Below are 72,089 nucleotides of genomic sequence, written 5' to 3'. Positions count from 1 at the left end.
TTTGGTAATTTTATATTGAGCATAAGTTATGCAGACATTCCAATTTGTTTCCAGTATGTTCAATACTGTAACTCTACATGCTTTCCTAGGAACATCCATATCCCTTAATACATAACTATGCTGAGTCTTTCTTTTTTTGTCTTTTGTTTTGACTGCTTTAATATTGTGATAATGCCTAACAGATTGTTAAATGTTGCATCATTTTCGTTGCTGTAATTATTATTGATTTGTATTCCTGTACAGCCTACAGGGCCCAGCCGAGATCAAGGTCCTATTATGCAGGGCACTGTACAAATACATAGTGATAGTGGCCTAAGGAATACACACACGGATACATTTATAGCAATTCATAAGTGGGCTCTGATAACCTAAATGAGATACACTTACTCAAGACAACACAAAAATATTTCAAAAGGCCTTTAATTCTGGTTAATGAAACCCACATTATTTCTCCAGTAGAACTCTCTGTATTCCAGTCCACAGATTTCTTTAATATTCACAGCAGGCTGAAATATTCATAGAATTGTTTCAGTTAATTGGTTCTTCAACAAAAGAACATGAGATAGAAAAAAATCCGAGAGGGACATGTGATAAGACCAGTGGACCTGTACGGGAAAAGCTAGTACAAAAATGTCTATAGGTTTGCAGCATTTCATTCTACCTGGCTGTTTCCAAGAGGAACTGGGTATTCCCCTTCTTAAATTGGAGTTCATGGAATATCCTCCCTATATCCGCTGCCATGACAGGTACCAACCACAGCTGAGCTGATGCAGTTCCACTTCACCAGACATGGAGAACAAGATGCCCTGAGTGGAATTTCTGCACCCTTTATTTTCTGCTGGGCTCCCTTAGGGTGACCAGATGTCCCGATTTTATAGGGATAGTCCCGATTTTTGGGTGTTTTTCTTATATATGCTCCTATTACCCCTCACCCTCTGAACAGATTTTTCACACTTGCTGTCTGGTCACCCTAGGCTCCCTGCACATTATCACACAGGGGTTTGGTAGATGGAGCAGGGGCTACTGTAGCAGTCCTGAGATGTGTGAAGGCCACTGTTTAGAGCCTTGGGCTATGTCTATGCTGTGATCAGGAGAGAGCCTCCCATCCCAGACAGACTTGTGCTAATTCTGATTAAGCTACTGTAAAAATAGCAGTGTGTGGTCATAGAATGACTTTGCTGCCAGTCTCTAACCCTGGCAGATGTAGAATGGAAGGCCCTCTCATAGTGAGGTTATTCACCATCTGCATAGCATGAAGTCCAACTCCACTGGGCTTCTGTTTGCTGTACACCATGGGGGATGGAGGCAAGACACAGCAGGGGCGAGGGTGGAGAATTTGACAAAGCATGGGTCTTCTGATCCTTCCCCGCTATAGATGTGGTTCACTAGGGTCTTGGATGCTAAGCAAATCATGAGGGGCAGAATGGAGCTACAGCACATCCTTGGGAGGAGAATTCTTTTCCCACTTCCTCCTGCAGAGCCCACAACTTCCAGCCAAGATACTTGAACTGGGCAAACTTCACTGGCTGAAGTAGCTAAGCCTACAAAAAAAGCTAAGAGCCCTTGACCCAGACAATCATTATCCGGCAGGAAATGCCTGATCTGGATGTCATCATTGCTCTTGTAAACTGTGCAAATATTAAAAATGTAAAGAAAGCAATGTCACCTTTCTGTGTGCTGAAAAGTAAAAATCTTGGCTTTCCATTCCTCAGTGGGAGCTTTTTCTTTGAGTAACTTGATCTTCCAACAGGGCTAATCACTCTTTTCACATAGAAGATCCTGCTAGTGGCTTTTGAGATATTTATATGTAAAGTGTGTGAAATAAAGTATATTTTATATATAAAGTATTTTACATATGGGAAGAAATGGGCAACCTCAGCTGTAGTGATTTGTAACTGTCCTACCTCGCTGTTTTCCTTGCTAAAATCTCTACCAATATATAGGCGGGAGAGTAGTCAAGAGATTAGTGCAGGGAGCAAGGGAGTCTGGATTGCTGCATTCTACTTGCAGTGGATACTTTGAGGAGCAGTCCCTAAACCCACTGAAGTTAGTGTCAGTTTAATCACTGGGATCAGGATCTGGCTCTTTGTGCTGTATTTGGTTCATCATGTATAAAATATGGATTAGATTATTTCCTGCTTCTTAGGGGTGTTGCAAGATTTACTGCATTCATCTTTGTAATGTGGGAACTGGGAGAAGCTGATACTGGCTGAGTTATGGCCTCAGGTATGGCTGGTAGCTTTCAAGGCTCTCACTAACAGGTGGACCGGAACACTGTGGGATTGCTTGGTGGGATGCGTGCGTTCCCTGTCCATCCTGCCACTGCAATGGTGAAGTTAATTGGTGCAGAATGCTAAGGTATTTACCTTTGCACAGAGGAAGTATAATCCCAACAGTGAAACAACATTGAAAGAAGCTGAAACAAAGAAGTCAATGAAATTGAAAGATGGCAAATTCAACACTGATAAAAAGAAATACCTTTTCACATACTGTGTAATTAGTATGTGGAACTTACTGCCACAAGATGTCATTGAGGCTAAGAACTTAGCAAGCGTCAAAGAGGTACCGGACATTTATATGAATAACAAGAATATCCAATTACAATATCAGAGGGGTAGCCATGTTAGTCTGGATCTGTAAAAAGCAACAAAGAGTCCTGTGGCACCTTATAGACTAACAGATGTATTTGAGCATAAGCTTTCATGGGTGACGAAAGCTTATGGTCCAATGCATCTGTTAGTCTATAAGGTGCCACAGGACTCTTTGTTGCCAATTACAATAGTTAATGCTAATAAAAAGAGCTTGGATGGGAGATAAACATGCCTTAAAACAATATCTAACTATTAGGGATGAGACCTTCATTGAGGGTGGGGGCCTGGCAGGCTATCCCACATCTGCTTACTGTCTGTCTGTTGCACCTTCCTCTGAAATATTTGGGGTTGGCCAGTGTTGGAGAAAGGACATTGGACTGGGTGGACCATGGGTCCTGTACGGCAAATCCTATGTGTCTAAGTTATGTGCATGATGACAAATATTTTACAGGCATGCAAGAGGGTTACAATGCCAACATGTAGTCACATAGAAATAGCTAATATGGCTTTTAATTTGCCCTAGAAATGTGGGAGAAAGGGCTAATTATTAGTCAGGATCTCACCAAAATAAAGATTTATTTCTGATAGCTCAGCTCTGCTACTAAAATAACAACATTAATGAGAGTCACAAACTGTACCTTTGTAAAAACACAAACTGCCAACATATTGACTCAGCTTTGAGCTTTTTCTATTGCATTCTGCAAACACAGAAAAAGCAGTGTATGGCAGTAGCACAAAGTCCTATAATTTGTAATGTAAATAAGCAGTGCGAAAATTGCTCTCTGGCTACTGAAATAGGGCACAGGGATGAAACATGGCAATCAGGACAAAAGAATAAGAATATTTATAAGATTGAACAATGAATGATTATTGCTGTTCGAGTGATAGAATAATCCATGCCGCAAAAAAGTGCATCACTCAACTCTTATTCTTTCATTCTTCATTTTTTTTGACATGCCAAAATGTGCTTGTCCAACGGACTCTAAACACACACAGAAAAATAGAAAATAATACATAACACATCACTATTGTAATGGGCTTTCTATCCTCCGTTAGCAGGGCTGCAGGTGGGTGTGGTTTGAGGGAGAGGCTGGGGAATTGAAACAGTGTTCTTTGGGGCAAGGAAGTGGAGTGTGTGTGAGGTGAGGGCTCTGGCCCCATTATTATAATCATTATCTTTTGTAGTGCAGTAGCACCTTGGAGCCCTATCCATGGACTCAGGATCCTATTGTGTCAGGTGCTGTACAAACACAAACCAAAAAGACAGAGAGAGATTAAAGTTGGATTTGAAGACAATGTGCTCTAGCCTCATTCCTTCCGATACCTCTGATCAGTAGCGTAGCTAGCGCGGTGCAGGGGAAGCAGCCGCTTCCCCTCAGCACATTTTCCAAAAGCGGCTCTGATATGATTATTTTTATCAAATGGACTCATTGCCCAATGCCCACTTCCAAACTCCCTCAAGCACAAGTCTAAATAAGCAGATGGACCTTCAGCGAAATGTGTAAGGCCAATGCTCTGGGTCTGACAGGCAAACAAGAGCACAGCTGTTCACACCACTTATGCCCTGCGTGGGGTTGAGTAGGGGGATGGATGGAAAGGCTGTACAAGATTGTTGCATGTTGTGTGTGTGAACACCATGGAAAGGGTGCAGGCACTGGGCCCACAAAGGTTGGGTTGGTAGTCTGCAATGGGGGAGGCTTAGAGGATCCAGATTTATAAACCTCTTACAAGTGCCCTGGTGTTTCTAGCTCTTTACACACCAGAAATTTTATGGAGAAACCACAGGAGCACAGATGAGTTGCAGAAAATCCTGTGTACTAACTATACACAAACCCGTAATACCTAGCTAATGCCTAGCTACATACAAACAGCTGCTCTGGCTTGTTTCTGGTAGCTTCAAAAACACAGAACACAGTGAGCACCACTTACAACTTATTTAAAGGAATACTTCTCTTTTCCTATATATTACAGGCCCCTGAGCCAGGTCTCCTTTATTCCCTAGCTGCCGGAAAAGGCTGTGGACAACTGGCACAAGCACTGCTTCAAGTTGTTCTGAGGCAGCATAAGATTGGGGAAGCACAAAGGTGTGTTTACATGACATCTGAGCTGTACTTGTACCCTTCACTCCTCGGCTGCAGCTCAGGATTTGGTCTTTGGTTTGCAATTTAAAAAAGCAAAGATAATGCAACTAAACGATATTAACAAGGTTGACAGTTTCTTTCATTTGTATATGTGCGTATAAATCAAAATCCCCAGTTTCAAACCTCTACTGTCTTCACAAAATGGTGGCAGCTTCCATATATGGACTCTGGGTCCAGATTTAGCAAGTTCAAGCACATCTCTAGTTTGAGATATTGGTTAATGTTGAAGATCATACAGGATTAGTGAATGAACAGTAGCATATTTTGTAAGAATAATGAAATCTCTCACCATGAGACCTCAATAAAGCATGTTGTTGTTAAATCTTTGCTGACAGCTGTTTTTATGTGTGAATTATAAGGTGTGTGGCTAAGCGAAGGGCAGATTAATGAGGTTCTGCTGTGCTGAAATGGACCTGTGGTGGGATATGAATTAAGAAATGTGGTGTCATTTTGTATTCAAGAAATTATGTTTTTCCAGCAGCTTCCAGTGGGAGCAAGGAAGGCTACTGAGAGGGCATCACTGGGGGGTTGTTTTTGTGTAGCCCATATATTTGCCCATCAGTTTTATTTGCATTAACCATAGAAAAGACTGAATAGCCATGGGTGGCAAGTTTGTAAAAATTTTGGTGGGGCCCAGAACCCGCCCCCAACTCCGCCCCCCAACTCCGCCCCCACCTGCCTAAGGCTCTGGGAGGGGGCTCGGCGGGGGAGGTCTGGGGTGCAGATCCTGGGCTGGGGATTAGGGTGCAGGAAGGGTGCTGGGTGCAGGGGCGGCTCTAGAGATCACGCTGGCTCCGGGCAGGGGTGCAGGGGGTGCAGGCTCTGGGCTGGGTGTGCTGGTGGTGGTGAGGGGGGCTGGTTTGGGGTTGGTGTTGGGGGTTGGGATGGGGTGTGTGGGATGGGGGCGGGAGTTTGGGGATAGGAGGGAGTGCAGGGTGAGGACTGTGGGGCTGAGGATGAGGGGTACATGATGTGGGGGCGCTCAGGGCTAGGGAAGAGGGTTGGGCTGTGGGGTGAGGGCTGGGGATGAGGGGTTCATGGTGTGAGGGGGCTCAGGGCTAGGGCAGAGGTTTGGAGTGTGGGGTGAGGGCGGTGGATGAGGGGTTCATGATGTGGGGGCGCTCAGGGCTGAGGCAGAGGATTAGGGTGCGGGGATGAGGGGTTCATGATGTGGGGCGCTCAGGGCTGGGGCAGAGGATTAGGGTGCAGGGGGATGAGGGCTCTGGCTGGGGCTGAGGATTAGGGTGCAGGGGGATGAGGGCTCTGGCTGGGGCTGAGGATTAGGGTGCAGGGGGATGAGGGGTTCATGATGTGGGGGTGCTCAGGGCTGGGGATTAGGGTGCGGGGGAAATGAGGGCTCTGGCTGGGGCTGAGGGTTTGGGGTGGGAGAGGCTCAGGGTCAGGGCAGCCTGCCTTGCCAGTACTGGCAGAGAGCAGGCACTAGGACCCTGCGGCAGCAGACAGCAAATCTGCTGGGAGCCCTCTGGGCAGCAGGCAGGGGAGAGGCGCGCTGCGTTCTGTCAGGCAGGGACGCAACACAACGCGGAGGAGGGGGGAGGGAACACGTGGAGGGGGGGTGGCAGACGGGGGCTGGGACCTGCTCCAGGCAGGGTCGCGGCGGCGGGGGGAGACCTGCAGTGGCCGGGGCCAATCCAGGCAGGACCGGCGGGGGGTGGGAAGAGACCCAGCTCCAACTATTGCTGGAGCAGGGCGCCCAGCCCTGAATATTGCTGGGGCCCGGGCCCCACACAAATATATAACCTGCCGCCCATGTGAATAGCTACTTTGGGGAACATGTAAATCTAAAACAAATTTCGTAAGTATGAAGCTCTGAATGGGCCACTACCCATTTTAAATTGTTTCACAAACATCATGTACAAGTAAACCTGCTTAGTTCCATTTCTTTGGCATGGAAGAGCTCCATTATTTGTTCTTACAGTGGAGCATCACCCTTTTCCCATTAATTATTCAACCTCAATGCTGCATGGCATTATTATGGAGTGGGAAGAAATGCCTCGCAGGTTATTCACCCCCTTCCTTAGCTGTCATTGTGATACATTGCATTAGACGGCTTTTAAGTGATGGAAGACCTTGTGAGATAAAGAGCATCTGTCGGTGAGAGATTTTATGCGTCACGTAAGCTATTGAGGAAAATTGTCTTTTGAAATTATTATAAAGGTTTAGTAATAAATGACTGCTGCTGCTGAACACTTGTGCATAGCTTGGAGGTAGTTTTCCAGGTTGGGTGCCTCATTCTGTCTCCTCCTCCAGCCTATTCCTGACTGCCTGGATATAGTTTCTGAAACTTGCTTAGGCCATGGTATCTCCTAGCCGCTGCTGCCTGTATTTTGATGGCTCTGAACTCTCAGCCTTCTTCCCCCAACACAATGACACCTCAGGGCCAGTTCTTCAACAATATTCAGCTTCTGTAATTGGGGCCAGAATTTCAAAAGCGCTCTGCATCCAGCAGCTGTCACTGAGGTACCTTAATGAGAGCAGAGTTCTTTTGAAAATCTGGTCATACGTTATTCTGTAATAGGAGGGGCCAGATTCATCTGTACTACCAGTGGAATTTGGCCTTAGAACTTTCTTATACTGTCTATTCACGTCTTTGCCCCGTCAGTCCATCTTACCATGATAGGTAAAGTTATCCTTTTTTTTTTTGTTAGCCTAAATGGCCTCAATCTCTTTTCTTGCCACTTCACTTCTCTGAGGCTCCTGTCTGGGTTATTGTTCAGGTCTTTTAGGCCTCTTCTGGCCCAGTGTCCATGCCACAAGCAGTCTCTGGCACCATTTTAATAGTTGTATAGGCCAGGTAGGTTGGATGAAATGAAGCAAAGACAGTAGCGTAACTGAAGTGTCTCACTGCACATTTCAATTTTCTTGCTTGGATATATATCATGGAGCAACCATAAATATCTAGGAGAAATGGGGCACTAACTGTGGTATTGAAAAAATGACGTGGATGCCGCTGGAGAAGAGAAGGGAGCAGAGCATTTTCCTTCTAAGCAAGGAAATATATCTCTTTGCAGACTAAGAAAAGTTTTCCCTAATCATATTATGCACAGTTCCTCACATACAGTAATAGTTTATGCAGAAGTGTGCCCCTTCTGACTAACCTGACATTTTCTTTGCATGCACATAAGCAATTTCACAGTATTTAATTTAACAGAGTAACATTTTTAAGGACTCCTGGGTTGTTTTATATGTGTCTGATTGTTTGGTTTGGCACACAGATGATCCAAGGGGCCGAGGGACAGCACAGAGAGGATTGGAGGAGTCGATGAAAGCTCACTCATCCTTCACAAATGTCTCATACATGCTGATGTGTGACCTCCAATCATACATAGGTTTTTTTCCCACTGAATACTTAATGTTTTATGTCTGTAATTTAACTTTGCTTAGAATGATATTGGTGAGCATGAATAGGTGTGTGTGTGTGTGCGTGCCTGTGAATGGAAGGGGTTGGTGGGAACGTAGAGTGTATGTATGAGTGAGTGAATGTCTAGGGAAATTGCTTGGCGGTGAGGAACAGCTGAGTAATTCACTTAACAAACTTTCAGGTCACTGTTAAAATAATCTGGCATCTGGTCTAGCTTTTGCACTGGATTTCTAGGGAACAGCTGCTACCTCTTTTTGTTCAGTTAAGTGTTTTCTCCCCCATTTTCAACGGAATACTGTTGAGTACCCATTTTGTGTTTGCTCCTGGGATTTGTTGTAAACTTTTCCCCCATGTAGATGTGATAGTGCTTTATGGTCAATGCCATGCAGGTTGCATCCGACGAAGTGGGTATTCACCCATGAAAGCTCATGCTGCAAAACGTCTGTTAGTTTATAAGGTGCCACAGGATTCTTTGCTGCTTATGCAGATTTAAATTACCATTCAACACTTACACGAATAAGAATGTAGTGCAAGAGGCAATATATGGGTAAGAGTTAATTAGGGTAGGGCATAACACACTTTGCAGATTTTTTTTTGTCCCCCTTTAGTTCTATAAGCCTTCTGCCAGGTGGAGTCGGCAGCGACCAGGACCGGGTCCAGTATATAGGGGTTCCTTTTTGACAATGCAACACAGAAGCGGCTCAAGTCCCCACCCAGTAACCTGGGAAAATCACCCCCTGGGTGTCTCAGAGGCAATTCTTCCCCTGTTGTAAGCACAGAGTCAGAGTGTAGAAAAGAAATTTTTAATAAAAGGAGGGAAGTAACCCAGCATTAATTTGGGAAAACGCCGCAAGCAGGCTTAATAAACATAAAACCATGAGCAAAACACCCACCCACCCCCCAGAGTATGTTGGGCCATGTCATCTCCTCAGGTTCTTGAGTCCAACAACCAAAAGTTCCTTTAATGTGCCCCTCCCTTCACCCTCCCCCCCACCCCCCACTCACAGTGGTTGTCCTTGGTCAGTGAAGATTCAGAGTTCAGAGGTGCATTTGTATGAGTTCAACTCCTGCCCAGGGGAGGAGGGGCTGCACCTTGCTCACTCCACTGTCTAGGTGCTTGCTCTGGCATAAGCCAGCCAGCCAACCACTACTTCACTCTGCTGGCTGCTCCACCCTGGTTTGCCCTGCTGGCCACTCCACTCAGTTGGCCGCCCTGCCAGCTGTCACCGATGCACACTGTCACATTCTGTTGCCACCCGACTCTCTACTGTGACCTCTGTGGGTTGGTCTCTTGAGGTTGTATCCAGCTCTCAGTGATTTTCAGCTCTTAGGGCACATCTACAATGGAAAAGTTACAGTGCTGGCAGTTACAGAGCTCAGGGAATGCAGAAGGAAAACCACTGTTGTGTGTTCACACTGACAGCTGCCTGCGCAATAGCATGTTCACACTTGCAGCACTATTTGGAGTGGTGCACTCTGGGCAGTTATCCCAGAAAGCACCTCTTTCTCTTTTGCCACTAAGACTTGTGGGAAGGCAGAGAGGGTCACAGGACATCCTGGGTCCAGTCCCAATGCCCCGTGATGCATTGCTTTGCATCTAAAAAATCCCTGTGCTTCCATCTGCATTTGGCGCCATCTTTCAACAGTTTGTGGACTGTGGACTGTGCACTCTGCCTCTTTCGGGCTGCAGGAATGGATCCCAAACTGCTGACTAGTATGCTGCTCGCTCTGACCAACATGTCACAAGTGGCAGTGGAGTTTTTCCTTAAACTACAAAGGCAAGAGGAGTGTGTCATGCATAGTAGCTATGACATGAGATTGCTTGTGGCATTCATGGAGGTGCTGATCACAGTGGAACACCTCTTTTGGGCTTGGGAAACAAGCACTAAGTGGTGGGAACACATCGTGATGCACGTCTGGGATAACGAGCAGTGGCTGCAGAACTTTTGCATGAGGAAAGCCGCATTCATGGAACTGTGTGATGAGCTCGCCCCAGCCCTGCGGCGCAAGGACATGAGGATAACAGCTGCCCTGTCCCTGGAGAAGTGCGTGGCAATTGCACTGTGGAAGCTGGCTACTTCAGACTGCTACCAATCGGTCGCTAACCAGTTCGGAGTGGGAAAGTCGACCGTTGGAGTCGTGTTGATGGAAATGTGCAGGGCCATTAATCGCATTCTGCTCTGAAAGACCATGACTCTGGGCAATGTGCGTGACATTGTGGATGGCTTTGCACAAATGGGCTTCCCTATCTGTGGAAGGGCGATAGATAGCACACACATTCCAATTCTGGCACCAGGCCACCTAGCCACCAAATACATTAATCACAAGGGGTATTTCTCAATGGTTCTCCAGGCACTTGTCAATCACCTTGGGTATTTCACAGAAATTAACTCAGGCTGGTGCATGATGCATGCATCTTTTAGAACAGTGGCCTGTTCAAGAAGCTGCAAGCAGGGACTTTCTTCTCAGAGCAGAAGATCATCGTAGGGGAAGTTGAAATGCCCATTATGATGCTGGGAGACTCTGCCTACCCCTTAATGCCGTGGCTTATGAAGCCATACATGGGACAACTTGACAGCAGCAAGGAGCAGTTCAACAACAGGCTGAGCAAGTGCAGAATCATTGTTGAGTGTGCGTTAGTCCATTTAAAAGCCTACTGGTGATGCCTGTATGGGAAGCTAGACATGGAAGATGACAATATTCCTATGCTTATAGCTGCGTGCTGTATGCGCCATAATATTTGTGAAGGGACGGGTGAAAGCTTCACTCAGGGCTGGATGCAGAGGCTCAGCACCTGGAGGCTGAGTTTGAACAGCCAGAGACCAGGGCTATTATAGGGGCACAGTGTAGGGCCATAAGGATCAGGGATGCCTTGAGGCAGCAATTTGAAGCTGAAAGCTGCTAATGTTTGTTTCTATGCTTGGGATTGCAGTGCTTGTAATGCTAGGAGGTGATTGGTGCACATGATGCAAGAAGGGGCCGTAATATAATTGTATGTTGCTTTGCAGTGCTCTTTTTGCTTTCACTTAATAGAATAAAGATTTCTTTCAAGCAAATACAATTATTTTATTAAAAGACAACCACCGGAGGAGAGAGTCAAATGAAAAAATTCATCAGCAGGGAGGTGGATGGGGGAAGGAAAGGTATCAAGAGGACGAGGGGTCTCAGGACGGCTATAGATTTGTATATGTCCAGGGATCATAGCCAACCTTCTCCTTTGGAGTACAATGCAGTGGGTGATGTACTTCAGCAGGGCCAAACTGCAGAGGGATGGGTATTGAGTGCAGTGGGTAGTGGGAGTCCACAGTGCTGGACGGTGAGGAGGGAGGAGTGGAATGCTGCGGGTAGAGAGTGGAGCCAGGAGGTTGGTAACAATGGTCCTGAAGACTTCTCTTTGAAGTCTTCAGGACCAGACTTCAAAGAGAAACTGCTGAGCTTCAGTTCATCTGCAAATTTGACACCATCAGCTCAGGATTAAACAAAGACTGTGAATGGCTTGCCAACTACAAAACCAGTTTCTCCTCCCTTGGTTTTCACACCTCAGCTGCTAGAAGAGGGCCTCATCCTCCCTGATTGAACTAACCTCGTTATCTCTAGCCTGCTTCTTGCTTGCATATATATACCTGCCCCTGGAAATTTCCACTACATGCATCCGACGAAGTGGGTATTCACCCACGAAAGCTCCATGCTCCAAAACGTCTGGTAGTCTATAAGGTGCCACAGGACTCTTTGCTGCTTTTACAGATCCAGACTAACATGGCTACCCCTCTGATACTTGGCGGTGTGTGTGGGCGCATGGGAGAGAGTTTTGTGGCTGCAGGGGAGGGGGGGCACGGAGCTGCTCAGTTTGAAGCTCTAGTATCACCTGGAGCATGTCCACTTGGTGCTCCATAACGTTTAAGAGCTACACCATGGCTTCTTTCTAGTGTGCTGCGTTCTCCTTTCAGTCCCTCTTCTCACTGTCCCGCCACTCCTTCAATTCCTGTTTCTCGGTGGCAGAGTGCATCATAACCTCACGGAGAAAGTCCTCCTTAGTTCTTCTTGGCCTCTTTCTAATTCTGTGCAGCTGTTCTGCCACCGATAACAAAGAGGGAGGCTGGGCTCCCAAGGTCATCTCTGAAGTTTAAATGCAACATTTTACAGAAGCAGTATTGTTTGCAACACAGACAACACTGTTTCAGTGCTTTAAAATGCAGCCAGTACTCACACACCTGTCACTAACTGGCTGACCCCAGGCAAGCACACATGAGCCACAAGACCCCCAAAATGGTGACTAGCGACAGGAGCAGGGTAAATCTCTCTTCCCGGACCCTGCTGTACACTGGGCACGTGGCTCTTGGGGAGAGCCAGCACTGTAGGGGGGCCTGATAATCATTCCTGTCCCCACACTTTCCACAGGAGGTGATCATTATGGAGGATATCTCGCTGCTGACGGTGAGCAGGGAATCAAGGGAGGGTCTTGTCCAAGCCTGCGGCTTCCACCCTAGCCCCTATGCAGATCATCTGTGTGCATGGTTCTCCCCTCCCCCTGTGACAGGAAAGTGGCACAGGAAAGTTACCGTTCATGGGTCAAGAAACAAAGCAGCTCTGCCGTGGATTGCCTAGTATCTCCACAAGAGTTTCCTGGGATCTCTGAGGGAGATTCCCGTGAAGTGAGGGAGTCAATCAACAGCCTGCTCCACCGCTCAGACTAGGCATGCAGTGGGAGACAAGCCTGCTTTCTGCAACCCTCCTGCTCCCAACAACTTGCTTCAGCAATTTCCAAAATCAGATCCACTTACCAGGGGCCTCCTCTCCTGTTTGCGCTTCGCCAAGATCAGACTGCTGTGACTGGCAAGGCTCCTCCGGGGTAGAGAAGAGCTCCTGACTGCATGCATCTCTGGCCTCTGAGTCATCCTCTGCCTCTGGGTCTCCCTCCCCCTCTTCATCCAAGATTTCCTTCTCCTGGCTCAGTCCACTCTTGACTGACACACGAGCCAATGAAGTATCCACAGGGGCCTTTGCAGTGGAGGTGGGGTCGCCACTGAGTATCGTGTCCAGCTCATGGCCCCTGTCTATCATGCATCATGAAAGCTGTCCATAGGTATCATAATTCCTATGGCTGGAGCGCAGCTGGGACTGCACAGCCTCCTCTCCCCAAATGCCAATGAAGTCCAGCATCTCGGCATCGCTACAAGCAGGGGATTACCTGGTGCATGGAGCAGGCATGGCCACCTGGAAAGATGTGCTGAGACCACTGCATACATCACCGAGCAAACAGGAAGGGGACTTTCAAATTTGCAAAGGAATGTATGGGGTGGGGATGACAGTTAGTCACCTGAGGGCAGGGCAGTAGAGGTCAACCGATGACCAGAGAGGTGAGAACAAGCATTGTGGGACACCTCCGAGAGGAAAATTGCAGCGCTGTAATCACCATGGTGCCCACACTAGCACTGCAACGCTGTAGCCCCAGCGCAGAAAGCTTTACACCTCTTGTCAAGGTGGTTTTTTTAGAGCCATTAAGTGGCTTGGCAGTGTGTACACCTCGGGAGTTACAGCGCAGAAAGCTGTTTTACTGTGCAGTAACTTGCCAGTGTAGACAAGGCCTTAGACAGTGAGTCTCACTGCTGAAGCACTCTGGGCAGAAATGCTGCCCCACAACAGATTATTTCAGCTCTAGTGATCACTTAACAAAACAAAGACTCCAAATGGACCATTAATTAGCTCTATCTTTGAACATTGGGGAGGGACAGGTTAAGCAATGTGTTGGACTCTTAGCTCAAAGCCCGCACCTCCAGGCAGGAATATCTGTCTCCAGCCCCTCTCACTCTTCACGGGGGTCTGGCATCAGTCCGAGCCCCCTGCTTAGCCCTCCATCAGGACAGCCTAAGTACAGTTCTGCTGCTCTATACTCATACAATAAGGATAACAACGTTTCATTACCGCAGTTCCCTGCATTCAATACTATAATGATTTGTAACCCAACACCTGCCAAAGTTGATCACTTGGACAACACAGCTCTGTCTGCTCATACCTAAGCAGAGTTGGTGTATTCATGTATGTACAGTCTGGTCCCGAAGCCTTTTCCCCCTCCCCAGCTCATCACTAGCCATCAGGGAAGAGCTCATTCAGACCCGGCTTACAGTTCTAAAGCTTAACCTGAATTCACCCTAACAAGGCAGGAAACTCCACCCCAAGTTTAAACTGATCCCTTTCAGAGGTTCAAACTGATTTGTTTAATTTTCTTTTAAATATTATTTTCTGTTGTCTAACTTTAGAGTCACATGTCACTGAACCCTGTCTTTGGTGGAGAAGAGATTAAACGAAGCAGATGCATTAGAAAAGGAGAGATTGCCTGACACTGTTCACAATTTAGGTGCCAATCCAAGGCTGTTCTCACATAATTTCTGGTCTGACTGAAAGCAGAAAGCACTGAAAATCTCTCAGGAAAGCTGTTGCTGTTTTCCTCATAAGATTTCCTGTCCACAGCAATAAAATGACTCCTTATCTATTCCATCACTCTTTTCCAGTCCACCTTCAGGTCTTCTGACCCTTCATAACCTGCACATGCCACAGATTCTCCTAGAACATTATTAATTCCTTTTATTGAACAGGAAACATCCATTCCACCTATAAGCCTACAGATCTGCTTTACTGGCGCTTGCATGATAAGACACACACACAGTTTGTGGTATCTAGAAGCAGTGCAGCCATCACAAGGGCCCAGAGCCTGCCAGAACTAAGTAACCTTGTTAATTCTACAAAACTCCAATGAGAGCATGTTGTCCTCTTTGTCTTCATACTCCTCCACATTTTAAGACCTTAGTAGACATACACCATACACAATGCTAATCATGCATTAAAGGCACAAGCCAACAGTCATATACTTTTAATAAGAATAAAGCTTTGAATCAGCATGACTCATTAGTCAAGCGTGATTATTAGCTTGTGGAATAGCCTTCTTAGTGAAGTATAGAAACCCCCATTTTGGAGCCATTTAGAGATCCCTGGAGACATTTAAAATTAGACCAGACAAAGCACTAGAAAGTGTACTGTAGAGAACAATCCCACATTGGCATAGGTTTTTGGACTAGATGACCTAATCAGTCTTTTTTGCCTCTAATTTCTATGATTTTATGACTGGAAATAACTTTGAACATAAGAGGATTTAGATGACAGGCCTGGGCATGCATTATTTACTGCCTAACTTACAATAATTGCTGTATTATGGGGTGCGGGAGAAGTGGTGGTGGGTGGAGGATTGTGCTGGTAAGTGAAAAGAGGAGATCATGAAGAACAGCACAGTTCTGTCTGGAAAGGGTGTCTTTCTAATTAGTAAGAGCCCTGATTTCAGTAAGTACCTTAAAGGTGTTTTACGTTTGCTTCCTACTTGGTTGTTTTCTTTCCAGTGCTGGGTTTCAGTTTGAAGGTGTCTCTCTCTGAATAGAAGCATAATTTTTACTTACATTGGGACAGTGCCATAGGGCCAGATCCTGGGAGGGTGCTGAGCTCCTACAACTCCCATTCACATATTTTCCACACTCAGAAGAGATTGGCTGCTAAAGGGAGACTGCTGTACCAAAAACGCGACCTACTGCATGTATTTTAGACAACACAGCATCCGGACAGAATAGTTTCTTTCACTGTGGTTGCCTACTTCTGTCTTCTGAGCCATTCTTGACATTTACAAGAACCTTGCTCTTGGAGGCACTCAGGGGACGGGTTCTTTACCTTGCTTAGAAGAGCCGGGTAGACAGACATAATGGGGCAAAGCTGTGCATAGCACATGTGCATGTGTGATCACAGATAAGACCTGTTCTCTGATTTGTTGTTGTATGGTCATAACCATACAACACAGCTTACTTCATCAAATAGTATCCACGCTCCAGTCCTCACTTAAAGAATAATTTATTTATTTTTAAAAGTGACATTATTGGCTGGATACTGGGAGCCGATTATTGTGACTTTCAAGTGAGGTTACATTTTTGGATTCCTGAATTTTATGTTGTCCCTTTAAATGTCCCTTTAGATTCAAGATGCATTTTTTTTATGTGTATTTGGACCTGGGAAACTTTGTAATAGTTAAACAGCAAAAGAAGCTTTTTGGTTTCCTTTGCAGACATATATTTTGAGAAAAACCATGACGTAAAAATCTTGAAAACATATCAGGATTGAGTTATGCTAATACCCCCATACTCTAGAACCCTGTGAAGTGGGAGGGTCCCAGAACTCAGGCTTCAGATTGAGCCCAGTAGTTTATACTGCAATTAAACATCCCCTTAGCTTGAGCCCCAGGAGTCTGAGTCAGCTGGCATGGGCCAACTGTGGGTTTTTAATTGCAGTGTACATGTACCCTATGTCTCTTGATTCAGAGTCCCGGCCTTGAAATCACAAGACCACATTCCCTCCCTTTACAACAAAAACAAATGGGGGTAGAAGGGAAATGGGGGGAGGGTTTAATTGCAGTATAGACATATCCCTAAAGTCTAGTCCCAACTTTACCACTAATTTAATTTGCAAGTTTGGGTAAATCATTTAACTTTTCCCTTCCTCAGTTTCTTGATCTATAAATTGTGGATAATGCCTATCTCATCAAAGAGATGTGAGGCGTGCTTAATGTCTGTAAAGTGCTTTGAGATCCTCAGGTGAAAGGTGGAATAGAAGAATAAATAACTTTTAATACAAGTCTCACTTGAATAGATGTGTTAGCCTATTCCTGGAATTTACAGAAATGCTGGATTTTCCATATGTTGCAATTTGATTGAACATCCTTCTCTTTAGCTTCACTAGCCCGTTCTGAAAGAGGAGAACAAAGAATCAATTGAAATATGTAATACTGGAAAGTTTAACATACTACATCACTTAACTACAGTCTACAGGATATTTAAAGTGTGGTTCCACTCTGAAATTGGCACGCTGAAGCAATACCTATTTGAAGCATTAAAGCCGCTTGATGCCACATTTCACTCTGTAGAAATAGCATTGTGAGGGTCTATATTTCTCTCTCAATGATTTCCATATCAAATCTGCTCCATTTACAAACAAAATGTGTTTTTTCTAGCTTCAGCTCTGCCAACTCAGCTTGGGTTCAATGGGTATGTCCACACTGCGATGGGACATCCATGGTTGGCCTGTACCAGCTGATTTGGGCTTGTGGGGCTCAGGGTAAGGGGCTGTTTAATTGCAGTGTAGATGTTTGGTCTCAGGCTGCAGCCTGAGCCCTGGGACCCTCCCACCGCACAGGGTAGTAGAGCCTGGGCTCCAGCCTGAGCCCAAATATCTAGACTGCGGTTAAACATCCCTTTAGCTCAAGCCCTGCACGCCCAAGTCAGTTGTCATGGGCCAGCTGCAGATGTCTAATTGCAGTGTGGACGTACCTAAGTCAAAACTTGAGTTATCTCCACTACTGCATCATCACCAGTAATAAAGGTCCTGAAAATTAGATTAGTCCCTCAGTCCCACCTTTGAAAAATCATTGTCTTCAAATGATGTCCTCAGTCCTATTGCCTTCACTGGGTTTGCACACAAGTAACTGATTGGAACGTAGTAAACAAATCTGTTGATCGTGCACAAGATGAAAGTTGGGTTAAAAATCCCTCTTTTTAGCACACACCCCCATTCCTCCCAGAGATCGTTCGGGGCCACTGCAAGTGGAAGAAATGCATGTTTGGAGTACAGATGACACATTTCCATTTGCAATAGAGAGAGGCAGCGTTAACCTCTTCCCAGGGTGGTGCGAAGGGGGGGCGGGGGCTGAGGTTGGCTAGACATAAAACTGGGGGGTGCTGCACTATCCAGCCAGCAGAGGCCACTCTCCGGCCACCCAGCTTTGAAGGAAGTGCTGTTGCCAGCAGCAGGGCAGAAATAAGGATGCCATGCTATCCACTCCCGGTCCCCTCCCTTCTGCCCCCTAAAAGAACCCCGTGCATCCTAAACACACATCCGCAGTCCATCATATAGCTCAGAGCCCTAGGCCCCCCATAGACACCCAGCCCCCTACACACACATATCCAGACCCTACCCCAACTCACACAGCTTCTACACCCCCTTGGGACCTTCCATAATATACTCTCCCCCACTGCATCTGTTAGGTTGGGTATCTTTAGCCATGGCCCCGAGAGTGGAGCCAACCCCGGCTCAAAGATATCCTGGCAGGAGGCAGGGAACCCCTCCAACAATCTTCACAGAGACTCAGTGTAGCCAACTCAGAGATACACTGAGCCTCTCTCTGCTGCCTGATTGGTTCTCCCAGTTGCCTATCACACCTCCTTTGTCTCTGATTGGTGTGCAAAGGAATGTCCCACCTTCCCCTATTGCACCTGAACTGTCCAAGTCAGCAAGACTTCCTCCTGGGAAGGGTGTTTACACGTGCATCCCCTGGTCACTGATTGGCCCCTGTGAAGAGCAGCTGGAACTGTGATTGGGCACCAGACCAGGAGCTCCCTCTGCTTTGCTAGGCTGTGCCAAGTGGGTGAGAGTCCTGGATCGCTTGTTATATTCTCAGGTTCTCCCCAGCCACTGTGTGTGAGGTTCAAGTAGGTTTTATGTACCAGCCCCTAGAGCCACCACCAGCAGCAGCGGAGAAGTAAGGGTGGCAATGCCATACTATGCCATCCTTACTTCTGTGCTGCTACTGGCAGTGGTGCTTCCTTCAGAAATACATCACTTCTTTTACCGCTTTCATTAGCTTCACCCTCCAGGTCTGATGAGAACATTTTGCCCTCTCTGTTTTCTGCTCAGTTCATGTTGATCTCTATCCCTCCATGCATCCATGTATTTGCATGATAGACTTGCCTTTGTCTGTTTCCATCATCTGTAATGCAGAGCTTCACATACAGAGCTTGTCAGCAGGAAAAGTAGTAGAGGCACTTGTGTAAGTAAACTACTGAGGAAGGGCCATCATAATCACCAGTTCTCTTTGGGTACTCCGATACTATTAGCTGTAGGTAACTGCAGTGCAAGGGACCTATTCATAAAAGCTATTGGAATAATTTCTCTTCCTCATATACATTTTTATTCTTAGTTTGTGCAGCTTGGAAAATTGTTATACTCTTCTCCATGTTTATGTATCTATACATTCATATGCTTTATTGGAGGCATAAAATCTTTCCCCCACCATGTGTATGACTCCATAAAAGCTGCATATGGCATGGAATTCACAATGGTGTCTCAGAAGGAATGCATATGAGGAAACTGCAATCTTGGAGGGCAAGAATGATATAAATGAATGTTTTCGCAGTATGGCTCTCCCCTAAAATGATCCTAAATGCATTGCAAACCAGAATTATGCAACAGCAACTCGTTCTGTCAGTCACCTGCATTCAACTCTTTCAGACCATGACACAGTTTTTCTTGGTCTCTTATCAATCCCGTCAGTGTTACTAGTCCTGAACTAAGCAATATATCATGCTCTAGTCTACAAAGTATGTAAATGAAGATCAAACTGCTAAAGAAACATATTGACACCCTTACTAATGAAGCAGCCCCAAAACCCATTCTTGCCATTACCTCACATATGGCTCTGAATTTCTGTTTTCATCTTGGTAGTGCAATCAGGGAAACAGACTAACATACTGGATGGAATTACAGGCTGTACACTAGAGCTGGGCAATTTTGGGGGACGGGTGATGGGGGAGCGTGGAAAATTTCTACTTTTCAGTGAAAATCTGAAAACTAAGTTTTTCAGCCAAAAGCATGACATAGTTTGTGCAAAGGAGCCACTTCTTGTGAAAAATTTTGTTTAATCCAAAACCCAATTGTCCACCGCAAAATATTTTTGACAGAAAATTTTTGACTGTTAATATCTAAACACCTTCAGCATTAGATACATGCACTCAATACCATTTAAAATATTAGTATCATGGAGGAAATGTATGAGACTAGAAGTCAGGACACCTGGGTTCTAGTTCCAACTCTTCCATTGACATGCTACAATGTGTGATCTGGGCAAGTTATTTTCCCGCTCTATATTTGTTTCTCATTGGTAAAATGAAGATAATGCTCACCCCCATAGCCTCCTTGTAGTGTACTTTGTAATCCTCTAAGGGTGCAGTTTAAGTTCAAAATATTGTTGCGGTTATAAACAATGTAGAAATATTTGATATCACCCAATTACACAAAGATAAACTTCTCGGATGAGTTCTCTCTGGTTTTGGCCATCTGATTAATTACAGTTTCTTAATTGCTTACCAATTACTTAGTGGATTCAATGAATTCCTTAAGTGCTGATTGTTCAGTTCTATACAAAATCTATAAAGAACTACAGCATATCTTCTTACAGAAAGTACCGCATTTATATCAAATGACATCCAGGAAGACGAATATAGAACCCAGAACATGCTAGCCCATTGGTAAGGCACTACCAAATTCATGGTCCATTTTGGTCAATTTCACAGTCGTAGGATTTTAAAAACCATAAATGTCATGATTTCAGCTATTTAAATCTGAAATTTCACAGTGTTATAATTGTAGGGGTCCTGACCCAAAAAAGGAGTTATGTGTGCGTGTGTGTATGTGTGGGGGTCGCAAGGTTATTGTAGAGTGGGTGGCGGTACTGCTACCCTTACTTCTGTGCTGCTGCTGGTAGTGGCGCTGCCTTTGGAGCTGGGCAGCTGGAGAGCAGTGGCTGCCGGCTGGGAGCCCAGCTCTGAAGGCAGAGCTGCTGCCAGCAGCAGTGCAGAAGTAAGGGTGGTATAGTATGGTATTGCCACCCTTACTTCTGTGCTGCTGTCAGCAGGGTGCTGGCTTCGGAGCTGGGCGCCCAGCCACCAGATGCTTCTCTCCAGCCACCCAGCTCTGAAGGCAACACAGAAGTAAGGGTGGCAATACTGTGGCCCGTCTAGAATAACCTTGCAACCCCCCTCCAACTCCCTTTTGAGCCAGGAACCCCAATTTGAGAAACGCTGGTCTCCCCCGTAAAAATCTGTGTAGTATAGGATAAAAGCACACAAAAGACCAGATTTCACAGTGGAAGAGCAGATTTCACGGTCCGTGATGCATTTTAATGGCCATGAATTTCGTAGGGCCCTACTCATTGGTATGGTCTCAGATGTTCTTGATTTCTTCATTAAGGAAATCAGATCTCCTGTTTACTTTCTCTTTCCAGATTTCCAGGGCCAACACATTTATGACTATGAATATACTAGATCAGCTGACAACATTCAACAGGTTAAAAGATCAGATTGGGGAAGGGAATGAATTAAGGCAAGCAACGTCCTCCTTATCCCACCCAGTGGCCATTACAATGGCCTCTGTCTCAAGTCTAAGGCCTTCCTATACACAAAAATTGACCAATTCAACTAAAATAGTTTAAACCAACATAGTTATACCAGTGCAAAACCCTTTGTATGTATGTTTAAATCAGTTCAAGATTCTCTTATCTCAGTTTAGCTCAATCCATTTTTCTTACCAGAGTAAACTGAATTGAAATAAACTACACTTAAATTGATTTAGATGTGTCTACATTCAAACTGGTGCTGGTTTCCCTAAACACACCTTAGATAGATCAGTGCAAGTTTGTGTTAACAAGTCCTAAAGTGATTTGGCTTTGAACCCTCTAATTTAATGGATACCTGAATAATCTGAAAATTATTCAATATCCTTTAATTTCATTCCAGCTAGTTTTCAAAAGTTTCCCTCTGCTATTCCCAAGATTGGAAATATATAAGGGGTATTTCATATGACATAGTTCGCTGAACAAAGGCATTATATGCCCTTCTGAGATTTTACTGAAAGACTGATTGATCATAGGTTTTTAAATGATTCATTTGAGCTTTTGTCTGTTGTCAGACCAGGTGTGGAAATTTGAAAATTATTTTTTTTTCATACCAGCGGCAGCCATCCAGGCAGCAGGAGGACTAATATGAACCAACAGTGTTAATGTCCTGCTTCTAAGAAACAGCTGGAGATTGGAAAAACAAAATAGCTATTTAGAACAGTATCTGATATTTTCCCTTAGGAATCAAAGTGCTTGCAGCAAGGCTTTTTCTTATTATTTTCTTTGTAAGCTTTGTAATATCTGTTCCCCTACCACTAATTACCAGGATAGCAACCAGTCAGGATTTAGAACCTTTTAATCTTTCTACTTTATACATCTTCTCCCATTGAGGTACAGAATCAGTGTACATTCCAGTCCCCTCTTGGTTTTCAGGTGTTCATTGTTTGGGATAACGGAGAAGAAAAATACACGTGTCATGTACATTCAGCCTTTGGTGATTGATTGTTTCATAACTATGAAACAAATTTTCTATACCAATTATGTCTTTGCAGATGACAAAAGCCATTTAGGCTAATGACCATAATAATTAATTTTCATTATGAAGCAGATTAGTTAATGATGCCAAAACCTACATTTCTTTATAGAAGTAAAATACAATATCTTGCGTGCACTCCCAGAATGTATCTTCTAAGTTTGTTAAATAAGGTACTACATTAAATAATGTTTTCTGGATAGCAGTAGCGTTGGCTGATTTTGGCCGGAAGGGTTCAATGTGAAAGGCAGCAGCACAGTTCTCCAATGCCAGAAGCTCATTAGTAGCCCCCCATTTTCACCCACAGTAAAACGTGATTTATAGCTGAGAAAGACTTAGGCCATGTCTACGCTATAAAATTATGGTGACCTAAGTTACATCAGCCGCTGCAGTTATTACATCACCTGTGTGTGTGTCCATACTAGGCTCCTTGTGTTGGTGGTGTGTGTCCTCACCAGCAGTGCTTGTATTTATGCAGAGTGCAGCTATCCTACTGTGCAACTCACCTCCATCCAGCGCAGAGTGTTTTGGGAAGTTTTTGCAATGTCTTATGGGGCCGAAACAAGTCAGTAGGGGGTGACTGGGAGCATGTGTTCAACTTCCCATAATGCAGTGTTCTCCATACCACAATTTCACCTGAATGGCATAATATTTCACACCTCTTTTCAAAATCCCCACAAATCCGTGCATCCCTCCTTGCTGTCCGCCATATGTGACAGAAGCATGGATCCATTCATGCTCTGTACTATTTTGATGAGTGTTGTAAGCACAGGGCATCTGATCCTGCAGTATTTGCAGAGCTGCAAGAGGAGCCATGAGAAACATGACAATTCCTTGCAGGCTAGATTGCTGTGGAACCTAGAAAGAAACAATTCAAGGTTTCCTGGTCAGGGAAAGATGCTTTTTATAAGATGATGGGGTCTAAATTAGCTGTTACCACTCAAGAAAGAGACCTTGGAGTCACTGTGGCTAGTTCTCTGAAAACATCCACTCAATGTGCAGCAGCAGTCAAAAAAGCAAACAGAATGTTGGGAATCATTAAGAAAGGGATAGATAATAAGACAGAAAATATCATACTGTCCCTATATAAATCCATGGTATACCTGCATCTTGAATACTGCGTACAGATGTGATTGCCCCATCTCAAAAAAGATATACTGGTGTAAGCAGAGTCTGACATCTAGTGGTGAGCAATGGGCAAGGACTTCTGGAGCTAATCTCGTTTGCATGGGCACATCCAGCCTGCCTAGGTGCTCAGCATGATGGGATTGCTTGCCCAAATGATCACTTGTGGCTGGTGTTGGATTCCCAGTCTTTTTGTTATTGGGGCAGGAGTAATAAAGGGTTGTTATCCTTGTTGTGTGAATCGAGGGCAGCAGAATGGTACCTGCCACACCCCAGTGGAGGGACTCACTCTCAACTGAATGGCACTCGCTAGGCAGGGGACACGGGTTCCAAAGCCCAATGAGATGAGAGAGGGTGGGGACAGGTACAGGTAGTGTGGGCCCTGTTTAAGCGCCCCAGACACCATCTGACCTTTTCTCTCTCCACAGTATAACAAAGGAGCTAATTTAGAGTCAAGTGAGAGTCTTGTTACATGCCGCAAAGCTGAAATCACTGATACCTAGGTCTAAGTATTAGACCTACTCTGGGACAGAGACTTATGCAAGAGACTGCCCAGCAGTGAGGCTCCCCAACTAACAGCTGAAATCACAGAGAGTTGTGTTAAGTGGTGGGTCCTGATGACATCTCGGCAGCCCGGCAGCTGGCGGAGAGGTGAAGAGAGCAGCCAACATGGCAGCTGGCAGAGAGGTGTGACCAGCAGTGCAGCTGGTGGAGGAGAGTGGCCAGCAGGGAGGCTGACGGAGAGGAGAAAATTGGGGAAATAGTGTGAGACCTAGTGTGATGGCATGGAGATCACCCTGAGATGCCCCTTTTGGTCTGGTATAGTGCTGCAAGAGAGCCTTGTCTCACTTATCTTCACCTGGGTTATAAAGCAGCAAAGAGTCCTGTGGCACCTTAAAGACTAAAAGACGTTTTGGAGCATGAGTTTTCGTGGGTGAATACCCACTTCGTTGGATGTCATGCTCCAAAACATCTGTTAGTCTATAAGGTGCCACAGGACTCTTTGCTGCTTTTACAGATCCAGACTAACACGGCTACCCCTCTGATACTGGGTTATAAACAAGTTCACGCAGACCATTTTATCGAAAAGTACCCCCCGGCCTACCCCTATCTCCGGTCCTCATTTTTTAATAGCCATAAGAAAAAGTATGAATTTATTCAGATACACCCAGGGATGTTCATTGTCCCAGTCCAATTAGCAATCTCCGGCTCCTTGCTTCAGGAGATTCTTCTTTTCTGAGCCTGTAAACAGTCTCAGTTTCTGGAACCTTTCCCCATTCCTTCTCTGGGTTACTCCTTTTCAGGCCCTCCTTAAGCAGAAGTCCCCAGCTCTCCCCTTTGGAACTGGGCTGTATGTCCCTTGCTCTCTCCTCAAACAGGAGTTGCCCCAGATTTCTTTTCTGGACCTAGGTTCTGCCAATCAGATTCTCTGGTCTTTCTTAAGAAGGATCCCACAGCAATCCTCTCTGAAGCAGAGTTTTGGGTTGACCAGCTGTAGGGCTTTTGCCAATTTCTCCCTCAGATGGCCCTTTTATCTTATTAGCCTTCATGGGTGATTATAAGCCAGCCTTTCCTTGCTGATGTCCCACTATTGAGGGAGGAGGCAATATTTGTGCTGGTCCACTTGCCCCACCTCAACCCCAAATAGTTGGGCATGAGAGGAGTCCTGCTGGCCTCTCTGAAAAGCTCCTGGCCCTGGGCCCTTAAAGAAACAGTACTGGGATTTCCTCCCAAACACTTCCTGCTCCTGGGACCACTTCCTCTCTCCCACTGTCTCCTAGTCCTTTTGTAATTGGACCTTTCAGACTTTTAAAGGGCCATACTATGTGACAGAATAGAATGACCATTAGACATCACTACCCTTAAGGGAAGACTATCTCACCAACCTGATCCACACATAAAACTTAGTTGGACATAGCTACTGTGCTCAGGGGTGTGAAAAATCCATACTCATGAGTGTGGTAGTTATGCCAACCTAATCCACAGTGTAGATGCTGCTAGGTCAATGAAACAATGCATCTGTCAACCTAACTACCATCACTCGGAGAAGTGGAGTCCCTACAACGACAGAAAAACCCCTTCCATGCTGTAGCCTGCATATACACTGGGGTTCCAGCGGCATAGCCACTGTGCCATAGCTACGCTGCTGTCGTGTAGATATGGCCTGAGGAAAGAACTGTAAGAAAGGTGCTTGGGAGAGAAAAAAGGAATAAGAAATAGAAAACAGAACCAGTACATAGAAAGGAGAAAACAAGAGAAGGACAAAAGGAGAATTGACAGAAAAACACACACACACAGAGAAAGAGAGAGCGAGAGCGTTCTCACTTCCCCTTCCTGTCAAGATGGCTGCATTCTCAGCTAGTGGGTCTGAAGGAGACTTTTTTCCTTCAGTATGTTCTTGGCATGTGATGGTGGAAGTCTGTTTGTTTGGGAATGATGTAGAAGTTACTGTGCACAGACTGGTGGATCCTGTGGTGCTAGCAGTTGACATCATGAACATTGTCCCTGGCTAAAGGTACCTGTAAGGAAGCCGACTTGGGAACTGTACTGGGGAAGGGTGGGCAGCTGCTAGAGGGACCCCCTCATATGGACAGCTTGGAACAAGGTCTCTTTACTCTGGGAAATGGTTTGCAGGACATGCCCTCTAGGAAGGGCAGGACAACAGTGGAGCTTAGCCACAGTTATGCTAATCAGAAATGTAGAGGTAAAGGGCAGTTTAGTTAGTAACCACACCTGTCACTTCCCCTTCCCTGTAAGTGGAAAGGGGGAGTAATACTGTGATCTTCTCTGTTGCAGGGGCTCTACTCACTTTAGGGGACTCCACCCAGGGGGCTATTAAAAGTATGAGTTGACCAGAGGGAAGTGGCCCAGAGGAGGCTTTTTTTTAAAGAATCTGAAGTTAGGTCTTCTGTTTTTCTTGACCCTGAGGGTCACACAAAGAGAAGCCTCACTGCTGAGGAGGGAGCACAGAGGCTTGTCCTGAGTTAGCAAGCAACTGAGGAACAGTGACGGTAAGGAAGGATCTGAGTGTCTCCAGTCTGGGTATCTGTTTCCTGAGGGGCTGCCTAGGAAGAAATCTTATGCAGCAGTCAAAGCTGGTCAGGATTGGGCTTTTGGGCCAGACTCCTCACAATGGAAGCATTATCCTAGGATGCCTTGGCAGAGATATGTGATTTGACTGTACTATGTGGGAGATGTGGTCAAGTGAACCACCAGGGATTTTGTTGGATCTCTTTTGTTAAAATATTTAGGATTCTCACTTGCACAACTGAAAGCTGTGATACCCATGCCAGGCAGCAGGGGATTCTGTGTCAGCTTTTACTTTTATGGCAAAGTGGAATTTTTCTGGGAGTGGTTTGGAATTAGGAAGAGGACTAAGGGCCTGGATGATGTAGTAGCTGTTTCTTTATTCCAGCCTGTGATTATGTTCTTCTGCATGCAGAAGAAATTAAGAACATAAGAACGGCTGTACTGAGTCAGACCAAAGGTCCATCTAGCCCAGTATCTGTCTACCGACAGTGGCCAATGCCAGGTGCCCCAGAGGGAGTGAACCTAACAGGCAATGATCAAGTGATCTCTCTCCTGTCATCCATCTCCATCCTCTGACAAACAGAGGCTAGGGACACCATTCCTTACCCATCTTGGCTAATAGCCATTTATGGACTTATCCACCATGAATTTATCCAGTTCTCTTTTAAGAAGAAATTAATATATATTCTAAAACAGGGGTAGGCAACCTATGACATGCGTGCCGAAAGTGGCACTCGAGCTGATTTTCAGTGGCACTCATGTTGCCTGGATCCTGGCCAGCAGTCCGGGGGCCTCTGCATTTTAATGTAAATTTTAAATGAAGCTTCTTAAACATTTAAAAAACCTTATTTACTTTACATATAACAATAGTTTAGTTATATATTATAGACTTATAGAAAGAGACCGTCTAAAAACTTTAAAATGTATTACTGGCACGTGAAACCTTAAATTACAGAGAATAAATGAAGACTCGGCACGCCACTTCTGAAAGGTTGCCGACCCCTGTTCTAAAATATACATGAAGCAAATGTTCTGCAATGGGTTTCACTTTATGGCAGTGTTGCAACCTCCAGTTAAGGTTTATGATCAATTTAGGGTTTGGCATGATGAATGTAAAGGCACCATTGAACTTTTCCAGGAAAATAATTAGTGCAACATCTCCCCAATATATTTTATCTAGGTTCTGAGTGGGGTTACTGTGTGTATCCCAGCTAGCCACACACAGAGCACTTAAGTATGAGCGGTGGTGTGAGGAAGTGCATATTCTGTGGTTCTAATGCATATAAGACTGAGGACTGCAGGGTCTTCATTAGATGCAACATGTGGGAAAAGTGGACATTTATAGGTAGTGCCGAGAGGTGTGGCACAACATTCTCAGCATCACAAGAACACTTCCTCCTTCCCTAAACCACAGTTCAGAGGATCCTGGACAGCCCTGCAATGACTGATGAAAGCCCCATTTTGAGTGGCAGCCCCCCCTCTACTTTTGGGGGAAGGACTGACCTTGTCCTTTGCTGATACAGGATTGGGACGGGGTCAGGGAACCACTGAAAGTCAGGACGATACAGATGGGGACATACACACTGGTAATGTGGGGGAGAATATTGGAGATAGGGAGGGGGGAAATGAGAAACTGGTGAAGGAACATTCACAGGTGATATTGGTTATGCAGGAACCCCAGTCATCAGGGAGAAATGGGCAGACCTATAGATGAGGAGTAGGTTTTGATGTGCTCAGCTTCAGAAACAGAGGATTTTCTTGAAATCAGACAGGGAGAGGATCCAAGGAGAGTGCTGGGTTTATAGTAGCTGAGGGTGATCTGCAATTGTTCAAACCACACAGTATTCTCACGTGCAAGCAGATAACAGGTTTAGTCACTGCTGTGGACAAGGGAGAGCAGAGACAGGAACCCACCGATGAGTTACAAGCACACTCACTGGGGGGAAGGGATCCAGGGATTAAAGGGCTTGAGCAACCTCAGAGCAAACTAGAGTTGGGGTCAGAATCTGGGGACTCATGAGCCTGCCAGTTGAGAGTAATGAGCCAGTCAACAAGGAAAAAGTGACTAATGAAAAGGAAAGAGTGTGAGTGAGGGGGAAATCAGAGAGTTTAGTATCAGTGACAAGGTGGTCAACTGCACAGGGGTCACAAGGACCTGTGACAACTTGGACTTGAGGCTTTGTGTAGGTAGTACTGAAAATCGCAACTTGGAATGTGCACTCCATCCTGAGTGTTTGCCAGAAGCAGATGATCTTTCCGTTTTTGGAGGGACAGGATCTGGATCTAGTGGGTGTCATGCTGTCTGCTATGGCTCACGACCATGAGTGCCAACCGCCAGGCAGATTGTCAAAAGGCAGGGCAGAAACCCCAAACAGGTTGTATGTTCTATAATTAGATTTTACCAACCCAGTAACAAGTATGAACTTCTAAAGCGCTATAACAGTCCTACCATGGAGTCACAGACAGTCCCCTTGGGCGTTCCAGTCTAACTTGCCATCCCGGCAAGTTTGACTTTGTGATAGATGGTCCCTTACACCAAAAATCACAACAATCAGGTTACTCCAAGTAACAGAGGATCAGTCACTTATCCCAAGTCAGTTGTACTCAGATCTGAAACCAAAGACAATGCCTGTAGCCAATCCTGTAATAAACTAACTAAAGATTATTAACTAAGAAAAGAAATGTAGAAGTTATTTACAAGATTAAAACAAGCAAGCATACACGCACCAAAGAGGTACAATCTTCAGTTCAAAAGATAATAGCATTGACCATAATAAGCAAGTTTTTGTGTCCTTTGGGGCTAACCCAAGACAATCAGCTTGGGGTTCTCTTGCTTATGTCTAGGAATCTTTGGCCCAGTTCAGACAGCATAAAGAGACCCTAATTTCTTCTGGATAGGGATTTTTATCCCTCCACCCCCATCCCCATCCCCATCCCCTGCGCTCTCTCTAGAGTCCAAGCTGATGGGACAAGTGCTCCTGCATGTAACCTTTCCTTGGGTGGGTGGGTGGGTGGGTGGAGCAATCAACAAAGACTTTCTTCTACAATGGCCCGTTTGGATTAAATAATCCTTCCTGATGGACAGGAGAAAACACCTCTTTGGGTAAACTAATATTTCACACTTAGTAACGCATCTCCCCTGACTGTGGGGAATTTACAGTCTTAACAAACATTTTTATAGTTACAGAGCAAACATTTAAATGCAATCTTATGACATGGGATACAGATATATGTACGATTAATACATATAGCATCCTACAAGCATTCCATAAAGTTTAAATGCTAAACACGTTGTTATAACTCCAATATCTATGTTGATAATGCTAACACGCAGGTAAGCCAGACTGGTTTCCAGCTATGCATTTGTCAGTGTTCAGTGAGGCCTAGGGCCTTGCCATGAACTAGTACCTGGTCTGCCAGCATCACAGTGGGGAGCTAGGAAATAAGTCTATGTTCTAGGCATGACATTTTGGGAGCTCAGAGATATTGGAGGAGGAGGCCATTTTTGTTGATCCACAGGGCCCGATGCTTATGATAGAGTAGGGATACCGTTTTATTGTGCAGAAGTGTTGTCAGAAAAGGGTTTATTAATTGATTTCCATTACTCGGATGTGAAGTATCATTGTGTCACCATCTATGGTCCACAGCATCACAAGCCAAGGAAAGATCTTATGATAGTGGTTGTTCCTTTTTTATTGATGTGTAAACAGATTTTTTTATGGAGGACTTCAATTGTTTAGCTGCAGTGACTGACAGAGCGAAGCAACTTGAAGGGTTACGAGCTGAAGAAACTTTGTGTGATGCCACTGGGTTGAAGGATGTTTTTGAGCATCCTCATTTAAGTTAGGAGGGGATATTTATATTTTTAGGGGAATCTGGTAGTTAATAGGACAAGGATTACATGAAAACTATCTCAGTCCCTCAATGTGCAGTGCAGCCTGTAGTTTTCTGATCACCGCTCAGCCCAAGTTGATCTTGGGGAGTACGGAGCAGTGACCTTTGGCTGTGGCTATTGGAAATGAAATACTTGTTCACTCAATAATGCAGTGGCAGTTAGAAAGGTTGAAGGTATCTTTATGGAATGAGAAATAGCTCCGGAGTTTTATACTGCCCAGATGGAATGGTGGGAACTGACAAAGAGGAGCCTGGTTGACCTCTCTATTTTCCTTTTCAGGATGTCTGTATACAACTGATTACAAGCATTATTTAGCATTGCAGAGCCACCGTAATAGTTGACTGCAAGCTGGGGAATGCATAAAAATAAGGGTCAGAGAGACAGTTAAGAAGGGAATGGTTCAATACCAAAGGAAAAAGCTGAAATCAGCTAAATTTGCAAAGGACATTAGGACAATAAGTAGAGCAGGCGCCTCTGATATATTTGTGAGATGTAAGGAAAAGAGACTGTAGCGAGATATGGTGCAGTTACGGTCTTAGCACTGGGCAGGTCTGCTGTGATGCTGAGGATAGTTCAGGAATATTACAGTGAGCTCTTCTGGGGACAAAGCCTTCCTCCTTTCCAGCAACAGCAGCAGCAGTTTTTGGATAGTATTGCAGGTTTTCGAACATTGGCAGAAGCAGAAGAGGAGCAGGATTTGCTTGTGAAACCAATAGAGGAGATGGAGGTTTGGACAGCTGTCTTGTCATTGAAGAAGGGAACTTTGAGAATTTTATCAGAGGCTGTTGGATCCCCTTTCTGTGGTGCTGTCATGTGCTTTCGATGATTCCTTGACTTGAGGCACATTGGGAGCCTCCTCTGATGAAGGTTTTATTATTTTAATTTATTTTTTTTGTCAAAAATGGGGATTTGCAAGATGCCAGGAATTGGAGGCCCATTGCCTTTTTGAACACGGATTGCAAAATATTGGCTTCCATTCTAGCCAAGAGATTGGGGAAAATAGCAGAGAAACCATTGCATCTAATGCAGTTAAAGGCCACTCAGTGGGAAGGCTACACCAACTGTGTGTAGTTTGTGGGAAGTATTTGAAATTGGTTGATGGCTGGGTTATGTTTTGGCCTTGGATCAGGCCAAAGCTTTTGATGGAGTGAACTTTCCTTACTCATGGCTGCTCCTATCTCAATATGGTATTCCCCTACAGTTCATTATATGTCTGCAGCTCTTCTGTGTTCGTGAACATGCATTCCTTTAGTAAATGAGTGGAGGGGAGAGGCTATACTAATACTCTGGGGGAAGGCAAGCTTGTTCATTGAGTCCATGATTGCATGATTTTTCTTTGGACCATTTATGCTGGGCAACATGGGTGGCCAGTGACCCGACCATTATGGGAGGCTAGTGGGGGGAGGGATAGCTCAGTGGTTTGAGCATTGGCCTGCTAAACCCAGGGTTGTGAGTTCAATCCTTGAAGCGGCCACTTAGGGATCTGGGGCAAAAATCAGTCCTGCTAGTGAAGGTAGGGGGCTGGACTCAATGACCTTTCAAGGTCCCTTCCAGTTCTAGGAGATTGGTATATCTCCAATTATTACCTTATCCAGCCCCATCCCTTGGGATGGGGCCCCACCCCTCCCTCTTCCTATCTGCCCCCCTCCTCTGCTGGAGCCCAGAGCAGGGCTGCCCCCAGTCCTGGTGTGCCAAGAACTGCAGGAGGAGGCTTGGGGGCAGAGCATGGGAGGGGGCACACCAGGCTATTTGGGGAGGCAGTCTCCCTCTGCCTATGATACCCACCACCCATGGTGAGCAGCATATGGTAACAGAGGATTTCAGGACTTAGATGTGTGGATTAAGTGGGAGAGAAATTTCACTCTGCCAATGAAGCCCATGCAGATGATGTCACATTGCTGGTGCGCTGTACCACAGACAGGGACATCTTTTTGACACTTTACATAATGATTCAAACACAGCTGAAGCAGTGATTAACCTGAATTAGAGCAGGGCTTTGTGAGTGGGGACTTGGGGTGCTCTTTTGCTCTTCCAAAAGCGTTGAAGATTGTGACAAGCCCTCACAGATGGGTTACAGATATTTTGAGACTCACCTTTGGCATTGATTCAGGAGTAGAATTGAACTGGGAGAAGTGGTTTGCCTCCTGCCAGGTTAAAGTAATGAGGTGGAAGAGATGGATCCTGACGTTGGCAAAAAGGGTGATGTTAATTAAAACATTCCTGTTATGCCTTTGCATTTATATGGCATAAGTGTATCCTTCCCCTGGAAAGTTGTTAGTCAGATTGACAGCTACTTTTTCAGAGATTCTGGGGCAACAAATGTAATCTAGTGGAAAAAAAGTATACCAGTTAAATATTGGGCTTTGGGAATACTCTAATATGAAGCTTTCTTGATTGTGTTGTGTTGTGTTTTTTAATTTTCATAGGATTAGTGTGGGTAGGAGACAGCCACTGCCTTTTCCAGTATTACTGGGAAATGTCACAGGGGAAGAAATTGAGTAACTGGTGAGGAAAAGGAACTGCAGCCCATAAAAATATTTTTTTCCCCAGCAAGAGCCCAGCAGACTCCCTCTTAGGGTATGTGTGACGGGGTGTACCTGGCCTCTACGGCTCCCTACAAGATGCCCCGTGGTCCTACTACAGCCTGTCCCAGGAAGCAGCAATATGGGAGGAATGGAGCAGTGAAGCTGGATCCTCCAGACTTTCCTAGAGAGGACTCTTTGGGACAGCCATTTTGGAAACAACAGAGATCTGGTTCTCCAAGGGCTAGAGGGGCTAGCAACAGCCAATTAGGGCCTTGCTAGCCTAGATAAAAGGAGCTGTCTGGCCTTAGCCATTCATTTGCTGCCTGGGACCAGAGGAGTGGAGGGAGGGGGCTCCTCTCTGGGCACAGGGACCCGATAATCAGTCAGCATTCATGGGTGGCTGAACTTACACAGCTGGGAGTGAAGAGAGAAGGACCAGAGGACACTGGCCCTGAGATAGACTGGAGATAAAGGGGCCCAGCAGGAAGAGGCCCATGGAAATACCAGCGAAAGATCTGTGTCAAGCAGTATCCGGCTGCTGTGTGCAGGGTCTCTGGGCTGGAATGTGGAGTAATGTTTGGGTCAGGTTCCCCTACAGCCACAGGTAAAGTGGCCTAAGCCCCAAGAAAGAGACGGGGCTTATTTGGGGGCCCAAACAAATGTCTGAAGTTAAAGGGCCCAGAGCCAGGCTGAAGACCCTAGCGAGTGCAAAGAGACTGTTTATTTATTGGACTCTTTAATACCCTGAAAGGGGTTCATTCAGATTTGGAATTGGCTGGAGGGCCAAGCCACTGAAGATCTGCTGAGTTTGGCTAGCAGCCTGCAGGGGGCAGAAAAGGTGGAAAAAGGACTGTGATACTACACCCAGCCACTTGGAAGTACTTAACAGGTGAGTGCCCCTTCACAGTATGTCTATGCAGCCAGCAGCAGCAAGTTTCTAATCCTGGGTCAGCAGAGTCAGGTTTTTGCTAGTGGACTAAAAATAGCGGGGTAGATTGTCTTCAGAGCCCCAGTGCCAGCCCAAGCCGCAATGTCTACACAGCTATGTTGTGCAAGTCTGAGTCCGTAGACTCAAGCTCAGAGGCTGTATAAACATACCCTTGTATACAGCTTGCTTTAAGATGCATTTCCCATTGGGAAATTCAGGAAATAGCATGCCAGCAGACTGGGTCCATCAATGGCTATTAGCCAGGATGGGCAGGGATGGTGTACCTAGCCTGTGTTTGCCAGAAGCTGGGAATGAAAGACAGGGGATGGATCACTTGATGATTACTTGTTCTGTTCATTCCCTCTGGGGCACCTGGCATTGGCCACTGTCAGAAGGCAGGATACTGGGCTCAGTGGACCTTTGGTCTGACCCAGTATGGCAGTTCTTATGGGTCACATAGATGGATTATACCAGACGGTGCTTAAGAAATATTTTTCAGAGTGTCATTTAGCATTACTGAATTGCCTAGAAGATTGACTGAGTGGGCCATTGTTGTAAATGCAAAACAATATAGTTCCCTTTAAGAACTGGGATTTACAGTGGTGAGTATTTCATACTAAATGGTACTTTAGAGGTAATCCACAAGGTAGCATATAGTAGATAAAGGCCATTCCTGGGGAAGCATGCTCTAGGGATCTACATCTAGAGGATGTAATGAAGCACTTTTTATTATTTGACTCCTTTAACACTGGCATTTGGGAATCCTGCTATTGTGAGGCCAGACTTATGATCAATTGGCTTCTGGAATTTTTCAGACACCAGAGGACTGAGCATCTGCCTTGATAAGGAAGGACAGACATTTGCCACATATTTTCTTTGAGACTCACGGTTGTTAACACAGTGGATTTATGCTACCTCTGGCAGAGCTGTTGTTTGGCCTATCTTCAGGCACAGAATGACACACCTGAAACTAGTTCATGCTATTTGTGCGGTTATTCAGTGACTGGCAACAACGGAGAAAAAACAAATGAGTTCAGAGGAATGGTGGGCGGTGTGGAAGCTGGTGATAGCAGATTTCTCTTCTAGGTTTCAGGACTGAGAGTCTGGGGTGAAGGGCAGGGTTTGGATGATTTCTTCTTGTATCTGTGACGTGTTCTGATTGCAATTATAGTTTTGGGGTTTGTTTGGAAGTTCTTAGTTCAATGAACATGAACAGGGTGAGAGAATGGTTTAACAAAGCAGGGAAGATGTAGTAATTGCACCAGGGCATGAGGTAGATGTGACTGATGAGTAGAAGACACAAGCTGCACCTTGGTACAAATGAAGGGCTCCACCCCAATAAGGTTGGAAAACACTGTTTTAGTAAGAACTATGTCTACTCATTAGACAGTTATTGAATAGCGTAATGTTATATTGGGAAGAAAATTCTTGTCATTTTCTGTTCAGTAAAAGTATTGTTAAATGATGCTGAGTTCTGCTTTTCTCCTAGTAGGTGGGTGACACTCAGCCCCTCCATTTATAATCTATGACTATGGTTCTTAATGCATTTATCCTGTTAATACCTTTGAAAACCTGATTTGGTAAAATGACACTAGTGGAATGCTTGTGTCAATATCTCATCGGTAATTAGATTATCAATGGCTTTTTGCATGTATTGTACTATTTCAGCATCACTCGCATCTGGTACAGTAGTCAACACAAATATCTTCTAAAAGGAATGGGGAGGTGAGGCCAGGCCCCTTTCAGCTCTGCAAAGGTCAGCAGTGCTGTCCTGTGGCAGGGAATGGGGGAATGTATACTGCTTCTTCTTGATGAGCTAGGCTGTGGCCGTATTTCTGAAAGTCTTGTGCCTCCTGAGGCAGAGTGCCTTCCACAGCTTTCTGTCGACTTGCCTGTGAACTTTAATGCAAGATGGAAAAAAACTTATAAAGTTCTAAGTAAATGCAAATTTCTTTTTATCTCAAGTTGTTTTGCTGGCCTACAAGTGGAAAGTGGGTTTTTTTTTTGTTTTTTTTTAAGTTTTAACTGTTAGAACCGCGGAAGATGGCCTGGTTTAAAAAGTGAATTTCCACAAATAATTAGTTCTAAATGTGGGTTAGGCCCCTTTTGTAATTATGGAAAAAGATAAAATAATTGAAATATCTACTTTTGAAAGCTGTCTACTATTAAGTTCCTGGCTGGGTGTTTGGTTTTTTTTTGTAACATGGTACAATGGCATGCATGCATCTGTACAATAGAAAGATGTTGAGCTGGTTGAATAATGCAGTTATTTTCTGTGAAAAATTTCAAAGGAAACCAATTTTCATTTTGTTTTGAAAATTCTATGGCAAATTTCAATTTTTAAAATTTGATTGGATTCAAATCAAAATGAAAACTTTTCAGAGTTTCCCCTACTCCATCTCGCACTCCAAAAGTGTGTGTGAAGGCAAAAAGGGATAGAACAGGCAGACAAGAACCAAAGAAGTGAAAACTTACACTCAATGGGAGAAATCTTGTTATCCACAACACCAACATAAATACAAAGCAAGGGCCCAACCCTGCTCACACTTGTCACTAGGGGTTTTTTGATTGACTCCAGTCGGAGTCGGATTGAGCCTCGACTCCACTGAAGTTAGTAGAGTTAGAGTACTTCAGAGTTACACCTGTGTAACTGGGCCAAATGCGGCCAGCAGAGTGTGGGAGGGTGACACACAAACCCACAATTTTGATTTAAGACGGGCACATCAGTCTTAGCCTCCTCTGTTGTATGTGGTATTCAAGCATACAGAAGAAGGATGTTCTAGTAGGGGTAGTCAATAGGCAGAACGCTGGCCAAATCCGGACGGCCAGATGCTTTTGAACAGACCCTGGAATCTTTTTATTTACTTATTATAATCATTGTTGTTGTTGTTGTTCTTAAAATTTATTTTCTCTGGGCTCTGGACCTTGACTATACCTTGGCCAAGAAATTTGGACTTTAATAAAAAATAATTGACTACACCTGAAGGGTCCTAGAGCTGGATTCAATTCCCAGCTCATCCACAGACTTTGTGTGACCGATGACAAGTCACTTGATCTGCCCTGTACCTCAGTGTCACATGTGCAAAATGGGGGTTATGCTTCCTACATCACAGGGGTGTTCAGATCCTATTAGCTAACATAAAAGATAGACACTCATATTGTTCTCTACAAGGGAGTCTCCGTATACAACCACTGTATGATCTAACCATATAGTACAAATCTGATGAAATAGCCAGACATAGAAAGGTGAATTAAGGGTATGGTGACAGCCAGACCAGCTTTGCTTTTATTGGTATGTGTTTCAACATCAGTGTTATTTTAACACGCACATATTTTCTAACTTACTCCGTCTGGGTGAAAATTCTGGGCTTTGCTCCAGATTGAGGGCCTGATCCCAGTCTTCACTCAAGCAAAATTCCCATTGATTGCAATGCGGATTTTAACTGAGTATAGATTTCAGAACTGAGCCATTAAACAGTACTTTGTTTGTTTGTTTGTTTTCTTTTCTGTAAGGGGACATCCTTATTTACCTATCTGGCTATTGTGAGTCATATTTATTGACTGGAAACTTGGCAAAGCTAATATTTGTTTTTGGTAACAAGATACCACGCACAGTTACTTACAGGGCTCTGCAGCAACCAGGTGGAACGTACATCATTAGTTTGCTGAATAATAAATATACTTTAAATCATGATTCAAAAATGTTCAGTTACTTACCGTGTATTAAATTAGAAAAAAAATGCTTAATGTAAAACCAGCTTTCCATAGTAGAATTAACAGAATCAAAATAAGCTTTTTATCAACTTTATTGAAACTAATTCAACTTTCCAAGAACTAAAAATTGGTTTCCTGTCTTGACTGTTTTGGAATTACTTACTGTCATCTGTTTCAAACGTTAAAGGATATGATTTAATATCAGCAATAAGGCCTCTGTTCTTAGTTTGGCAGGTGTTAATTACTTAAACACTACTCATTTTAATTTATTTCCAATCATTCTTTTGAGTGATTTGCTTTAAAGAGTTCATTTTGTGTATTTTCTACACAAAAAACAAAACAAAACTTTGTGTGATGGGGGGGAGGGAGAGGAATCCCCCAATCTATAGCTCTGTTTCTGCAACACTCTAATTGATAGGCATGTAGAGGCCGAGATATATTCAAGTATTATGATCTCCGCTAATGGAATATAATATACACTACATCATTTTGATCTTCTCTGTAATAAAAAAAATAGTTCTCTTAGACTATGGGTTTCTGCATACTAATGTTTGTCCTCTGTATGAATGAGTTTTGAAATGGGTCACAGTTCTTGAAACGTCCATTTTCTTTGGAGTGATTCAGACAGAATCATATGAAAAATGGAAACAAAACCCTAAAATAACTGAAGTGATTTCTTCACACATTATGCGGAGGCTTCAGTTTTGTTTAACTCTGGTGACAAAACACAGTGCCATGTATATTGTTTGGTTCCCTCCAGATACCCATTCATGATAATGAAAAATGCCTCTCCAGATAAATTTGAGTTTTCATCCACCACAACATTAGAAAAATGCCCCCTTTCTTTTTACCTTGATTTTACTTTACCACATTACACTGAGGAAATAAAAGTCCTAATGCCATATAATAGAACCCTGCATTGTGCAAAGTGAAATTCTAATTGTACGATAGATAACCCATAAGCCACAGTACAATTCTTGTCAGTAGAATAACATAACGGAAACCTGGGCTGGAGAGAGAGAGAGAATTGTAGCACCGCTGGGGAAATGAGAAACTGACAACTGTAGGTATTACGGTTATACAAGGCAAGTCATTTCATCCTAGTAATAAATGGAAAAGGTGGGTGTTTGTTTAGATTTAGGCCACTTGGTAATGATTTTAACACTCAGCCAAGCCTCCTGCCAAGACAAGCACTCTGAGGCCAATATCTGTAATGAACTCTCATCTTCTCAATTATAGATTCAGTCATGACCAAAATGATATCCAATATTCCATCTCTCCTCTGTGCAACTTCAGAGGAGACCTTGGGGACCTGCAAACAGTGCAGCTCCATATGGAGCCCCCTTTCTGGATGGCGATCCCTTGCTGGCCAAAGCACAGAGGCTGGGGTGGTAGCAATAAAGTAGCCTTTAAAAAAAAATACGAAGAAGATGGAAAGACTGAGAGCAGTGGGAGCCTCGTAGGGAGGGAATTAGTAGCTGGAGGCTCCAGAGGTAAAAGGGGGAAAGGGATTGAAACTATCTTCCTCTTGCCTCAGGGATTCTCTTATCCCCTTTTAACACATGAAGGACTGTACAGTTTATTTTGTCTTTGCAGTTCTATGATATTGCTTTTGTTCCCTGGGTTCTGCCAGCTGATTTATTCTTAGTCATTGTATGTAATGCATTATTGTGCTCTCGGAGTGATGTCCAGCAATGTATCTATGGCAAGATACTCCACTCCCTTTTATTTGTTGCCGTTACTTCAAAGTGATTGTCCATATTTCTTGCCCACTTGCATCTGCCAGTAAGTCCCCTCTCTGATTCTCAATTTCAGTATTCATTGCAATGCTAGACCATCTAATTCATTTGACTTGTATCATGTCATCCATCAGCCTGATCACATGGCCTCACTACTTAATATTTTCATTTTCTACAGTCTCTCCCCGCTTCTGCTTCATTTTTCTCTGATGGCTTTATTCTTCACTATATCCACCTGCCCTTCCATCCAGCCTAAAGTGGTGAATGGTGCTTTTGTCCCCCTGCCTAATAAGTGATCTGTTTCCCTCCCTGCCATTGTCTCTGAGCACAGTAAGTATTCTGTCCACTCTCAGAACTCCACTGAGGCTTGACTCCACAAATAACTCAATGAGAAGACTAAGATTTCAGGTGGGAAGCTGCAGCCAGTGGAATTTGAAAGGACTGATTGATGTTAGACATCCATGCCCAAGTGGGGGAAATGGTGCAGCCATGGTTAGCATGGAGTGGTAACCATTGGAGGAGCCTCTAGGGCTAAGAGATTCAAGTTCTGCACTCCCTTCCAAATGCAAAATTTCTACTCTAAGGAAATGCGACCAGGGCCTCTGCGTTACCACCAAGGTTGCTCATCTACTAATTCTTGTCAAAGGATGGGGAGCTACTTCTAGATAAGCAAGTCCCCAGACCTCCCTAAAGGGCTTCCATGTTGACCTTCTAGCTTCCAGACAAAAGCTAAGCTGCGGAGAGAGGAAGAAAAATGCCAGGGGATAAAATAAAGAGAAACAAAGATCTCAATGGGAAATAATCTCTTGTGAAAGGTTGTCACGGAGAGCTGGAGAGAAAACATCTTCGCTCCTCCATGGAGGCAGGGATCCTGAATAGGGCACAGTCAATCTAGCAAACATCCTAGCTGAAAAAAAACAACAACCTTATTTGGTTGTAGTCTGCTGTAGCTCTGATTTTCTGTATCAAACAAGGGAGTTGTTGCAAAAGAAATGCAGTGTGGCCTAATGGATTAAGCCTTAGACTGGGATTCTGGCGACCTAGATTCTAATCCCAGTTCAGCCACAACTTTGCTGGGTGATCTTGAGCAAGTTACTTTCCTTCGTTCTTTCGCTGTTCTGTTAATATAAAATACTTTTACTCAGAATGACCTTTATCTGGCCATGCTCTGCTTATGCAAAAACAAATCTCAGGTGAATACACAGTGTTTTGTGGGTACTTTTTTTCTTTTTCTTTTTTACTGATTCTCCCCAATATCTGTGCCTTAGTCCAGTCTTCGAGAGCACACAGAAAACATGGCTGGCACAAAATGTAATGAGGACGAACTCTGATAAAGCATTCTTCAAGAGGGACTCTTGCCTCTGGCATTAACTCAACACCAGATTTGTTAACCTTCCAGTTACACAACAAGGCCCACCTTCTCTCCTAAGCATTTGGGGAGAAGAGTGCTCATTACAATTGGCTAATTTAGGGTATGTGTGGAAATTCGTATGTCTTTGGACCTTTATTAGTTACCTGGGGCATTGTAGGAGGTCAGATATTTATGCTAAGATGATCAGTTTATTTACTACTGTGATAGTGCTGAGATAGTTGTTTAGTTGTTGTAAGGGTGCCCACAGGATAGGATTGGTTTCTGTTCAATATAGCAATGGACTGTGACCAAAGAGACCTGCATGGGTGATCTTGGGTTGGTCTCTTCATCTCTCTGTGCCTCCATTTCTCCATCTGTAAAATGGGGATAATGATACTGTGCTCTCTAAAGCACTGTCAGGGCAGGGCTGTGGGCGGCTAGTCAGTTACCAAGTTGCAGTCAGGACATATGTAGCAGGAAATATGTAGCAGAGTTGGGGTCAAGCACCAGGTTACAGATAGGAGGCAAGTAGCAGAGACTGGGACGAACCAGGGCTGGGAGCCGGAGTCTACAGAGTTTACAGTAAAGTTTGGTCTGGAGCAGAAGCAAGCAAGTGATCTGCATCATTGCTCAGACAGCTGCCTGTAGTGGCTTACTGGTTTATATACCAGCATGGGACAATGAGTAGGGTGCAGGGGCCTGGCACTCAACCTTACTTCCTGCAGCGTCTAGCATAGGGCCCCCCTAAGAGAAACCTGGCCTAAGCTCCTGGTGGTGATGTGGCCGTATCAGTAGTCCAGAACCTCTGTGGTTCTAGTCCTGTACGTGCTTATATTTACTGATACAAAGTGCTGTGTAAGAGCTACGTGTTAATCATATTATTACTCTAAATAAATAATGTTTATCTTTTCTTTTCTTTACCAGACTTTTAGCACAATGTTTATAGGCCCTTGATAGCGGCTCCAGTGGCCATATTTATACCGGTGCAGTAAGGGCCAGAGGAAGTAGGCTCATATTTCGCAGATATTTCCTTGAATTCTATGCAACATGATTAGTAGGGCTGGTTGAAGATTTTCTGCCAGATTGTTTCCTGACAGAAAATTGTGTTTTCAACTAAATGAAAATTTTCACCCAGAGCATCTGCTTTCCATGAAAAATTGTGACTTTTCATCAAAATAACAAAAACTAGAAAGTTTTCAGCTGAAAACTCAGGAAATTTCTAAGTACATCAATGAAAATGTTTTTGTTTTATTTTAGTTTCTCATCAATATTTTCTGCAGAAAAAAATCCTAATTTTCTGACCAGCTTTCATGGTTAGATTGATGTCTAGCTACATGAAAGCAAAAATCAGGGATTTTTAAAAAAGGAAATCAAACTATATGTATACTAAAGTGTATTGAAACTAAAATATAAAATTGAATAACCAACAACCCCTATGTGTAAATAAAAAGAAATGCAAACTTAATACTACAAAATAATTAAAACGTGAATCATGAATTTAAAAAAATCAACATTTATCTTTTTTATCTTGAAACCTAACTTGGGTAAATCAGTTTCTTTTTCTTTGGCTTCCATGAACATTGTTTAAAATATGATTTTATGACTTCTGATATCAAATTACTGCATATTACCTAGAATGCAAAATGAGATCACTCTGGGCAGTCAGTAAGATGTCATTCATTATTGTTTTACCTTAGGGACTGAATATTCAATCTGAAAAAATAAACCTTCTATGTATACTCCACCTACATGACAAGACTTTCTTTTATAACTTCCTTTCTGATATGCAGCTTCTGTCCCCAGCTCACAGCTACATGAAACCCTAGCAGATTCACCCTGGTTATAATTTACTCTCAAAACACCCAAAATGCTTTACTTCCTAGAAGTGTTTATTAAAAAAACCCACCCAAGTATATTATCATTTTTAACTATTGATATGTCAGTTACTGCTTTTATTTTGAAAGCTTGGTAAATGTATAATTTCAGTATATACTAATTCTGTGAGTTTATAATTGCATTTGCTAGAGTCATTTCCTCTGACATGTTCAGTATTGCTAAATTTTATTGTCAAAAGGATGAAACAGATCACACTTAAATTCTGTGAACCTGCTTATCCTTTTGCCCATCACTTCCATGGACTTTATACTAACCAGTGCAACTCCATTGATTTAATTAGTCACTCCTGAATTATGCTGGTATGAGAAGAAATTCAGGCTTTACTGTATGTTCCATTGATGATCAGACCAGTCTAAAAAGTGTTTCCAGCATGGAGTAAGTGAAGTGTATAGGAAGTGGAATGACACAAGCACTACGTAACCTTTGCTGCTTGTTGAAATAGACCACAGAACCTAGAGAATCTATTTTCTTCTTTCTGTCTGCAGCTGCTTTAGGTATTAGGGTTGCCACCTGTCCAGGTTTTCCCGGGATTGTCCCTTTTTTGAGGTAGCTGTCCTGGTGCTCAGTATACACTGCCAACTGTCCAATTGTATGGGTTCAGGATCATGCTGGATGTCCTGGTGTTTTTGTACCTCAGAGGTGGCAACTATATGATGTGTACTAGCACTCTAGTCCAAAAAATTTCCTCTCTTTTTCTGGCCAGCTTACTGGCACACTCAGAATCCCTTGCATGGTGTGGGGGTTGGAATTCTCTCTGGCCAATCATGAAGATCCTGAGCTCCATGTCCTTAATTCCAAAGAGGAATGAATAGGAGAGTACTGGCCCACCTACCCGTGAAGAGAAGGAGATAATACTGAGAGGCACAGAGAAGCAGAGCCCACTACAGGCTGGCTAATCAGCTAGCCTTGAAGAATTCATCATGATTTCTCCTAAAATTTGGCAACCTAGGCACTTGTTGAAATTCCTGTCCTGTGTATGTGAAACTGTCAATGGCATTAATGGGAGCTATATGCCTATTGCATGGAACTGACTCATTGGTTCATCTGGTTTGAGAGTGGACCGAATAAGGACTCAGTCCTTCCTTGCCATAACCATTTTTCTCAACCTGTGCACCCCGTGCTAGAATGCAGAATTGAACCCAACAAGGGGGCAACCTGAAGGAAAACACAAATCTAACGGTTAGAGGCTACAAGGCAGTTGGAGATACTGCCAAATACAGGATCAAATGGACAAAGGGATTAAACTAATGAAAGAGGACAGGCACTAACAGAATTTAGATGGATTTTTTTCAGAGATGTTAACCTAATGGAATAAGCTACTAATGGAAGCAATTGGTAAAAGTAGCAGTTTTAAAAGGGATTTAAACTGGTATTTAAATAAGATGGGGGCAAAACTACTAAATCAAACAAACAGAGCTAGATGTATAAAACAAAGTCCTCTACTCCTCCCAATATTGTTGTACACTAGCCATACAATTAAGTCAGATGTTCCTACACACAGTATGTTACCAGTATACTATCTGCATGTATTTTAGGGCTGTCAAATGATTAAAAAAATTAATCGCAATTAATCATGTGATTAAAAAAATCAATCATGAGATTAATCACACTGTTAATAATAGAATACCATTTACTTAAATATGTTTGGATGTTTTCTATATTTTCAAATATATTGATTTCAATTACAACACAGAACATGAGTACAGTATATTTATTTTTTATTACAAATATTTGTGCTGTAAAATACAAAATAGTATTTTTCAATTCACTTTATACAAGTACTGTAATGCAATCTCTTTAGCATGAAAGTGCAACTTATAAATGTAGAATTATGTACAAAAATAATTGCGTTAAAAAATAAAATTATATAAAACTTTAGAGCTACAAGTCCGCTCAGTCCTACTTCTTGTTCAGCCAATCACTCAGACAAACATGTTTGTTTACATTTGCAGGAGATACTGCTGCCCACTTCTTGTTTACAATGTCACCTGAAAGTGAGAACAGGAGTTCGCATAGCACTGTTGTAGCTGGTGCTGCAAGATATTTACGTGCCAGATGTTCTAAAGATTCATATGTCTCTTCATGCTTCAACCACTATTCCAGAAGACGTGTCCATGCTGATGGTGGGTTTGCTCGATAATGATCCGAAGCAGTGCAGACTGATGCATGTTCACTTTTATCATCTGAGTCAGATGCCACCAGCAGAAGGTTGATTTTCTTTTTTGATGGTTCAGATTCTGTAGTTTCTGCACTGGAATGTTGCTCTTTTAAGACTTCTGAAAGCATGCTCCACACCTCGTCCCTCTCAGAGTTGGAAGGCACTTCAGATTCTTAAACCCTTGGGTTGAATGCTGTAGCTATCTTTAGAAATCTCACATTGGTACCTTCTTTGCGTTTTGTCAAATCTGCGGTGAAAGTGTTCTGAAAACAAACAACATGTGCTGGGTCATCATCCGAGACTGCTATAATATGAAATACATGGCAGAATGTGGGCATAACAAAGCAGGATCCATACTATTCTCCCCCAAGCTGTTCAGTCAAAATTTAATTAACAAATTTTTTTTAACAAGTGTCATCAGCATGGAAGCATGTCCTCTGGAATGATGGTCGAAGCATGAAGGGGCATATGAATATTTAGCATATCTTGCACATAAATACCTTGCAATGACGGCTACAAAAGTATCATGTGAACACCTGTTCTCATTTTCTGGTAACATTGTAAATAAGAAGCTGGAAGCATCATCTCTCGTAAATGTAAACAAACTTGTTTTGTCTTAGCAATTGGCTGAACAAGAAATAGGACTGAGTAGACTTATAGGCTCTACAGTTTTACATTGTTTTGTTTTTGAGTGCAGTGATGTAACAAAAAAATCTACATCTGTAAGTTGCACTTTCATGATAAAGAGATTACACTATGGTGAGGTGAATCAAAAAATACTATTTCTTTTGTTTATCATTTTTACATTGCAAATATTTGTCATAAAAATAATAAGAACATAAGAAAGGCCGTACCGGGTCAGACCAAAGGTCCATCTAGCCCAGTATCTGTCTACCGACAGTGGCCAATGCCAGGTGCCCCAGAGGGAGTGAATCTAACAGGCAATGATCAAGTGATCTCTCTCCTGCCATCGATCTCCATCCTCTGACGAACAGAGGCTAGGGACACCATTCTTACCCATCCTGGCTAATAGCCATTTATGGACTTAGCCACCATGAATTTATCCAGTCCCCTTTTAAACATTGTTATAGTCCTAGCCTTCACAACCTCCTCAGGTAAGGAGTTCCACAAGTTGACTGTGCGCTGCGTGAAAAAGAACTTCCTTTTATTTGTTTTAAACCTGCTGCCTATTAATTTCATTTGGTGACCCCTAGTTCTTGTATTATGGGAATAAGATAACTTTTCCTTATCCACTTTCTCAACATCACTCATGATTTTATATACCTCTATCATATCCCCCCTTAGTCTCCTCTTTTCCAAGCTGAAAAGTCCTAGCCGCTTTAATCTTTCCTCATATGGGACCCTCTCCAAACCTCTAATCATTTTAGTTGCCCTTTTCTGAACCTTTTCTAGTGCCAGTATATCTTTTTTGAGGTGAGGAGACCACATCTGTACACAGTATTCGAGATGTGGGCGTACCATGGATTTATATAAGGGCAATAATATATTCTCAGTCTTATTCTCTATCCCCTTTTTAATGATTCCTAACATCCTGTTTGCTTTTTTGACCGCCTCTGCACACTGCGTGGACCAGAGGTGTAGCGAGCGCCCTCCGTACCCTCCGACCGGAGGGGGCCCCGCAAGGAAGGGGGCCCCTAAAAGTGGCAAAAAAAATGTAAGGTATAACTAGGTAAGTGACATTTATTGACGCTATTGCACAATCCATGTCGGTTTTACTGACAAAACCGTGAAGTCATTATGATACATCATAATGCTATTGGCTACATCAGTTGTCTGTCGGTCAGTTTTGAATTTTAGTTGGACCCATTCAAAGAATGTGTATTTGCGTTCATAATGGCGGTCGGCGGATAAATGTTATTAATTTAGTTGTTTAATTTTTTATCATTTGAAACTATTCATTTCCAACGCAGAAGCGTGCTTTGTGATGTCTAAGAGAATGTATAAGAGCGGAGCTATTAAACGAAAGGCAGCAAAAGATGCCGAGAAGGAACTTGAGAAAATTCCAAAGTTGTCAACGTATTTTACGCTGCAATCCAACGTACAGGTACAGGCACATGAAACGGACAGCTCTAGCAGTGACGAATCGTATCCAGAAGTGCTTCAAGTGAGGTCGAAGGTGAAGCCAGTTGTTCTACCAAACAAACTGTGACAGATATTCCAGCTGCTGCCGGGAAAGAAGTATCTGAATCTGAACCACTGACTGATGATCCAGGAGATTGGCCGTCAATAATATCGGACAGGCAAGTGTGTGACATTGTTGCACGTGGCAGAATGAAAGTTACGAATTTCCATTTAACGAGGAAAGACGGAGGTTCACATGTACTCATTTCTATCGAACCATGGCAAATAAGACATTCATGGTTAATGTACTCAGTTCAGAAAGATGCCATTTTTGTTGTTGTTGTAAATTATTTGGCACTGGCGACATACCGCTTCGTCGTGGAACATCTGCTTAGAAAGCACTGTCAAAAAGACTTCAGCAGCATGAAACAGGCAAAGGTCATCAAGACTGTATGGTGAAATGGTTTGACCTTCGGTCAGGCATAGTAAACCGTACATCTATTGACCAACTCGAATTGCAGGCTTTTCTGAAAGAAAGAGATTTCTGGAGAAATGTTGTCAAACGCATGGTTGATGTCCTTATTTTCTTGTCCGAAAGAAACTTGGCATTTCGAGGAAGTAATGAAAAGCTCGGCGATCCTTCGAATGGCAACTTTTTGGGACTGTTTGAATTGCTTGCAAAGTATGATACTGTCCTCAGCGAACTTTTACAGAGGATTAAGAAGGCAGAGACACATGTTCAGTACCTCAGTCCACAGATCCAAAACGAGCTGATTCAACTTGTTGCCAGTAACATTCAAGAGGCCACCATAGCGCAGCTTAAAAAAGCAAAATATTATTCAGTTATTTTGGACTGTACTCCCGACGTGTCACATGAAGAACAGATGTCTGTGGTGTTACGCTTTGTTGAATGCAACGGTGAAGATGGTGTCAATATTCGTGAAGCGTTTGTTGGTTTTCTTAATGTTCATGATACAACCAGCGAGGGCTTATTGGAAGCGTTTCTTGAAAAGGCAAACAACTTAGGAATAGACATTGCTGACATGAGAAGCCAAGCTTATGATAATGGCGCAAATATGAGAGGAAAGAATAAAGGAGTTCAAGCCCGCATGCTAGAAATAAATGACCATGCCTTGTATGTACCATGTGGAGCTCACACTTGGAATCTTGTGATCTCAGACGCGGCAAAGTCATCGAAATATGCCATTGACTTTTTTGGTCTGATTAACAGAATATACATTATCTTTTTTCTTTGTCACCTTCACGTTGGGATATACTTCAAGAACATATGCCAATATCTGTTAAAGTGTTATTGGACACTCGTTGGGAGTCAAGAATTGATGCTTGAAGAATTGTGCAATGCTTTGTCATCTTTGCGAGAATATGAGCTCGAAAAGAAAGATGGCAATACAGCAACAGAAGCCGGTGCGCTTTTAGACCATGTTACTATGTGGCCTTTTGTTCTGACTGTGTACACGTGGTACGATATACTATTTCACGTCAATAAAACCAGCAAATTAATTCAGTCACCAGATGTGTCAATTGACGTACTGCAGGCAGAAGTCGGTGCTACTGCCAGGGGGCAGCACCCCATGTAAAAGGGCACTGGGATCCAGGGAGGGACTTGGGGCCAGAGAACAGGCGGATCACTGGCCTGCAGAGGGCGCTCCATGCTGGAAACCGAGCTAATTCCCCGGAGTCACCAGCAGGAGGCGCCGCAGGGGTGAGTTGGCCCATTTACAGTATTCTATTGTTTAACAGTGCGATTCAAACTGTGATTAATTGCGATTAATTTGTTTGAGTTAATCAAAGAGTTACCTGCGATTAATCTACAGCTCTAGTATATTTTGAACTAGTTTGGGCTGTGAGAGTTTATTTAAACACAGGCTGTCTGCAGCACCTAGACACCCACGGCTGGCTCACACCAGCTGATTCAGGCTTGCATAACTCAGGCTTTAGGGCTGTTTCATTGATGTGTAGACTTGTGGGCTCAGGCCGGAATCCTTGTGGGGTGGGTGGTTCCCAGGGCTTGGGCTTCAACCTGAGCCTGGAAATCTACACAGCAATGAAACAGCCCTACAGCCGGAGCTCTGTGAGCCTGACTCAGCTGACATGGGCCAGCTATGGGCATTTTTTTGTTTTTGTATTTGGTTTTTTGCTGTGTAGGCATGCGCTTAGAGTGGTACAAAGACAGAGACCATGACACATTTCAACTCACAAATCAGGCAACAGATTTACATGAAATTCCTCAGGAAATTGAACCTTTATTCATGATTATATGCTTAAAATTTGAAGAAGAGTCACTAGAGTCTTCCTGCAAAAGAGAGGTTTAATGCCTACTTAAAGTGAAAAATTAAATTGGAATAGCACGTGGATAATATTTAATTTAACTAGCCAAATTCAGCACTGGTGTAAGCGGGTGCAACAATGCAGTGGAACTGCACCCATTAACATTGGTATGTGGCCCAATGTATTTATCTTAAATTACATTGTCAGTAGGTTTATAGTAATTTTACAGGCTTTGGAGCAGTTTCAGTGCTCAGAAAGTGCAGAAGGTAGAATGGAAGGAGTGTAGGACCAGGGGCGGCTCCAGGCACCAGTGCAGCAAGCGCATGCCCAGGGCAGCAAGCCACGGGGGGGCGGCCTGCCGGTCGCTGTGAGGGCAGCAGGCAGGCGGCTTTTGGCGGCGCGCCTGCAGGAGATCCGCTGGTCCCGCGGCTTTGGTGGCAATTCAGCGGCAGGAACGCCAATGGCACTGCGCCGGCAGACCTCCTGCAGGTGTGCCACTGAAAGCCACCTGACTGCCATGCTTGGGGTGGCAAAAAACATAGAGCCGCCCCCGTGCAGGACTGAGATGGCAGTGAGGAAGTTAGAGCAGTGACTGTAAATGAGCTGTTCAATGAGTTTAGAGGTAAAAGGAAGCTGGGAGATGGAATGGCAGGTAGAAAAGCAGGTGGAGTTCAGACCTGAGGTTGAAGGAGACCACAGCATGTCTATAGAGTGTGTGCCAGTAGTCCAATATGAGCATTGACAGTTCCAATTACAAACAGCGGTTTGTTAGTTTTTCATTAAACGCATACAAACATATCATGTGATCTGTTCCCTGATTGGATAAGAGTAACTATTAGAATCAGGGCTCAAGTGAGATAATCATGGTTACAGGTTCAAAAGAGCATTGTTGTTGTTTCTTTTGTCAGCAGTGTCCCATTCTGACACCAGCTTTGGCCCTCTGCCAAATGGTGGTACATTGCCAGAGCCTTGCAGGTCAGATTCTCAGCAGAAGAGAAATCAGTGATGCAGCGTCTGTATATATTCTAAGTATAACTTCTTTTGCCTACATATACACATCAGTCCTGGCACAGAGGTGGTCAAACAGCATGCAGGCAATCCCTTCTTTCAGAAATCTCTGCCTTACATCAAAGCCTACCTTCTAGGGAACAACTCTTCCTGAAGAATGGACTCTTAATTGGAGCAGAGGGCAGAATGCAAACCCTCATACTGTGTACACAGCTGCTTTTCCAAAGACCAGTGCTGCACAGAATCTTGCATAACCCCAAACAACACTACCACCACAGGATGTCTTCCCAAATCTGAACACTTGCTCACACTCTAAGACAAAGAACTTAGATTTTGTAACAGCACCACCTGGAGACACCTGTCATAACAATAGCTTTTGGTGCATGTTCCCTTACAGTTTCTGTGACACCTTCTTGACAGTAAACTCATTTACTAGAAAATGAATGGAAACCAAATGCAAAAGGGGTGTGAACACAATTGAATGAATATTTGCACAGGATTTTTTGCTTTACTTATCCAGCTCTAGTCTTAGGCTTCAGCTGCTATAGGGAAAAAGAGCCAGCAGAGAAACATTTGTTTTTGGAAAAAATAAGTTACAGCAGTTTTAGGAGGAAGGATGTGGTTAAAGCAAATGCCTGGAAGGCAACAGATAAGACTTCTATTCCCAGCTCTACCACAGACAATGAGATCTGGCACCAAACTGCTTCCTTTCTCTGGGTCCCAGTTCCCCTATCTGTAAAATGGGGATAAGAATACTTACCTAGCAGACCTGACAAGGTTGTTGGGAGGCTAACTTCATGAATGTTTGTAAAACGCTTTGAGATCCTGGGATAGATGCTATCGTGTGCAAAATGTTGTATTTGGGGGTCGAGAAGAAGGAATAAATGGGTCCAATTTTAGGCTGACAAATTTGTCTCTTTAAAATGATACTTATGTCTATTAATAGTATTTCTATTAAGTTAATAATACCCTCTTTAAAGTGTTCATAGCTTATACTGAGTACTTTTTACCCATCTCTGTACATAATTAGTTCATACAGATTTTGAAAGTCCCACTCCCTGCTCCTAGTGTCTGCAAAAAGAAAGAGAAATTATTACCCTATCTTGCATGTGCCCTGAGAAGTTTAATTTCTGATAGAACATTTTAACAGTAACATGAACTCAACAGACTGTTAGAGAGAATGAGAGAAAAAAACAAACACTTTTTGAACCTTTTAAAATAACTTAGAGAAACACATGTATTGTTTTTTAGGAATAGGCACACATAGAAAGTAACCTTTTCCCATTTCTCCTCCAATGAGTTCTGGAGCTAAGACAGCCCCAGGCAAGACTTTAATCTTGCTTCCTTCCACCCTGGAACAGATGAGCGTCGCTGGGCCTGAAGAGCCTTCCAGCTTCTTTGAAAAAGGAGGAGACTAATGTCTTATTTAATTCAGCAGCACCCATTGGACAAACTGCCGCACCCCTTCCTGGCTTTTTTGGTAACCCTCTTCCTTGAAATTATGTCCCAAATAGGTCAGCCAGGCTTACTAGTGTGGCCAAGCATCACTTATCCTTAGCTGAAGTAATGTTTACACATAGGATCTTTCAATGCCATTTAAAATATGAAATGCCTGCTGTGAAAACAATAGACATATTCAAGCATTATATCCCAGCAGAAATGAGAGAAATATGCCAAAGCTCCTATAGGTGCCTAATAGGTATAATTTTGTTAGTGATATGGTAACGTACAGCAGCTTTCCCTAGACTGCTGTGTAAAACAAAGAAGCGGTTGTCGGCCTTTCGGAATCAGATGTTAATGATATTTCATGTCTTTGTTGAGTCTGTGGAAAGCAGCTACTGCACCTAAAAGGGAAATGACTTCCATACCAACCTCCCCCAGCCAAAGTCGTTCCGATTGGGAAAACTGGACAGGGGCCATATTTATATTTCAAAAAGAGGTGTAAAGGAAGATTTCAAGACTGTATTGACTAAGCTGTCTTCTGCTCTCTTTACCCAAAGTTATATCTTATCATTGTGATGAAAGTTTTTAGTTCAGGGTATTATATATTTTTTTCCAAACATATTTGGAGTTTTGCTTACATTACATTCTTTCCTCAATGTGTTTCTGGCAAACAGTGAGTGTTTTCTTCATCTCGTATATTTTTGGAAGCATTTGAATCCAAAAGTAATATGTCTTCTAAATCTGGAAGAAGGCTTTTTATTAGTGTTGCCTGTGTGCTGCAGAGAGTAAATTGTCTGCCACAGCTCCATAGCAAACCGTGATTGTTGCTCTTTCTCAACTAGTCTGAAAGACTGGAGCCAGCCGAAAGGAGAGTTTCTTTAACTTTACTGCTGAAACTTCATTTTGCTGCACTACTGTATGTCTTCACTTCTGCAAACTTTTTTTCATTTGTTTTAAGAAGAGGTCTTAATTCCAATTCAAAACCCATCCAGAAAGGAGGGCCCCTTCGCACTAGATTCCAGCTGGTGGGGATTAGCCTAGTCCTTTTACCGGATACGTATCATTTTAATCTTAAGCCTTTAGACACTGTACAACATACTATTAAGTCTGTTACCAAATAAAACACTAAAAGGCTGATTCACTAAGGGTTACACACCCTTCACAGGGAAAAAACCTAACATTTACAAAGGGATAACTGCCAAAAATCACTTAAGTTTCACGTCTTTCCTATTTACTAAATCCCACATCCACCATGTGTACAGTAACGTCCTTCAAATATGCCCCTGGGAGATGTGCAATTCGAAATAAAGGGGAAGTTGGCCCACCAAAATATATTCTCAACTCTAAAGAGTGATTTTATATTAATTCACATTAGAAAATCTGAAAAATGTAAGTTATGTTATTCAGGCATAAAATTAAACCCACTAGGAGGTGTGAAGCACGTACTTGATGTTTAAGATAACTACCACTAAGTTTCCCATATAAGGGTTAGTGGTTAGAGCAGGAAACTAGGCTTTAGCACACCCAGGGGACTGATTTGCTGTGTGACTTGTGGCAAGTAACTTACACTAAATTTTTCAGACTAGGATGTCTGAAGCTAGGCATCTAAATATATATTTAAGCCCCTTATTTTCTGAGTTGTTGTAGGTGCTCAGGATCTCTGGAGGTCAGGCTACCTACTCAGGTACTTAACAGTTAATTTAGAGGCCTAACTTGATTCACTCTTGCTTAGGGTGACCAGATGTCCTGATTTTATAGGGACAGTCCCAATGTTGGGGTCTTTTTCTTATATAGGCTCCTATTACCCACCACCCTGTCTCCTGATTTTTCACACTTGCTGTCTGTTCACCCTACTCTTGCTTGAAAATTTTGGTTGTAAACATCTCTTGTCCCACATTTTGTCCATATATCAATGTATGGAATAAACACCTCTGATATTTGTCAAGTGCTTTGAAATCTTTGGATGAAGGGAATTATATATATGTAAAATATTCACACAGTTTGTAGTTCTTATATAGGCTTAGAGATATCACACTACATTCTATGCAGTCATTTAAGTTAGTATCAACTCTCATAAGTGCATTTTAAATTATGAATTTAATCTCAGGAGCAGCATTAGGTAGGCTCTGGCACCAATACTGTGAAAGAAACTAAACTGATAGTCTATGTTCCACAGTTAGAGTATTATAAATCATTTAGGGTTTTTTGTACCAGGGGACTTTTTGTTTTCAATATAAAAACCATATCTCCTTTGTTTTGGAGAAAATACCCCATTGTAGAAATGTGTAATGGAACATTCCATTAGCACTGACAAACAGTTTTGCTTCACACTAGCCAATCAGCTCTGTGCAGCATTCTGAGACATTTATTGTCTTGGAGGATTCAGAAAATCTGCCAGTATTGGGGGTTGAAGCTCACTTTGCAGATTTTTACTAAATTGCAGAATCTAAGTTTTCACCTGAGCAAGAAAATAAATTCCTCGTCATTTTGGTTGTGCAGATTAAATGTCAAATGGTACGTGGATACAATAGTATCTGGATGCATGCTTATCTGAGTCCGAAACAGTATAGAATAATTGTACTTGCATAACCTTTTCATATTAAAAATATTTTACAAAGATAAAGGATAAAATTCACCCCCGTGCTTTAAATCCTGAGATTAAGTAGCGCAGAGGCCTCTGTGGGTCTCTTGCAGAGAGGTGACTTTCACCTTAAGTAGTTAATCTATTAACACTCTCTCACACATGCCAAAAAAGGTAGGTATTGTTATCCCTGTTTTACACACGGGGAAATTGAGCTACCAGGGGAAGATTTTTTTCCCAAAGCCATAGAGGGATTTAATGTGTCAGAGCCAGGATTAAAACTCAGGTATTGTCACCATTCAGTCCTGTGCTCAAACCACACAATTGATCCTAACACAATTTTATAGCTAGTGTCATGATATTTCGCGTTTTCATTAAAGACCTAGCTTGAGGAGTTGAAACTGTGAGAATCTTTGCTTCCATATGTATACAAAAGAAGTTTCTAGTGCTAATGTTGTGGAGAAAAGCTTGAAAACATGATCCAAGTGCTCCCTGCAGTCTCAAAAGCCCAACAAGCAAATAAAAAGAACCCCAAATTCATTAAGATTTTTTAAATAAATATCCTGATCTTTAAGCGACTCTTGTGATTTTTTTTTTTTGAAGTCTAATGACAAGTATGGGCCTTTTTTTGCAGCATCCTTGGGCTGTTTTGGTGAGAAGTTGTGGTGTGAGGCATATACGCACAGCATCAGATTTGAACTAACTTTACTAATAACAAATAGGAAGAACAGTACATGACAACATCTTATAACTTGCTACAGCCATGAAATCACCATTAGGAGAAGCGCTATTACTTATTCCAGTACCTTACAATTTCCTCAACGAAATATCTCCAACTTTGCTTGTTTTTGCCTATCAGTGAAAAAACGGTATAAATTGCTTTAGTAATATTAAATAATATCTCGGCAAGGCTAATACTGAACTTACTGTAAACAACACTAAATACAATCTAAATTTATTTAAGTAATTGTACTTATGCACAGGTTACGGGGTCAGTGGATGCTTCTCTCTGGTTGCGTAACATTTGTTTGGAAGAGTCTCTGCGTGATCTCTTCCTAATTCTTCAGGTACAATTTCTTGACTTTGATGAGCTGCAGTATCTATATTCAGCTCAGGAAGTATCTGCAGTTTGTTCTTGTTTGCACTCTAAAAACAAAAAATTCCAAATGAAGACATGGGGAGAGGACGAGAGAACAAAACGTGTGATTGATGTTAGTCACATTGTTTAATGCATTAGTGGAAGGTACTCAGACACTATGATGATTAGTGCAATATAAGAACCTATACATAAAGCTGCAAGTCTGTCATGGAGGTTGCAGAAGTCACGGATTCCATGACTTGCTGCAACTTCCATGATTTCTGCAGCTGCAGCAGCCAGTGTGGCTGATCACAGAGCCACTTGAGCAGCTGACCGGGGCGGCCTCTGCTGGAGTAGCCCCAGAACCAGCCGTTCAGGCAGCCATGGGGCCAGTTGCACTGGCTGCTACTTAGGCAGCCCCGGGGACTGCCTAAGTAGTGGCCGGTCCAGCTCCAGCGGTCCTGGAGGCCGCCCTGGAGGCCTGAGCAGCAGGTGGAGCAGCAGCCCTGATGCAGTCAGGCCCCACTGCCAGAGCAGAGGCCATCTGTTGGTCCCTGGGACACCCAGAACCACAGCGCCCCGGAGGCCCCCCAGAGCAGCAGTACCCTAGGATGAGCTAAGGTTTACTCAGATGTATTTAGTCATGAACAGGTCACTGGCCATGATTTTTTGTTTATTGTCCGTAACCTGTGCATCACTTTTACTAAAATACCAGGACTATATCTTAGCCTTACCTGTACAGAACAGAAATAAAATTGTTAATGTTAGACCCAAGCATTTAGCCTAGCCATAGGAGGATGGATAGCATAGCGCTGTGATTAGATGTGTGATTCCATTTAATGAAGTCAGTTAATCAATGACCTGAGGTAAGTGCGAAGTATTATCTTCATTTATGTCCTCAGTGGAGTACCTTCTGAAAAAGAGATTCTTTCATTTGTCTAAGAGACCTTCTAGAGCTGTGGAAGTCTGAATGTGAATTCTTCTGGAGACCATTAGCATAGTTCAGCTACACAAGTTGCTAACAAGACATGATAAACAATTTTCATCCAGCTTCCTTTGCAGTATCCCATGACATGATTCATGTTAGGAACCATTAGGAAAGGGATAGATAATAAGAAACAAAATATCACAATGCTGCCATATAAATCTATGGTATGCTAACACCTTGAATACTGTGTGTATTCTGGTTATCCTATCTCAAAAAAGAATTGGAAAAGGTACAGAGAAGGGCAACAAAAATTTGTAAGGGTATGGAACAGCTTCTATATAAAGAGAGATTAAAAAGACTGGGACTTTTCAGCTTTGAAAAGAGATGACTAGGAGGGGATTGATAGAGGTGTATAAAATTGTAAATGGTGGGGAGAAAGTGAATAAGGAAGTGTTATTTACTCCTTCATATAGCACAAGAACCATGGGTCTCTTAATGAAATTAATAAGCAGCAGGTTTAAAACAAACCAAAGAAAGTACTTATTCACACAACATAGTCAACCAGTGGTACTCATTGCCAGAGGATGTTGTGAAGGCCAAAACCATAGCAGGGTTCAAAAAGGAGTTAGATAATTTCATGGAGGATAGATCCATCAATGACTAGTAGCCAAGACGCAACCCCATGCTCTGGGTGTCCCTAGTCTCTGATTGCCAGAAACTGGGAGTGGACAACTTGGGGGAGTATGGATCACTTGATGATTGCCTGTTCTGTTCATTCCCTCTGAAACATCTAGCAGTGGCCACTGATGCAAGATACTGGTCTAGAAGGACCATTGTTCTGACCCAGTATGGCCATTCTTATGTTCTATATCCCAGAACATGAGACCACAAGGAGTGAAACCCAATTATTTCAAGTGATTCTTGAAATAATCAGGTGATTCAGAGTCAATAATCAGGTAGTTACATAGTTGAGAGGATTGCTCTTTCTTTTTTTTTTTTTTAGAACATCTAAGAGCATTGTTGGCTTTCAGTGAAATGTTGGACTCACAGGCATGGCTTGTGGCATTTCAATACAATACAAGAAGCAGTAGGGAGTGAGACCTCTTTAATTACTTGATTTAGATTCTCAAATGATGTACAATGATAAATTAATGTGCACACAGTGGTATCAGATAGTGGGAGAGGGCCAGACAGAAAATATCTGTAATGTATAAATTCAGGATTTGGAGGGTAAATCCCTGCAAAATTAAACAAAATGCTCAAATGAACAAATGTTCTTAGCAAATCAAGAGTCTGACAAAATGGTGGATTAGAATGGTGGATCGGGCTGATTAGGAAATAACTGTCTAAGCAGAAGAAAGTCGTACCCTTGTCTCCACTACCCCAAAAAAGTCAGTCTTGGTACATTGGGTCAAGTTCATTGCTGGGGTAACTCCATTTGTCTTCAGATATGAATTTGGTCCATTTTTCTTATGCTGAATCCCAGGATGGAAGGGACTGCTTACTGACTCCTGGAGTTTTTTTTAAACTGTCACTAGACAGTTAAGTGCTTTTCAGAATTTGCAAAATGCTTCCTCAATCACTCAGAAGCTGATGCAAATTCATAAGAATGAATTCCTTTAAAAGGAAAGGAGTTTCCTGGATTCTGACCTGCTAACAGGTTTCATCCATGCAGTGTCATTGGTCAGGCCTCTTGCAGAACACTACTCACATTTAAAGTATAATGGGCTTGATTCTTCTTTCACTTACACTGGAGTTTAAATGGGATGAGGACAAATCCCTATAAGTATATATCCTTTATGGTTGCATAGATGAGGTTTCCGGCTGACACCAGTCTTCTGCTGCTCCATGGAGATCAAGATCCCAAATAAGCAAACTTCTTCCATGAAGCCTACAAGAAATTAGTTAGCTAAGACCTTAAATAATTTAATTTCTAAAATGGAAAAAGCAGCATAAATTTTACCAGGATGTAAACTAGCCAGAGGTGAGTAACTGCTTAATATTTATTGATATTAATTACCCCGTCCTCCCTCTCTTTTATCACCACCATTTCCAGAATTAGTTTTAAAGCTCTTTGGGTCAGGGGACATGTCTTTTATTTACATTGTTAGGAATTTAACATGCTTTTGGGGTGGTGCAAAAATATGTGGTAATGGTAATAAATAATATAGCTGCAGTAGCCTGTTTCCAGCATAAAAGGAATGGCATCAGCCATAGTTCTAAATAAACTATAGAAATCTCAAATCCTTCATGGGAGAGTTATAATCATTGTATTCCTCCCCAAAGAAGATGTATTTGGCCCAAGAAGAATCCTCCACTTCCCTATGATCAAGTAGAACTCCAGATTATCATCTGCCAGGGACCAGGCTGGTACAGGGCGGAGCAGTTTACCCTTCCCTGTGCCACCTTCAGGGAATCCAGCCTCTATATAGAGTATTTTATACAGGTCACTTGATTCATCACTGAAATGCAGCAAATCTTATACCACCACCATTATGCAAGTTTTTAGGAGAAGTCAATAATTCAATCAGTTAAACTTATTAAAGTTATTTTGAACTTTTTCAGCATTTAAAATAAAGGAACCTTCAAAATTTAAAAATATTCTATTCACATTTCTTATTTTAGCTTTGTTCAAACTAAGGATTACATTATGGCCAGTCACTGCTGCCTAAAAATACATCACCTCTTAGAAATACCTTTTTTTTCAACCATTTTTTTAAATAAAAACCTGTATTAAATACTAGCTGGAATATGAACAAATATACAATAGTGGCCAACATGATGTGTAATGTGATCTGTTCTTATTTAATGGATTTCTAACCAAGAAAATGGCCAAAAGTGAGTGAGTACAGTGCAGGTGTCAGCATTTATAAACTCTCATAGTCATAGGATGGATTACTGTCCACTCATTTTTCATATCACACTGTTCACTATGATGTATTTTTTTAAAAAAGCAACCTTGATTGTAATAAAATATGGGGGAATCTGCCAAGTAACCTATTCTGTTATCACAATACAATTCTTTTCCTTCTGACAGCTGTTGATCCTATTAATTTTCATCTTTTGAATGGTAAATTAACAGGGTATTCTGGACTAGGAAGGATGCAGTCTCTCTATAAAGATTAAACTTTATAGTACAATGATGACTGCTTGAGTGAAAAACAAATTCAGTTGACAAAATGGGATTTATAGGGTTCAAGTCTCTTGTTCTGTGTAGCATGGAAACAATATGTCTATTTCCTATTTCACCACACCCTTAGTAGGTAAATAAATCAAGTGTGGTTTCATCTGTCAGCAAAGGTCTAGAGGACACAGCAGTTAAATACAGCTTCCAGATTGATACAGATGCTGGGATTCTGAATCAAGCACTGCCTGATATGTCATCACTTCTTAGCTGTTTTCATTCTCTGTTCTTTTAAGGATTCAAAATCACAGAAATATAAGTCTGGAAAAGACCTCAAGAGGTCATCTAGTCCATCCCTCCATGCTGAGGCAGGACCAAATAAACCTAGACCATTCCTGACAGATGTTTGTCCAACCTGTTCTTAAAAGCCTGCAATGATGGGGATTAGTGCTTAACTATCCTTATAGTCAGAAGATTTTCCTTATATCTAACCTAAATCTTCCTTGCTGCAGATTAAGATGATTATTTCTTGTCCTATCTTCAATAGACATAGAGAACAATTGATCATTCTCCTCTTTATAACAGCCCTTAACATATTTGAAGACTGTTATCAGGTCACCCTGGGTGCACCTCTCCCATCCCAGACCTGCTGGGGCCAGGGGAAAGGTGCCTATCCTGCAGTCCCAGTCCCAGAGCTCCCACACGGGGACAGGCAGCTCTCCCCTCCAGCCCAGATGCTGCTGCAGAGAGAAAGCACTGGGGGGAGTCCTCTCTCCCCGCAGTAGCCTTGGAGCACCCTCCTGCACCCCAAATCCCTCATCCCTGGCCCCACCCCAGAGCCTGCACCCCCAGCTGGAGCCCTCACCCTCTCCCACATCCCAACCCCCTGCCCCAGCCCTGAGCCCCTCATCCCCGGCCCCACGCCAGAGCCTGCAGTGGTAGCCAGAGCCTTCACACCCCTGCATCCCAACCCTCTGTCCCACCCTTGAGCCCCCTCTCAGAAGAACCCCTCGGCCCCACCGCCACACTGCCCTTCTCTGTTTCAGACTTGAGTCCTGTTTAAATGAGTTAGCCCTGGGCTTTCACAGGGATTTTTTAAATTACCGTGAGAAGTTTCAGGACTCTTCTGCATGTTACAAAGGTCCTGATTCTGCTACCCTTACTCGCTTTTACTGAGCAAGTAGTCCCACTCACATCACCTAGGATGCAATTCCCTCTGATAGAAAAGTGTAGGAGTGAACGACAGAGAGGTGTGTAAGAGTGTCTGAATCTGGTCCAAAGCAATTTCATGATTCTATCATTTTCTACCATGGGTTGTGATATACTGTCTGGAGTGGCTCACAGCCATGAGTGTCTAGCTCAGGACAGACTCAAAAACAGGGCAGACATCCCAAACTGGTGGTAAATTCCATAATCTGATTTTACCAAGCCAGTAACAAATGTGAACTCTTGTATTACTATAAATAGCCTTACCATAGAGACACAGATAGACTGGAGAATCTAAGAGGACTATCTTGCCACCCAGGCAAACTGGATTTAGTAATAAATGGTCACTTACACCCAAAATCACATAATATTCAGGTTGCTTCCAGTCCCAAGGGACTAGCCACTTATCCCAGATCTATTGGTACTCTAGATCTTACACCAAAGACAATGCCATAGCCAATCCTGTAACAAACTATCTAAAGATTTATTAACTAGGAAAGATAAATAATAGATGTATGTGTAAGTTAAAGCAAGCAAACATACACACAAATGAGTTGCAACCTAAATCTTAAGAGTGATAGAGTTGTAGTGATCTGTCAATTCAAAGTGTCTTTCAGGACAGACCCAGTAGGTAGCTCCTGGGGATCTCTGGCTTCAGTTTGGTGGTCTGGCCCTGTGAGAGTTTAAACAGCAAAGAGATAAAAAGTTTCCTCTGTCTTTGGCCAGGTCTACACTACAGACCTATACTGGTATAACTACCTCGCTCAGGAGTGTGAAATATATAGTTATACTGACCTAACCCCTCGTGCAGACAGGGCTATGCTTCTCCCATTGACAAAGCTACTGTGGATTAATTATGTTGACGGCAGAAGCTCTCCTGTCTACACAGCACTTCACTAAAGCACTACAGCTGCACCAGTGCAGCTGCGCCACTGTAGCACCGTACATGAAGACAAACCCTTTGTTTTATTTCCTTCATTCAGCCTTCAAGTCCATAGGACAAGTTTATTTGCACACATTATTTCCACGGTTCAACAGGGCCATGAACCAATCCTTTCTATTGCAATGTTCCTTGATGACCTGTCTGATTCTGATAGTTCTTCTGGATGGGCAGGAAGGGAGGGGGAAAACTCTTCCCAGCTGGGTTCACAAGTTTAGAGCAAACATTTTTAAAGTTATAAAGCAAAACGTACATATTTCCTTACAGCATGGAAAACAGACACTACAAATAAGATTAATGCATGCAGCAACTTACAAACAGTCTATAGAGTTGAAACACTAAATACGTTCTGATAAGGCTAATACATATTTTGAGCAACATGAACACATAAGTGAACTTGTCTCCAGCTATGAGTTTGTTAATTCTTAGCTAAAGCCTGGAGCTTTAGCAAGAACTGCCATCTGGCCTGCTAGCATTGCAAGCTGAGTGTAAACCTTTTTCCTCTCTTCCATTTGCCACAAAATCTCATATACATGGGTTTTACAATACTGTAAGTCCACGGACTGGTTGCAATTGAGATCAGAATTGGGAGTAGGAAGAAAGCAATGACATAGACATAAATAGATTTTCTACCAGGCATTTCTCAACCATCCACGCTAGTGTCAGGAAAACGAGAGGGGAATGTTGTTAGATGCAGAATATCCCCTTCTTTTACTATGGTAGTAGAGGGGAAATTGGTTAGTTATGCTCATTTGAAAACATAGCCTTAGAATCAAATCTTCAGTTCATTCTTGGGTACAAAGTGATGAAGGGTAAAATCACCATCAAATAGCTTTTAATGTGTTAATTACATAACAGAATTTGGGAAAACAACATAAACATATTTGAGATAGAATTCATCCACTATTATTTCTCCAGCTGTATTTCCCTTCTTGTCCTCCTCAGCAACTTCTCTAGAACAGACGCTTCCCCATAAATTACAATAGCCAAACAATTTAAATTATTATGTGCTGAGATAGAGAGTCATTTTATGTCTGACCTACTTATTAAAATTACATTCTGAGAACTAATGGCATAATTACTCTTATAATTAGTAAAATAAAAAAATCTGAAATTGCTCAGAGTGGGAGTGATTACTGATATGATCAAGCATTACATTTTTTTAAAAAGGAATATTTCCTTGCACCACATCATTAGCTCCATATGTTTCAAAGTGAATGGAGACACGCCTGCAGTGACTACATTTAAACAATTATATCTCATCTCCGCCTTAGCATTTGATTCAATCGTTGTTGATAAACCTTCATTCTTACTTGTCTATAACTGGGAAAATGTACACTTTAACTTCTTATAGTTACTAAAACATCCTATTACAGTAGTGATGTTTTCCTCAGATAAAAGAAGTATTCTAAGATATGTGGCAATGAAGTAAGAAGGTCAGTTTTCAGAAGGGACTTATTTCAGTAAAGCACCAGGGACTCAGGAATGCAAGTTGGGTCCAGGCTGCTTCCACATAAATCTCTAGCAACTCAGCATATAATACTGGCCTTTGTGCATGCTTAGTAGAGATCTCTTTCCTACAACCCTGCCTGCTGTGTAATTTATTGCTAATGAAACAGGTATCACAAGAGTAAGATGTAAAAGCTGGTACTAAAGGATCTGAGCTCACTATAGGTTCCATGGTCCATGCGAGAACTACTTATTTCTTTCTTCTGATTTTTTTCTATACTACTTCCTAATTCTGCTAACGATACTTACTTTGAATAGTACTTTACTGCGTAAAGACCCCCGACTGACAGTATTAAATCTGACCCATACGAATCAGGACTGTATTAGTGTGTGCATCTTGTGTCCTTTCATATTATTTCCTACCTATAAATATATACCTCGATTGTGCTATTTGGTTGATTTGACTGTGCAACACATAGGGATATTTCTCTCTCAAAATAGATAGGCCTTCGGGGGAAAAGTATTTTTCAGTTTACATACTGTATATTATACCCATTTCGTTAACACTTTTTATGTTTATTTCCTTGAGCATGTCTAGCATAGAACTAGATATAGAAAATATTTTTATTACTGAATTAAATGGAGGGGAAAAAAAACCTTATCTGGATTATTTTTCTAATCCATCTATTTTATCAATCTACCTATATCCATGTTTTTATACCCTGCCTATCACTGTAGGATGTGAGCTACTGAGATCCTCAAGGGGATAAGTCAATGTTTTACAGGAAAATGTCTTTGCACATCTTGAGTTGTATCCAAGTCACATAAGTCCAACAAAAGAGGTGCAGATGCCATGCAAAAGGATGTAACTTATCCAAACAAGTGAGTGACTTATTCTGTAAACATATAGTCTCCTCTTTTAATAACATAGACATTCTTTCCCAAATGGATGTGCATAGACTTTAGGATCAGAAGGGACTATCAGGGCCATGTAATCTGACCTCCTGCACATTACAGGCCATAAAACCTCACCCGCTCACTCCTGTAATAGACCCCAACATCTGGATGAGTTACTGAAATCATGATTTAAAGACTTCAGGTTACAGAGAATCCATCATTTACACTAGGTTATACCTGCAAGTGACCCATGCTGCAGAGGAAGGTGAACCCCCCTCCTGCAGGGTCTCCGCCAATCTGACCATGAGAAAAATTTATCCCTGACCCAAAATATGGCAATTAGTTAGACCCTGCACATGTGCACAAGACCCACCAGCCAGACACCTGAGAAAGAGCCTTCCCCACCTAGTGTCCCATTACTAATCTGCATGAGTCAGAATGGTCTCTGAGCAGCTTTAATTCACATACCGCCTTGCCTCATGCAATTTACTATAGTCAAACACAAAACACATTACAAATACAGAGAAAACAAAGTGAAAATACGTCACAGAGTTGAATCTTTTATCCATATTATCATTTAAAAACAAATGTAATATTACATTCCTACTTTTCATTTTCTTTGCATCCTTTAAACTTGAACAAGATATACAAATAAATTTATTTTCAATAGCTCAAATTAAGAAGAATCTGTTACCTTAATTGATAACTAAAAATACACATTACATCAAAGGTATGCAATCAATATTAGAATCATAGAACCATAGGGTTAGAAGGGACCATAAGGATCATCTAGTCTAACCACCTGCCAAGATGCAGGATTTGTTGAGTCTAAACCATCCAAGACAGATGGCTCCAGTCTCCTTTTGAAAATGTCCAGTGAAGGAGCTTCCACAACCTCCCTAGGCAGTCTGTTCCATTGTCCTACTGTTCTTACAATTAGGAAGTTTTTCCTGAGATTTAAGCTAAATCTGCTATGTTGTAGTTTGAACCCATTGCCTCTTGTCCTGCCCTCTCTGGCAAGAGAGAACAACTTTTCTCCATCTTTTTATGGCAGCCTTTCAAGTACATGAAGACCGCTATCATGTCTCCCTCTTAATCTCCTCTTTTCTAAACTAAACATATGCAGTTACTTCAGCCTTTGCTCATATGGCTTACATTCCATCCAGAGACGAACATAACTCTTGGTGGGGGTGGGGTGGGGAGATGAGGCACAATTTAAAGGTTTGGGGAGAGGCATATGATCATCCTATGCATCACCTCTGGCCTCTTTCCCCTGCATCTCCCAGACCCGCTCCAAGCTGGCACCACCTTTCCCCCACTCCTCTCACAGTTCCTTCCCCACTTACTTCTCCTATTGCCTCCCTGCTGTGGGTGCAGCATGGGCTGCAGCAGGCTACGGACACCTACTGCCGAGTAGGTAACTGCGGTTGTAGGCAAGGAAGGGACAGGACTCAGAGGGCTTCCCCATGCCCCCTCTGGCAGAGCTATGTTGCAAGCCCCATCTCTCTTCCCTGTTGTGGGCACCTCCTAGGAGAACGCAGCAAAAGAACTAGGTGCCTATACTTTTCCCAGGCATGTCCCCCTCAACTGCCCTCAGCCCAACTCCCAGCCTGCCAAAGTTGCCTCTGATTCCATCCCTTTAATCATCTTTGTTACTCACCTCTGGATCCTTTCCAGTTTCGCTACATCCTTTCTATACATTGGTGACCAAAATTAGACACTGTACTCCAGCTGAGGCCTAACCAGTGCTGAGTAGAGTGGTACTATCACCTGCCATGGCTTGCATGCTTTGCCTCTGTTAATGCAACTCAAAAGTCTATTTCCTTTTTTTTGGAACAGCATCACATTGCTGACTCATGTTGAGGTTGTGATCCACCACAACTCCCAGATCCTTCTCAGCAGTGTTGCTGCCAAGCCAGTTATCCCCCATTCTGTATTTGTGCATTTGGTTTTTCTTCCGTAAGTGTAGCACCTTACATTTGTCTTGGTTGAATTTCATTTTGTTGTCTATAGCCCAGTTCTCCAATTTATCAAGATCCCTCTGAATTTTAGCTCTATCCTCTAAAGTGTTGGCAACTCCCCCAGCTATGTCTCATCTGCAAATCTGATCCATATGCTCACTATTCCTGCATCCAGGTCATTAATAAAGATGTTAAACATCTTCAGACCCAGAACGGATCCCTGTGGAATTCCACTTGAGACCTCCCTCCAATCCAACATCATTCCATTAATAGTTACTCTTTGTTTGCAGTTGTTTAACCAATTATGTATCCACTTAATGGTAGTTCCACCGAGCTCTCATTTTTCCAGCTTACTTATCAGAATGTCATGTGGGACTGTGTCAGAATCCTAACTGAAGTCAAGGTATATTATGTACACTGCATTCCTCTTATCCACCAAACCAGTTACCCCATCAAAAAGGAAATCAAGCTGGTTTGACATGATTTATTCTTAGTAAATCCATGCTGACTGTTAGTGATTACCCCTTCATTCTCCAGGTATTCACAATTTGAATGTTTTATACATTGCTCTAGTAGCTTCCCAGATACCAAAGTCAGGCTGACTGGTCTATAGGTCCCCAGCTCCTCCTTTCCCCCCTTTTTAAAGATGGGTACTATATTAGCCCTTCTCCAGTCTTCTGGGACCTTTCCTGTCATCCATGAGTTTGCAAATATCATTGCCAGTGATAAAATTTCTTCAGATAATTATTTCAGTACCCTGGGGATGAATAGCATCAGTCCCAGCTGACTTGAATTCATTCAAATTGGTCCAAAGATCTCTGATGTGTTCTTTACTTATCTCTATCTGCATCCCTTCTTCTTTATTATCTATGGTAACTTTGCTAGGAGATATATCATGAAAAACAAACAAAAATTAAAGCAAATTGCATTTAAACAAAATTAAGGTAGCCCCATTAAGAAAAATGATACATGAACTTATGCAAAACTTCAAAGATACATGTATCCCTTTTAAAACTACCACTGACTTTCAAACTTTAATTTAAGATCAGTCTTAATGATTTTCTTCCTTTTTCTGTCCCAAACAGCACTTAGATAACATTGCTTCTTACTACTGAGTTGGAAATAAATACATGTAAATTACATATCAAAACGTTAGTCCACTGGAGCAGTGTGTTTATTTTAGATAGTACTTCAGGTGTGTTGCTTGTGGAAATGAAATTGCTGGGATCAATAATGCTCTCATCTTCTCCTCTGCTCTTACTTTAGTCCCATCTCAGTCTCTGAAGACAGCTGCCACTCTACACATGTTCAATATCAAGTACCCTCTTTCTCTTCTCTACTGATTTAATATTTAGATTGCATGTGCCTAAAGTTAAGCATGTGCCTAAATGCTTTGTTGAATAGGGATTGACTGCTCAATTTGGACTCTAAACCTGAAACAATTTTAAAGCAATTTTTGTATCTAAACCAGTTGGACACCAAGGTAATAGGTTCCTTAGAACTATGATAGAGTAGATAGGCACATGTAGATAAAATTATATTTTCTATCTCCTATAGAACTTATATGGCTCCTTCCCCTTAGCGTTGGAGCCTCTCCTTCCGCTTAGCGTTGGAGCCTCTCCCAATTCTTCAAAAGTAGAAATAATCTCTTTCTTCTTTCTAGTTTGTAGAAGCAATGGCTTGATTAATGTATGGGTTGTTTCTTTGCTTGTTTATATTTGTGTCTGAGTGAATGAGTGTTTAGGGTGGGTTCCGTGCCTCAGGGAGTTGAGAAATGATTGAGGAAAAGCTAAGTCATAGAGAGGAGTTTTGTATATAATCAAATGAAGGTGGTGGAGTCTGTGGTCATGCCTTGCAGAAGTGAATTCCATAGTTGAGGACCAGCTCCTGTGAAAGCTCGGGCTCCTGCACTCAGGAGCCTGCTGCTATTGGCTGATAATTTCATTGTTCCAGTAGAACATATCTGTCATGGGGCATCATGGTCCAAGAGGAAGAGGTGATTTCTCAAAAGCTAGGGCCAGTCCCACAGAGATGTTTAATATCACCACAGATTAATTACCATAGCTTCTCTGCTCTTATGGTCAGATTGTGCCTGAGTTCTGTGAGGATAGTACCCTACATGAAGTGGTCAAATGCAACAGGGGTCCTTACCTTCAGGAAGCAACACTCCATAGATCTACTGATGCCAGCATGAGCCTCCCCAGGGGGTATGGATGACCAAACCAGGTGGAAAGGGGAAATGATGCTGCCCTCTCTGAGGCACTGCTTTCTACCTTGGCGCTCCAGGAGACCTGAGGCCTCCTTTAAACACAATGCCTCTTAGAGCTCCTGCATGGGCAGTGAACTATCCCAAGTGTGGGGCTGTGGCTGCATTCCCCAATCAACCCCCAGAACAACATTTCTGGTTGTTTTGACGCTTCCTTAATGAAGTCCACTGAGCTGTGGGTAAGATGGTAAATCCAGCAGCACAAAACCACTCTAGGCTGCAGGCCAGCTTTTCAAAAATCAATCTTCAAACCTCTCTGTTTGATGTGCTACATAAACAATACAGAGGTTTGCCAGTTTTAAATGTTTTCTACTTCATGGTCTCTACAGGAGAAATAAACTCTTCTCTCCTCAAAGGCTCTTCGAAATAGGTGTTTACAGGGTAGATAATTCAATGTATCAGGTACATAATATAGTGCAAAAAAACAGGTCAAAAGGTCAAATGGTCACCCTGGTCTTCAGCAAGTGAAGGGGGGCAAAGAGCAGTGGATTTGGGTAGAGGGGGAAGTGCTGGCTCTGATATTCTCTTCTTTCCCTCCAGTCCTATTGGGATCAGGGACTGCAGGTAGCAAAAGGTGGGAGGGATGGAGTTGAGGATACAGCTTCTGTCCTTGGCCTTCTCCCACCCTCCTGTAGACTGTTATTGTAAATTAATGCTCACTCCCACAGCATTTACTTGTATCATTGTTCCCTCACTCCTCCAGGAGGGTTGTTTGAGGCTAGGAACACTATGGGAGCATGACTGCTGTGGCTGCAAAGAGACTGGGGATGCCAGGAAGCAAAGATTGTCTTGGCACTGTGTAGTGTAAAGGGCTAGGATAGTACCCCATTAAAAAGTTTGTGAGCCCTCTAGTGATACTGCTGTGTTGTATGTTTTAGAAGCGGCCAGATGCCAGCCAGAGCTGCAGGATCTGTGTAGTTAGGCCTTGAATGTTTGTGCATTGTTCGTAAATACAGTTATTTGGAACCCAGCTGTGCCCTGGTGGTTTGTTCACATCATTGTTTTGTAAAGTGCAAGAGCCACAAAACTTTGTTTGCATGAGGAAGAAAGGGTATTAAACACAAGACAACAAACCTGTTTTTGAAATCCTAGTGTACACAGTGCAATTTCTCTTCCACCAGCTAATGTGTCAAAACTTGCCCTACATACACTAGGATTTTAACATGTCGGCTATTGTATATTTAAAACATACTTCCCCACTCTACAGTACATATAACCCATCTAGCTGGCTGTGGCCTGCAGTAAATCTGCCAGGATGTAAAGGTTTGAAGGGGGTTGAACTTTTCTCCCATTCCACGAGAGGAGAAAATATCACCTTTCCAATGGAACTATCAGGCAGAAACTCCACAAGCACAAAACTCACTGACTTTCTCATACACTATGCAGAATTAATCCACTGAGGGGACAATTTGGCTATTATTGCATACTTAGCTGGCCTATCATAATAGCACCAATGATTTCTTGCCAACTCTTAACACACTTTTCTAACACAGCTTCTTTCACATCCTTTCTTATTTTCTCTTATCTGCTATCTTAAAATAAAAAAACGCATGGAAATTCACAGGGAAAAAAATCTATATTTATTTAAATAACATTAAAGCTGGGCTGGAATATACCAGGTCTGGCATTAAGTACAGTACAGGCAAGTGACTGCTTAAGGGAAGGCCTCCAGGGAAGCCTCAGTAGCTCTCTGCCCCACCTCCCATTATGGATTTCCCTCCATGTCAGTAGCAACCTGCCACCATATCACCAAAGACCGATGAGTGAACGGTAGGGAGAGGGGGGTATCATCAAATGTACACTGTTTCATAACCATATTTGTATATATTTGCTTTTTTATTATTATTCGAAGTAGATCAAGTAAAAGACAACTATCCCTATCTATCCTCTACTTACCCACCATTAATTGTTTGCTATTTTAACTCTCAATCCATGTTTGCATGTCCACTCTGTCAGCTTGAATTGGACAGGAAAAAAGCACCAGTTCAGAGCATTTCTTCTAGTGTTTTAGGGCTTGATTTCCCTCACATACAGTCTTGTATATCAGGAATAACTCTACTGAAGCCAGTGGAATTAAACCCTTGTTTATGCTGATGCGTGAGAGTCAGGCCTCTGATGTCCAAAGCTCTGCTCTCTTTCACTAGCCAGGATCAGAAGCCCAGCCTCAATTTTTCCTTCACCTTAAGAGATCCTGTCCTTTAGATTTTGAAGGTGAAGCAATCTCAGCCACTGTGGCCTCTCATATTTGGTATTCTTATTTTACAGGGGTGCTGGCTGAAATGCTAGAGTCCAATAAAGGCTGCACTGGATCCAAGGAAATGCATTCTGTGGTGTTGAAATATTCAGATGCTATGATGATGAGGCCAGAAAGGATGGTGCATAAAGATGTGATCAGCACCCTCTATAATTTATACATGTGTGCTGACTTGGCCTCAGAGACCCCAGCCAGCTGCTGAAATGAATGATCTCTTCAGGAAATGGTGTAGCAGAGGAGGGGAGGTGAAGTTCGGTGAGGGGGAGGTCTGGGCAGGCCAGGATGTGGGATCACAATAAAGCTGCTTTTGCAGCATTAACATGGCCAGTCCTGAAGCATTCCAGAATTTGTCCCTAAATGTTTAATGAAACTGCTAAAAAAAAAAAAAGCAAAAATAGAATTCAACAAGATAGACAAAATATGTCCAGCTAAATAGCTGATAATTATTGATATTGTTCCATTCTGAGCCAGTACCACAATTCAAACTAAAAACTGGGAGATCATTTTGTTGTTAATTTTAATTGGCTTCCTTTTCACAATGGATCAGAGAAGCCTAATAAATGGATTTCTAGTCGACAGATGATTTTTAACATCATCAGCTCAATAACTAAAACAAGACACACAGTCTCTCTTACATTTAGTTGGAAGCAAATGGTTCCTCTACAGAAGGAACAATAGATAGAGACAGAAAGGGTTTGATCTGCCTTAAATGATAGATGTTCTTCTCTAGTAGATGCCTTTTCCTTTTCAGTCCTCCCCAACCCCTGGCTTGACAGGCATGTTGTCCTGTTTGTTTTCAATCTTTATTTTCTTTCCCTGATACCAGGTTGAAGTCTGACTAGCCTAAGCAGTTAAGTGTGTTTTCTGAAAGGAGTTTGTACAGGTTTCCTTAGCAACAAGAAGCACGCAAAATGTTTCTCCTCTGAGTGGACTTTTTCCTTTTCATTTTAGCAGGTTTCATAGAGATATCAAGGAGAGAGGTACTGGTTAGGTTCAAATTAATAAGGTAAACTGAAGCGAAAGGAATGGTGACAGTGTTTGGTTAATTTCTGAACAATACTGTACCAAGTTGCTCCTGCTTTCAGTGTTGCTGTTAGACGTTTGCCTCTCTAATATCATTAATATTTATATCTAAGGAGACCTGGAAAGAGATTAATTCAAGCACAGGCACAGCATTACCTCCATTATTTGATTCATTTTCATATGAAATTAATGGTTGTAATTTGTAAAGGCTACACTCTTGCAGTAAAGGGCCTTTCTATTTAATTTCTGCCTGCCACTGTTTTTGTTTTTATTGTGAAAGGTCATATAGTGCCACTGCAGATGTGCTACTGGCTTGTAATAAACATAGTTAATAAACACGATGCTCTAAATCATGCATAGCACAATAAATCACGTCTCCCATTATTTGAATGCACTGCAAATCTGTACAGTAAGAGTTTAATTTCTCTGGCATTGTGGGAAATATGGTAGGTGCTAGTGATGAGAGCTCATGAAGAATTTTACTGTTATTAGGGTAATTATTTTTTCCCCACAACCTTTTTTTATTTCATCAAAAAATTCCATGAAAAATGTCAAGTTCACTGAAAACCTGAGAACTGACAACTTTTAGTTTTTGGCAACTGAAAAGACCCAAAATTTCAGTTTTCTGATGAAAAGCAGAAAAAAATAGTTCAAAACTCCACACACACACCACTTTTTTTTAAACAAAATGCCATTTTTCAACAAAAAAAAGTTGTTGAAAGCCCCTGCCCTCCCCCACTGGCTCCTACCTGTTTGTAGGGCCAGCCTGAGGTCCCCCTCGCAACTGGCACCTGGGGCCAGCCTAAGCCCTCCCAACCCCCACCTGTGCCTGGGACTGGCAGTCCGAGCCTTCTGCC

At 42.8% G+C, this 72,089-nt stretch overlaps 1 long non-coding RNA gene across 1 annotated transcript; it reads left to right on the top strand.

The window, feature by feature from the left end:
* Nucleotides 1-18,453: 18,453 nt before the first annotated feature.
* LOC120398757 lies at nucleotides 18,454-70,493 on the top strand. The gene is made up of 3 exons (XR_005594680.1): nucleotides 18,454-18,560; nucleotides 63,570-63,713; nucleotides 70,221-70,493. It is a non-coding gene; the product is annotated as an uncharacterized LOC120398757 (long non-coding RNA).
* Nucleotides 70,494-72,089: the final 1,596 nt, after the last annotated feature.

Source organism: Mauremys reevesii, linkage group 2 (genome assembly GCF_016161935.1).
Source record: "Mauremys reevesii isolate NIE-2019 linkage group 2, ASM1616193v1, whole genome shotgun sequence".
NCBI classification, from domain to species: Eukaryota; Metazoa; Chordata; order Testudines; family Geoemydidae; genus Mauremys; species Mauremys reevesii.
This window is presented reverse-complemented; position numbering and strand designations above follow the sequence as displayed.